The sequence below is a fragment of the Bos taurus genome, chromosome 14 (assembly GCF_002263795.3).
Source record: "Bos taurus isolate L1 Dominette 01449 registration number 42190680 breed Hereford chromosome 14, ARS-UCD2.0, whole genome shotgun sequence".
NCBI classification, from domain to species: domain Eukaryota; kingdom Metazoa; phylum Chordata; class Mammalia; order Artiodactyla; family Bovidae; genus Bos; species Bos taurus.
This window is the reverse complement of record NC_037341.1, coordinates 9,221,634-9,293,722: the sequence shown is the minus strand read 5'-3', so window position 1 is coordinate 9,293,722 and position 72,089 is coordinate 9,221,634. Positions and strand designations below refer to the sequence as shown.

At 43.0% G+C, this 72,089-nt stretch overlaps 1 long non-coding RNA gene across 1 annotated transcript; it reads right to left on the bottom strand.

Annotated features, from left to right (window-relative positions):
- Nucleotides 1-34,540: 34,540 nt before the first annotated feature.
- LOC104973989 (uncharacterized) lies at nt 34,541-67,343 on the bottom strand. Its single transcript, XR_009490445.1, has 5 exons — nt 64,950-67,343; nt 52,207-53,546; nt 35,188-35,336; nt 34,788-34,860; nt 34,541-34,684 (listed from the first exon to the last, which is right to left on the bottom strand). It is a non-coding gene; the product is annotated as an uncharacterized lncRNA (long non-coding RNA).
- Nucleotides 67,344-72,089: the final 4,746 nt, after the last annotated feature.

The following is a 72,089-nucleotide window of genomic DNA, read 5'->3' as shown; positions in this document are numbered from 1 at the left end:
GTTTGATTCCTGGGTCAGGAAAAATCCCCTGGAGAAGGGATAAGCTACCCACTCCAGTATTCTTGGGCTTTCCTGGTGACTCAGATAGTAAAGAATCTGCCTGCAATGCAGGAGACCTGGGTTTCACCCCTGGGTAAGGAAAGTCCCCTGGAGGAGGGCATGGCGACCCATTCCAGTATTCTTGCCTGGAGATTTCCATGGACAAAGGAACCGGTGGGTTACAGTCCATGGGGTCACAAAGAATCAGGCACAACTCACTGACTCACACTTGCACACTTTAACTTCACTGGTGGTCTAGTGGCTAAAAATCCACCCTGCAATGCTCGTTCAATCCCTAGTCAGGGAACTAAGATCTCACTTGCCACAGAGCAACTGGGCCCACATGCCACACCTGGAGAGTTTATGCACTGCAATGAATGATCCCGCATGAGGCAACGAAGAGCCCCATGCTACAGCTGAGACCTGATGCAACCAAATAAATAAATACTTTTTAAAATACCAATTTAAAATGTTTTAATTAAAACACAACTACTGGACTCTGCTATCTGGTCCTTGGGCCTCTGAGTCGGAGTCTACTCTCCCTACAAAGAGAGGAAGACAACAGCTTTTTCAGGGTTTCTTGGCAGACAATATATGTATTACAAGAAAAATGCTCAGCTCCTGGTTTGATACATGGTTCAGGCTTTCTGTTGTTGATAATATTTCCAGAACCAATGGACGCCCTCAATGCTACATATTCATACAGATGAATTGCATGGAAGAAACTGTGTGTATATTAGGATTCCCTGTATTCTCTCTGTTCTATAGAGGTGCTTTTCCCAATGTCTTTAACATTTTGTTCAGTCCCTTTTTGAATGTCTCCTTGGGCTTCCCTGGTGGCTCAGAGGGTAAAGCGTCTGCCTGCAATGCAGGAGACCTGGGTTCAATCCCTGGGTCGGGAAGATCCCCTGGAGAAAGAAAAGGCAACCCACTCCAGTACTCTTGCCTGGAAAATCCCATGGACGGTGAAGCCTGGTAGGCTACAGTCCATGGTCACAAAGATCGGACACGACTGAGCGACTTCACTTTTTCACTTTCACTTCTAGAAGAAGTGGGCTTCCACTGGTGGCTCAGCTGGTAAAGATTCTGCTTGCAGTGCAAGAGACCCAGGCTCCATCCCTGGGTTGGGAAGATCCCCTGGAGAAGGGAATGGCAACCCGCTCCAGTATTCTTGCCTGGAGAATTCCATGGACAGAGGAGCCTGGCAGGCTACAGTCCATGGGGTCACAAAAAGTCAGACATGACTGAGAGATTAACACTTTTTCCTCTAGAATAAACGGTCTTCATTTTAGGTAACATCTGCTTTCCTGCCGCTTGTATAAATTGGTCCTAAGCAACATCTCACTTTCTTTAGAGCAATTCTTCAAATGTAAGATGACCACCCTCATGGTCAGCTTTACCATCTTCCCTTCCTTCCATCCTTCCTGTCCATCTTTTTTCTCCACCCTTCCTTCTTTTTTTCTTTCTCTTATGCTTTCTAGTTCGTTCAATTATTTTCTTCTTAGTAATGATTTCAAGCATTGACAAAGGGCTGGCTCCATGTGCAAAGCACTTCACATCCGTAATGTCAAGGTTTTCCTCATGACAACCAGTTAGAAGGGCAAAAATCCTTTTTGTTTGTTTGTTATTTACAGATCATGAAAGGGAGACTCAGAGAGGTGGAGAGAGAACCCCATGGACACACAGTTAATGCAGACAGACCTGGAATTTCAGCACTGACTCCTAAGTCATGTTTGTATTCACATCTTTATTCTGTTTCCTGATCTTACTATTTCAAAACAACACTAGAGTGATCTTAAACTGAGTAGTTTGGATCACTTCCCAAACCCTACATGCTCAGAAGTGACTTTTAGCTGCAAAAATCAATCAAGGCAGAATTTAACCAAGAGATCACAAAACTCCATGACCTGAGTGTGTTAGATTCTTATCAATGCCCAGATTTGTCTGGAACAAGCCCACCTACCTTGGCAGACAAGGGTCAAGTCGTGAGGGGCTGTGAACGTCCCATTTAGGGCTCCCTCCTGAGCTGAGCTGCAGTCCTGGTTCCTCCTCATCCATGCTCATCACTGCTGATTCTCTTATGAATTTATGGGATACACAAAAGTGTTGAAACCTCCCACACACAAAGCAAGGCTCTGAGCATGTTCCCATAGGCTGTTTTATAACAACAAAAAATGGGTCTTTTGATTCCCCACTCAGATCAGCACACTGAGGCTTCATCAGGTCAGGGGGCTTCCCTAATGCACAAAGCTCTTGCTGAGCGACCTATACAAAGTTTGATAGTTTAGTCGCTAAGTCGTGTCTGACTCTTTGAGACCCCCATTGGCAAGGGTCCTCTGTCCATGGGATTTTTCAGGCAGGAATACTGGAGTGGGTTGCCATTTCCATCACCAGGGAATCTTCCCCACCCAGGCGTTGAACTCAAGTTTTCTGCATTAGTAGGCGGATTCTTTATCACCAACTTACCAGGGGAGCCCCACCTATAGGTACATGTATTTAATTAGGCAGAGGCTCCTTCATGGCTGAAAAGCATTATCTTATTCTTCCCTGAGTCTCCAGAGCCTATCCCGGCATACAGCAGGTGCTCAACACATGTGTGCTATGATGAAACTGGGCAGACCTCTCCTCTACCCACTTCCGGAACAGCTGCCTTACCACAGAGATGGGAAGGAATGGGTTTCATTTATAACATCTCAAAAGATGACTGTGTCTGATGTTTATTTTTCCTGTGGTATAACATTGTAGCCCTTCATCACCCAGGGGTGGGGTGGAGGGAGTTATTAGGAAGCAGCTGGCTCAGGTAGGGTTATCTGGTTCAGTGTATATTTCAGTTCTTGAGATTGATGGGCTGTCCTCTTAAAGGCACAGAGGCGAAGGAGGGAGCCCTATTAAACTGTTTGAGGTTGAGTGCGGTGGGGACAAGAGACAGAGATGAGAATTTGACAAAGTTTGCTCTTGAAATCCAGGACCCTGCCTCCAATCCTTAAAGTCCCTCAGAGTAACCACAGCGAGCGCTAAGCCTGCCTGGAAGGAACCAAGGACAGGGAAAGGTACAGTTTGGAAAACTGAAAGGCCAAATGAGACAAAGTAGCTGCCATTTACCATTTAAGAGCCCTCAGTGTCCTTGGAATTATATTAATCGCTCCCAGATACCCTCTCTTGTAGCTGAATTCTCACAGCAACTCTGTGAGATGGGTAATATGATACTCATTTTACATTTGAGGGAACAGGCTCAGAAAAGTTAAGTGACTTTCCCGAGATCACAAAGCTAACAACTAGAGAAGCTGGGGAAAGACCCTGCTCTTTGCATTACTCCACAGCTTTTTCAATATTGTGGTAGCTGAGTCACGACCTCCAGAGCATCCATGGGGCTTCCCAGGTGGCTCAGTGATACAGAAACCGCCAGCAGTACAGGAGACTCAAGTTCTGTCCCTGGATCAGGAAGATTGCTGGAGAAGGAAATGACCACCCACACTAGTATTCTTGCCTGAAGAATCCCGGGCACAGAGGAGCCTAGTGGGCTACAGTCCATGGGGTCACAAAGAGTCAGACACGACTGAGCCACTAAACACAAACACCGCTGAGTCCAAATTCAACCTCGTGAATTTGGTAGAACTGGGATTATAATTAACCACATTTTTCAGATGGGGAAAGTGGGACTCAGGGAAATCTATTGCTCTGCTTAATGTTACACAGAGGAGATAGGATTTAAGTCCTAGATCTGCTGTTACACCACAGACTGAGCGGTTTAATTAACAGAAATTAATTTTCTCACGAGGGAGGCTAGAAGTGTGAGCTCAAGGTGTCTGCAGAGTTCGTTTCTTCTGAGGCCTCTCTCCTTGCCTTGCAATGGCCATCTTCTCTGTGTCTTCCCCAGGCCTTCCCTCTGTACAGCTGTGTCCTTCTCACAGGACACGGGTCAGATAGGATTAGGGCCACCCGAATGAGCTTATTTTAATTTAATCCCCCCCAAAAGACCCTGAAAGCAGAGGATTAGAATTTCAACCTAGGCATTTTAGGGGGACTTCATTCAGCCCTTCACAGCCTTCATGGTTCCAGATCAATGCTGCTTTCTGTCTCTACCAAGCATGTCTCTATGAAATGGCATAGTTACTTCTCTTTATATTTCTTACAATGTTTTTAATCGAAGGATGATTGCTTTACAATGTTGTGTTGGTCTCTGCCATACATCAACATGAATCAGCCACAGCTATACAAACGTCCTCTCCCTCTTGGACTCCCTCCCACCTCCCACCCCAACTCACCCCTCTAGGTTGTCACAGAGCACCGGGTTGAGTTCCCAGAGCCAAGTCACTTCTCTTTAAATAACACTAAATAGCAGGAGACTTCCTAGTATTATCACCCCAGAGTTCTGGATTTCTGCTTTGCACAGTCCAGCTTCAAGAAGGAAAAGTTTGGGCACTCGGAGCCAGACAATGGACTACACTCAGAAAATTCTTAGGTAACCAGAATAGGAAGAGCCGTCTCCAGAAGCAGAGAAGCTTCCATTGCCTGACAAGCAATTTGAGTTCTCGGAAAGCAGGGTTTCTGGGGTGAAGTCAAAAGGGACCTATCTGGGGGCCTGCTTCTCTGAAAGATGATCTTTAAGCAAACACAGTGCAGCCAGTTTCGGGGGGTGGGGGTGCCTCCCAGTAGGGACAGTGAGTGATGTGACAGACACACCAGCCATCCCCACCTGTGCCTGCTACAGATCCCACCACGCTGGAGGATAAACAAACGTCCCTTTGTGACTGTGACCCTGGTTTGCCGAGAGATTTTTCAGTTTGATCACATTTTCAATTAAGTTTTATTCGGAACAATATTTGGAAGTAATACTTGTGGTCCCTGTAAACGAAAAACCAAATTGCTTTGACAGATTCACATATTTCCTATCAAGACCCAAAAAATGACAAAACAACCCAGCATTCACATCCTGTATGTTATCACCATTATGCTGCTGCTAAGTCGCTTCAGTCGTGTCCGACTCTGTGCGACCCCAGAGATGGCAGCCCACCAGGCTTCCCCGTCCCTGGGATTCTCCAGGCAAGAACACTGGAGTGGGTTGCCATTTCCTTCTCCAATGCATGAAAGTGAAAAGTGAAAGTGAAGTCGCTCAGTCATATCCGACTCTTAGCGACCCCATGGACTGCAGCCCTCCAGGCTCCTCCGTCCATGGGATTTTCCAGGCAAGAGTACTGGAGTGGGGTGTCATTGCCTTCTCCATATCACCATTATACCTTTGGGCAAAGACATTTTATAGTTCTTTCCACACATTCCCCACGCTTATTCCCCCAAATACACACTGACATGTGTACACTTTGCATGAAATTACATTTCTATTTCTGATGGTGTCAAGCAATTACTTTTCTCTCTTGAAAAATTGACCCACAAGACTTTCAGCTTTTCCTTCTTCCTCAAAACACACAGTCAAATAATCCAGATTCTTTCTGCAATCCATCCTCAACCTAAGGCCAGTCTGAGCTTGCAGACAAACAGACCAGTGCTGTTCAAAGACAGTCCATATGGTAAGGACAGGGACTGAGAGCCAATATGTGCAAACTTTTAAATCAATCTGATATCATCACCATATTCTAGTGTAAAGTTATTTCCCTAGTGATTCATTTTTTATTGCAAAGTATGAAAGTATTAGTCCACAGAAGATGGAAACTTATAAAAAAAAGAAAATCCACTCGTTCACTGCCAGAGGTTTAGGAAACACTGAGTAGAGGATACCCGCTCATAACTGGGGAATTATGGGAGGGTCGTTGCAATGCACAGTTCATTCACGCGACGTGCTTACTGGTCATATTACAGTGGAGAGGATGCTGGGCCACAGTTAGAAGCACAAGCTCTGAAGCCAGATACAGGGGTTCAAATCCTGGCTCTGATACTTACCGGCTAGGTAACCTTAGACAAAGTCTTTATGCTCAGATTCAGTTTTCTCATCTGTAAAGTAGGTATATTAACAGGACTTATGGGCTTTCCCAGGTGGTTCAGTGGTAAAGAATCCTCCTGCAATGAGGAGACGCAGGTTCAATCCCTGGATCGGGAAGATCCCCTGGAGAAGGAAATGGCAACTCACTGCAGTATTCTTGTTGGGAAATCCCATGGACAGAAGAGCCTGGAGGGCTACAGTCCATGGGGTCGAAAAGAGTTGGACACGACTGAGCGACCAAACAACAATAGGATGTATACAAAGTCTCTGAAGATTGAATGATACTTGGCCCACGTAAGCAATAATGATTGGTGGTAAGGAGGAGGTGTGGAGCATTCTGCCAGGTGCCAGCTTAGCTTGGTGGTTGAATAAACCATAGCCCCTGTTCTCTACATGCAGACAGTATAAACCAAGTAATGCTGTGAGTAGGAGTGAGCTGGGGGAGCTGTAATGGGCACCCGGGGGAGTGAGGGAGAGAAGAGAAGGATATATACACCATGGAATATTATTCAGCCATAAAAAGGGATAAAACCTTGCCATTTGCAATAACACAGATGGACCTGGAGAGTATTATTATATTAAGTGAAATAAGTCAGAGAAAGACAAGTGCTCTATCATTTGACTTACACGTGGAATCTAAAACAGAAAACAAATGAACAGATCAAACCAAAGAAAAGGAGACTCAGAGATGTGGAGAATAAACAAGTGGTTTCCAGAGAGGAGGAGGTGAGGGTGGGCAAAATACATGAAGGGAGTTACAAGGCACAAACTTCCATTTATAAAATAAATAAGTCATCGGGATGTATTATACAGCACAGGGAATAGCGTCAGTGGTACTGTAATAGCTTTGTATGGGAACAGATGGCAACTAGACTCACTGGGATGCTCTTTTTATAATGTATTTAAATGTTGAATCACTGTGTTGTACACCTGAAATGAACATAAGATTATAATCAACTCTGTTTCGATTTTTAAAAAGAAAGGAAGCAGAGAATGGCTGGACTCTATAGGAGCAAAGGGTGTGCGCTGAGAAGGACCCAGCAAACAGGTAGACCCAGGTGACAGGCATCATCGGAGCAGACTGACAGAGATGTTTAGTACCCCGTTGCTCAACTCCGGGCGCAGCATCTGTATCGCAGGCTGTGAACACCCTGTGCACGCAACGCAAGGCGGTAGTAGAAGCTGCTTCTGAAGCGGTACGACAGAGGCCAGAGGAGACTCTCAGAGGGTCCCTGCGGTTTCACGGAACACCTACTATGCACAGCGTCCTGAGCTGGGCATCCGTCCCAGAACACGGGAGAGTTCAAGGTGCATGCGGCTGCTCTCAGATATGGCTTCTCTTCCCCAGAAAGCTTCCCCTGACTCACAGGCTGGGTGGATTCATTCAATCATTTAACAGACTTTTGTTGCACTCCTGAGCCCCAAAAGCTGTACTGAGCACACAAGGGGAGATCCCCCTCTGTAATCATCGTGTTTATCACACTGCATCATAGCAGTGTGTTTACTGCTCTGTCTCTTGTACTAGGCTGTGAGCTCCCTGAGACCAAGGACTCCATTCTGTTCAATTGTGCCTTTCTAGAACATCACCTGACATGTAGTAACTGTTTATTAAATGTTACCCAAAAAGACTAAAGACGACTAATGAATGAAGGGGTGAGTGAATAAAGGAATGACGGGTGAGCATACAATCTACTACCAAGGTGCACGGTGCACTCAGCTAACACGGGGATTGGCTGAAAGAAGAGGAGGCAAGGGGCAGAAGCAGACATGTGGTCACCCCACCCCCCACAGCAGGAGCTCCAGCTGCGAGCGTCTGTGCTGCTGTGGGGAAGGACCATCTTGACAACCGATGCCTCACATTACTCCCAAGATGCAAATAAGCCCGAGTCTCAATACCAGGCAGTCCTTAGTCTGTGTTGGGGAATAAAGTTTTTATCTATAGGTATGGGGGAGGAATTGTGTGTGTAAATCTCAACATTTCATGGCAAATAGATGGGGAAACAGTGGAAACAATGACAGATTTTATTTTGGGGGGCTCCAAAATCACTGCAGATGGTGATTGCAGCCATGAAATTAAAAGACGCTTGCTCCTTGGAAGGAAAGTTATGACCAACCTAGACAGCATATTAAAAAACAGAGATATTACTTTTCCAAAAAATGTCTGTCTTGTCAAAGCTATGGCTTTTCCAGTAGTCATGTATGGATGTGAGAGATGGACTATAAAGAAAGCTGAGCACCGAAGAATTGATGCTTTTGAACTGTGGTGTTGGAGAAGACCCTTGAGAGTCCCGTGGATCGCAAGAAAATCCAACCAGTCCATCCTAAAGGAAATCAGTCCTGAATATTCATTGGAAGGACTGATGCTGAAGCTGAAACTCCAATACTTTGGTCACCTGATGGAAAGAACTGAGTGATTTGAAAAGACCCTGATGCTGGGAAAGACTGAAGGCAGGAGGAGAAGGGGAAGACAGAGAATGAGATGGTGGCATGGCATCACCGACTTGATAGACATGAGTTTAGTAAGCTCCGGGAGTTGGTGAAGGACAGGGAAGCCTGGCGTGCTGCAGTCCATGGGGTCGCAAAGAGTCGGACACAACTAAGTGACTGAACTGAACTGAGCTGATGGGGGAGGAATTGTGTGTGTAAATCTGACCTATGAAAAATAAATAACATGATTTAACAGAGAAGGCAGAGCCTTACTGTTGAGGAAGGCTGAATTACTGCCAGAGTTTTTCTCTACCATTTATTCCTGTGTGATCTTGAAAAATGACTATCTCTCTCTGAAGCGCCATGTCCTTATCTGCAAAAAGAAAACAATAATGGAACCTAGCAAAGGTTGAAGACGAAATGAATTCACGCCTGAGAGGGCTCAGCTTGGTGCCTGGCTCCTAGAAAGTCCTCGGTGGATGATGGCTGCGATGGTGAGGATGAAAATTAAGATGGAAAGGGAGGGAGTGGGGAGCAGAAGAAGAAGGAGGGGGAGGAACATGAATGGAAGGGGAAGAGGGAGAGCCTGGAGGCCACGTGCAGCCTAAGATTCCATATTTCACCCTTTCCCAGCATTTCCCTTGAGATGCTGCAAGGAAAATCATCTCAGTACCTGTTAGTCATCCCTTCTTTCCTCCTTACATAGGTTACAAAATATCACTCCTGAGGCTGAGATCCCCAAGAGCAAAGGAGACAAATCTGTCAAATGGTTCTTCAACATCACAAGTTCTGAGACTGAGACAAGGCCGCCACCTACTGCCCAACAGAGGTACTGCCCTTGCTCCCCCCGGAGCTGACAAGACCTCCAAGAGCAGGGCTGGGGTTGTGGATGCAAAGATGCCGCTCCAACATCACCTCCAAAACACTCTGCCTGTCGCCTATCTCACCACCCTCTACTGGAAACATGAGTGAGGCTGACAAATGTTCCAACAGGTCCAGAATCCCACTGTCCAGATTAACTTCTGCAAGGGGACGTTAGGGAAAGGATGGAAGCCACATCCAGTGAGATTCTGAGCCGTGTCTCCACTCCTCTCTCCATACTCACTAGCCTGCGGGCACGCTAACCACAAGCTGTCTGGATTTTAGGGGCTTTCGGGCTGTCCTCTTTTCCCGGAAAGGAGTTGCTCACCCCCTCTCCCCGTCTTTCCCTGTTAAGATTCTACTCATCTTTCCATCCCTCATTGGCTTTCCTTCGTTTAAGACAAAGTCTCAGTGTCTTAATCCAGCCCAGGAGGCCCCAAAAGAACTTTACACTTGCTGTTTCCCCAGTTCCTCTTTCCCCCACTTACTGATGAACTTACAGTCACTTTGAGGGGGTTCATAGTCGATATCACAGCTGAAAAGCCTTTCCTGGACCACTCGCCCTGACACGGTTAGTACCTCTACTGATCTTCCACAGTCACCAAGGTTTGGAGTTGTTCATGCTTATTTCTCCTCCAGGAGCCCATGACCATGAGTTGCATGTGGTAGAGTCTATGTATCATCCATTCTTCTATGCCCCACGGTCCCTAGAAGCCCTTCAATTATTATTTGTTGAAAGAGCAGAAGAATCAATCAATTAATTAATCCACAAACCACCGAATGAGTAGAATGCCTGTTCTAAGGTTGTCTCTGACGCTTACTAACACATGACTCTTGGCCAGTCTCTCCATACCTCTTGTCTTAGTTTTCATATCTGGGAAATTGCGGTAGTGAAACCGACGACCTGGGATACAATGGTGAACCAAGCAAAATCCCTGCCCTTGGGAACTTACATTGTAGATTGTTGGAGAGGGACCAAAAATTAACAAGCAATTGCTACAAGATAACTTAGCAAGCCCACAGAAGAAGCTTCTAAACCAATCTGGGATTAGGGACGTCACCCTAGAGGATATGACAAGTAAATATATAAAATGACAAATAGTGAGTGAAAGCAGAGCAAGAAAACAGAGGAGGAAAATGATCATGGTGACTACCATATGGGAAGGGGTGTTGCATCATGGCAGAAGTGGTCTCACTTGTAAGGATGCAATACTGCAATTCACTGGAGGCAAGATGTGCTGGGCACAGGGCAGGACAAGTGCAAAGTATTAAACCAGTCCTCGCGATAGTATCCACTGCATTCCTTTTAGTCACATGCCCTTTCTCTTCCATTCAGTTTCCCAGGAAAGGATTCAAGATGCTCCTGCCAAAGGTAGAAAATGCACCCAAAGGCAACTTCTGCTCTCAGGCTCTTAACGTCTTCTGCATGGCCCGTGGGGCTGAAAATCAAGAGGATAACCTGCAAGTGCTCTCTGCCTCTTTTTCACCTAGAAGCCTGGGCAGCACTTGCCTGCTTCCTCCCTCCTGCTCTCCATGGTCTTCATCCTTGATGGTTCCTTGAGACATTGATCTCCGAACAGACAATGATGCCAAGGCAATGATTTTCATTTATGACAGAGAGGGATCTTCAGATTTCCATTTTGTTTTTTTTTAAAGTCACTTTGGTTGCAGCATGAAAAAAATATACTGGAGGAAGTAAGCTGAGCATAAGGAAACCAGCTAGAAGGATGTTGCAGCCACCTGGCAAACAATGATGGCCACCTAAATTCAGGTAACCGCAGTGGGAGAGCCTACGCACAGCCCAGGAAACTCCACTCAGTGCTCCGTGCATTCCAAATGGGAAGGAAATCCAAAAAAAAGAGAGGATACATGTATTCACATAGCTGAAGAAGGAAGTGGCAACCCGCTCCAGTATTCTTTCCTGGAGAACTCCATGGCCAGGGGAGCCTGGCAGGCTACAGTCTGTGGGGTCGCAGAGTCGTACATGCCTGAGTGACTAACGTAGCTGGTTTGCTTTGCTGTGCAGTCAAAGCTAACAATGTTGTAAAGCAACTATGTTTTTGTTGTTTATTTGCTAAGTCTTGTCGGACTCTTTAGGACCCCAGGGACTGCAGCCCACCAGGCTCCTCTCTGTCCAAGGGATTTCCCAGGCGAGAATACTGGAGCAGATTGCCATTTCCTTCTGCAGGGGATCTTCTCAACCCAGGGACCAAATTCGAGTCTCCTGAATTGGCAGGCAGATTCTTTACCATTGAGCTACCTGGGAAGCCCATTAAAGCAACTATACTCCAATAAAAGTTAATTTAAAAAATAAAGAAAATAAAGTTTAAAAGATACTTTAAAAATAAGTAACAGCAGTGGAGATAGAGACACACTAGGGCAGTCAGTAGAGCTGATGGGACCTGGAACTGATTAAACGTGGACCCATGTGGAAGCGGAGGGGAGGTTCAAGGATGACTCCTGCCTATTGCTCTGGCAACCAGAAGGCTAGGGGCTGGCAGCTCAGAGCTTGGTGATGCCTCTGAGATGGGGAAGGGGAGAAGAAGCAGAGTGGAGAAAGACAACGAGTCCTATGTCCTTTTCACCCACACAGATTGCCTTAGGATTTGTTACAGATCAATCAATAAGGATATGAAGGAATTCATTTTTGTATAGTTGAAATGATAAACCTTACATGTCATGTATAAATAATTAGAGGACATGTTGAAACAGGACACTAATTGTAAGAAGATATGCTTACTATTGAGGATGGATACAAGGGATGCAAAAAGCCTTGAAGTTATGGGAGCAGGAGAAGTAAAGTAATTCACCATGAGTGAGCACTGAAGATTCTGTTGAGTGGAGAAAACGAAGGGGATGAGAAAATTGTGACCAAGTTCATTATCTAAGGAGCCACTGCTGGCTCAGTGGTAAAGGATCTGCCTGCCAATGCAGGAGACACAAGAGATGAAGGTTCAATCCCTGGGTTGGGTAGATCTACTGGAGGAGGAAATGGCAAACCACTCCAGTATTCTTGCCTGGGAAATCCCATGGACAGAGGAGCCTGGCAGGCTGTAGTCCATGGGGTCGCAAAGAGCAGGACACGACATAGCAACTGAACACACACATCATTATCTAAACAAAGCCATAGCAGCAAGAATAAGGCAGATGTGCTTGAGAAGCAGACTCAAAGAAATGTATAAAAATTGCCATAGCTGGGTACACTGAAATTGGTGAAGAAATCCCAATAGTGAGTGAACATAAATTTTGGAAATATAAGTTGTACATGATGGGCACCCTTATTTTTCCTGCAGGATTTAGTAGAAAGAACATGTCTTCTGGAGTCAGATAAGCTTGTTTTCCTATCCTGGGATCATTGTTAAACGGCTTTATGGTGGTGGGCAAATGAATTAACCTCTGCGAGTTTCACATTCCCAGTGTGAAAATAGAAAACTTGCAGTATTTCCTGAAATAAATGAGATGGCACAGAGTAAACACTCAATATATGTGCTTTCCTTTCTGGAGCTCTTTTTGAGTCTCTGCTCATCTAACTTACCCAAATGAAATGTTTGAATAGGATCCCTGGAGCCTATGCTATGTGGAGCTGATCCCAATGTCCGTGGACACTAAAGGAACTCTTCAAGTGCAGGGATTGTAGAAAGAAACCGCGATGAACTGATCTATATACAGGGTTAATATACATATGTGTGTGTGTATGTGTAATTGTAATCTTGAACATGAACATATTTAATATGCTTTAAAAATTGCAAATAGCATATGAGCATGTGAACATGCAGGACTCACCTGGTGGCTCAGTGGTAAAGAATCTACCTGCAGTGCAGGAGACGCAGATTTGATACCTGGGTTGAAAGATTCCCCCGGAGAAGGAAATGGCAACCCACTCCGGTATTCTTGCCTGGGAAATCCCATGGGCAGAGCATCCTGGCAGGCTACGGTCCATGAGGTCACAAAACAGTCAGACACGACTGAGCAGCTAAACAATGTGAACATCCTACAGCTGGCTTCTCCTTATGAACCTGTACCTTTAGCCAGTATGAGGAAGGCATGATCTGCCAGGGCCACATCCATTTCTGCAGCTGCTGCCCTACCTCTCCCCAACCTGCTTCCATATCCAGGTGTCAGCACCGACTCCAATGGCCTCAGAGTCAGCCCTGAAATTTACAAGCTTTCTGCAACTGCGAAAGGAAATTATATTTTATTGCTCTTGCTTCAGCTGTTACATTTAAGTGAAATAGCTTTGCTTTCCATTTCTTTCTTCTTCCTAAATTTATTGCTGTGTTTATTTAATGTATTCCCTTTGATCACCATTCCTACTCATATTCACCCAACCATCCCTTTGACAGGCTACTATATTTTTTTATGTTTAAAAAAGTTTAGACATATCCCTTAGAATATATGTCTTTCATTAATGGGTTACGTGATGATACATTTGATCATTTTGATCTTCTGCCTCCTTGACTTTCATCACTAGACTATAAGCATCTCAGAAATGTCCCAGACCCTATTCATCTTTGTCTCTCTAGGATTTAGAACAGTATCCATACAGTAATTCTCAAAAAATATATGATTTACAGATTCTACAATATTTAGGATTCATCCATATTTTCAGATTGATCCAGATTCTACAATATTTCAGAAACCTAAGGATTACACACATATGAAATATTTACAGCACAATTCAAGATGATTAATTATGCCTGCCAACACAATTTGTGACTGCATTACCAGATGCATTAATGCAATTTGTGAATGCATTATTCAGCACCAATCTGGAGTCTGACAGAGGACCTCAACAGAGGACCTTGGTACAGTGCAAAGATTGCTATTCTTATCATAAATGATGCTACTTGAGTTATTCACTCCAAGTTTTGTTTCACATTGAATCACCTAGGGCTTCAAGGCAAGAATGCTGGAGTCCTAGGATCCATGAATAAATCCCACCAACCAAGTTGACTGGGCTTCCTAGGTGACACTAGTGGTAAAGAACCCACCTGCCAACACAGGAGACATAAGAGTTCTGGGTTCAGTCCTTGGGTCAGGAAGATCCCCTGGAGGAGGGCATGGCAACCCACTCCAGTATTCTTGCCCGGAGAATCCCCATGGACAGAGGAGCCTGTTCTAGGGTTCATAGGGTCATAGACCCTACAGTTCATAGGGTCACAAAATTGGACATGACTGAAGTGACTTAGCACACACCCATCATCTCTATCAGGCACCTTTCCTAAGTTTTTTTAGGTAGCAGACCTTAAATTGGGGGGAGGAGGAAAAGAGACAGTATTATTATAAGAGTTTGTATAAAACAGAGCTGGAACGTCAAAGTAAAAGTTTATTAGGGATCCCTAGATTAGGGTCAGAGGAGGCAATGGCACCCCACTCCCGTACTTTTGCCTGGAAAATCCCATGGATGGAGGAGCCTCTTCGCCATGGGGTCTCGAAGAGTTGGACATGACTGAGCGACTTCACTTTCACTTTTCACTTTCATGCATTGGAGAAGGAAATGGCAACCCACTCCAGTGTTCTTGCCTGGAGAATCCCAGGGACGGGGGAGCCTGGTGGGCTGCTGTCTATGGGGTTGCACAGAGTCGGACACGACTGAAGCGACTTAGCAGCAGCAGCAGCTAGATTAGGGTGTTATCTACTTTTTTTAACTCTCAAGGGTGGCATTATGAATGTGTGTGTTTCTGGAAGTGTGCGTGGAAGGAAGTGAGTGTAAGATGTAAATATGGCTGATATTCTGCCAGTACACACTGCTATGACCTTGCGGGTTATAAATACTGAAAAATTTTCCAGACTGTTAGATATGTAGCCTCCATCCCACCCCCACACTCCCAGTCCAAAGTCCCCTATCTGCCCCCTGGAGTCTTCAATGGTTTTCAGACCTTCCTGCAATTCAACAGTGAGGTTCTCCAGGACCTGTGCAGGTGCCAGCCTTCCTATTTCTGTTACAGTTAATCATGTCCCTGCTGAGTTGACGGTTGGCTCTTAAGACACATGCACCTACGAGTGTGTATACGCATGTGTCATGTGTCTCTGCTTCTTTCTGCATAAGGACTGCATTCTCCTCTAGCACAAGGCTTCCTGTGCTGCCTCTGGGTTGTTCCTCACTTCCACCCTCACCTTGCCCAGGACCATCATGCCTGCCCTCTCCATGTGCTTGTCACATACTAACCCGTCATTTCAGCACCTGTATCTAACTGCCAGGTTCAAGTTCCAGGTGTCAGGTACCCACACTGCCCCAGTCAGCTTTTCCATTCAAAATCACTTCACCAACTCCCAGAAACCCAGACATGGCCACTAGGATAGCAGGGGGGTGAGAAGACAATGGTTGAGGCTCCTTTGGAAGGGCGTGGTGTAGTTTTTGATCTGCACAGAATGGATAGTTTTGTAGGCATTGATTCTTAATGGATTGATAGGCATTCGCTTGATCATGTCTGAAACATGGTGGAAAAGTCAATAAACCTGAATCTGATTCTCTGAGAGGCTAGAGGTTAAGTCAAAGACCAGTTATACCACCTACCCCTTGGGACGTTGAACTACGTGGAGTCTCTAGGCTTTGGGTTCTAACACAGCAAAGAGGAGAAGAAGAGGATTTCTGCTTGATGGGACTGTTATGGGATTGAAATAAGACATGGGGTGTGTGTGTGTGTGTGTGTGTGTGTGTGTTTAGTGGTGAAGGATTGGGGGCAAATCACTCAATAAGTTACATCAAACATTTCCCCACCAAAATGGAGTGGAGGTTATTGGAAAACAGAAGTAACTCATAGAATCTGAAGCAAGACCATGCTTTACACTGGTTGGAGGGGGAGCCTCAACTGATGATATGGGTAAGGTTTTCTCTTTTTAATTCCAGTATGAAAGGGAAAGTGAAGTCACTCAGTCGTGTCCGACTCTTTGTGACCCCATGGACTGTAGCCTACCAGGCTTATCAGTCCATTGGATTTTCAGTATAGTTGATCTCAATAATGTGTTCAGTCAGTCAGTCAGTCAGTTCACTCAGTCGTGTCCAACTCTTTGAGACCCCATGGACTGCAGCACGCCAGGCTTTCCTATCCATCACCAACTCCCAGAGCTTACTCAAACTCATGTCCTTCAAGTCGGTGATGCCATCCAGCCATCTCATCCTTTCTCATCCCCTTCTCCTCCACCTTAAATCTTTCCCAGCATCAGGGTCTTTTCCAATGAGTCAGTTCTTCACATCAGGTGGTCAAGTTATTGGACCTTCAGCTTGAGCATCAGTCCTTCCAATGAATATTCAGAGCTGGTTTCCTGTAGGAGGGACTGGTTGGATCTCCTTACAGTCCAAGGGACTCGCAAGAGTCTTCTCCAACACCACAGTTCAAAAGCATCAATTCTTTGGCACTCAGCTTTCTTCGGAGTCCAACTCTCACATCCACACAAGACTACCGGAAAAACCATAGCTTTGACTAGACAGACTTTCATTGGCAAAGTAATATCTCTGCTTTTTAATATGCTATCTAGGTTGGTCATAGTTTTTCTTCCAAGGAGCAAGTGTCTTTTAATTTCATGGCTGCAGTCACCATCTGCAGTGATTTTGGAGCCCAAAAAAATAAAGTTTGACACTGTTTCCACTGTTTCCCCATCAATTTCCCATGAAGTGATGGGACCAGATGCCATGATCTTCATTTTTTGAATGTTGAGTTTTAAGCCAACTTTTTCACTCTCCTCTTTCACTTTCATCAAGAGGCTTTTTAGTCACTTTCTGCCATAAGGTGGTGTCATCTGCGTATCTGAGGTTATTGATATTTCTCCCAGCAATCTTGATTCCAGCTTGTACTTCCTCCAGCCCAGCATTTCTCATGATGTATTCTGCATGGAAGTTAAATAAGCAGGGTGACAACATACAGCCTTGATGTACTCCTTTCCCGATTTGGAACCAGTCTGTTGTTCCATGTCCAGTTCTAACTGTTGCTTCTTAACCTGCATACAGGTTTCTCAAGAGGCAGGTCAGGTGGTCTGGTATTCCCATCTCTTAAAGAATTTTCCACAGCGTGAGGTAATCCACACAGTCAAAGGCTTTGGCATAGTCAATAAAGCAAAAATAGATGTTTTTCTGGAATTCTCTTGGGTTTTCAATGATCCAACAGATATTGGCAATTTGATCTCTGATTCCGCTGCCTTTTCTAAAACCAGCTTGAACATCTGGAAGTTCATGGTTCACATACTGTTGAAGCCTGCCTTGGAGAATTTTGAGCATCACTTTGCTAGTGTGTGAGATGAGTGCATTTGTGCAGTAGTTTGAACATTCTTTGTCATTGCCTTTCTTTGGGGTTGGAATGAAAACTGACCTTTTCCAGTCCTGTGGCCACTGTTGAGTTTTCCAGATTTGCTTGCATATTGCGTACAGCACTTTCACAGCATTACCTTAACAATATTGTGTTAGCTTCAGTGGCAAAGTGATTCACTTACACTTGTATATATTCTTTTTCAGATTCTTTTCCATTATAGGTTATTACAGATACAGAATACACTTCCTTGTGCTCTACAGTAGGACCTTGTTGTTTATCTACTTTATAAACTTTATATATAGTAGTGTATATCTGTTAATCTCAAACTCCCGATGTGTCCCTCCCCCTATCTTTGCTCTTTGGTAACTATAAGTTTGTTTTCTATATATGTGAGTCTATTTCTGTTTTCTAAATAAACTGACTTGTATCATTTTTTAGATTCCTAAAACATGTAACTCATATCATATGATACTTGTCTTCCTCAGTCTGACTTATTTTACTTAGTATGATAATCTCTAGGTCCATCCACGTGGCTGCAAATAGCATTATTTCACTCTTTTTATGGCTTAGTAGTATTCCATTGTATATGTATACCACATTTTCCTTATCCATTCCTCTGTTGATGAACACTTTGGAAGTCTTCTTTCAGAGCAATACCATAAAATGTGGGTTCCACCCTAGTTTCAGATTCCTATAGGAAGCACGTGATTGGCTCATCTTTGTCTCTTTCCCCAAACCAGTCTGCCACTGGCCCAGGGACAGCAGGTTTGGGAGGAAAGGATTAGGAAGATGCAGCTTGATAATGAGGCAGTTGCTTTGGATGCAGATCAAATGACATAAAATCAGCTCACTCCCTGACACATAAAACACATTCAATATATTATTGTGTGATAGTGTTTCACAAAGAGTGAGGAGCTCAATATTTTCCTATATGCCTATTACATTGCTGACTCCATGCTTCATTCCGTAGGGGAGAGAGAAATAGGAGATATGCCCTGCCTTCAGGGATCTTACAGGAATGATGAGAAAAATGACAATACATATCTAAAAGTTTGGTTTTATAACACAGATCACAAGTGTCAAAAGAGATAGTGAAAAACCTTTGAAAATGAGACAGTTGTTGTTCAGTCACTAAGTCATGTCTGCCTCTGCAACCTCACGAACTGAAGCACACCAGGCTTCCCTGTCCTTCACTATCCCCTGGAGTTTGCCCAAATTCATATCCATCGAGTCAGTGATGCCATTCAACCATCTCATCTTCTATCATCCCTTTCTCCTCGTAGCCTCAGTCTTTCCCAGCATCAGGGTCTTTTCCAATGAGTCAGCTCTTTGCATCAGATGGCCAAAGTATTGGAGCTTCAGCTTCAGCATCAGTCTTTCCAGTGAATATTCAGGATTGATTTCCTTTAGGATTGACTGGTTGGCTCTCCTTGCAGTCCAAGAGACTCTCGAGAGTCTGCTCCAGCATCACAATTTGAAAGAATCAGTTCTTCAGTGCTCAGCCTTCTTTATGGCCCAACTCTCACATCCATATATGACTATTGGAAAAAACGTAGCTCTGACTATTGGATCTTTGTTGGCAAAGTGATGTCTCTTCTTTCTAATACTCTGTCTTTGTTTGTCATAGCTTTTCTTCCAAGGAGATGCATGTGTGCTAAGTCGCTTCAGTCATGTCCTACTCTTTGCGACCCCATGGACATAGCCCACCAAGTTTCTCTGTCCATGGGATTCTTCAGGCAAGAATACTGGAGTGGGTTGCCATTTCCTTCTCAGGAGGATCTCCCTGATCCAGAGATCGAATCTGTGTCTCTTAAGTCCCCTGCATTGGCAGTGGGTTCTTTACCACTAGCACCACCTGGGAAGCCCCTTCAAGGAAATAGCGTCTTTTCATTCTGTGGCTGTAGTCACCATCTACAGTGATTTTGGAGCCCAAGGAAATAAAACCAGTCATTATTTCCACTTTTTCCCCATTTATTTGCCAGTAAGTGATGGGACCAGATGCCATGATCTTCATTTTTTGAATGTTGAGTTAAATACAGCCTTTTCACTGAACAAAGCAAAAAAAGAGAGACAGGAGTGGTGGTAAATGAAAGAAAATTCCAAGATACAAATAGAAATTTTGCAAGAAAAATAATTTGGAAACAATTGATTTTGAGACTAGACTGGAAAGTGATTTTCTGTTCCATTTCCTGAGCTGTCTCATACCCATAACAAAAATAGACTTTATTTATAAAGCCATTGATTGCTTTGTGTATACAGCTAAGAATATAAAATAGGAGAGGGAGAAGTTCCTTTTTGACAAATGCAGAAATAATCAGGAAAATGTACTGATCATTCCCCCACTGCTCCCTCTAGATCTTTTCTGTCCTCTCTGACTCCCTGCCTTGCCAAGCAATTTAGCTTTATCTCCATGAATGAAGCAGTTTGCTTGATTTGAGTTTGGCTTTGTTTGCGTATTCCTGAGACATCTCCTATACCTTCACTGTCAATTGTCTTGAACAATATTATAAAGATATTCGAAAATAACTTTAAGAAAACTGCATCACAAACACAGAGAGAGAGAGAGAGACATATACACATATCCAAGATCAGAATAGTATTAGGAGATACATTTACATTCCCACTGCTCTAATTCAAGCTCTTTGCCTGTTTATAAAATGGGAATAGAAACATCTTTAATATGATGAAAGGGCTGTACTTTGATTATGCATCAGCCTGTGGATTTTGCTAGGGCTCTGCCTCTGACCTCCACTTTTTATTCTATCTCATGCAGGCATTTTAATATTGCTGCGTCCTGATTTCCTGCAGCAAGAGGCAATTTTGTAAAGAATGGCCCTGCAGTACAGCAAGGCCAAGAATGTCTTGGGCATGAAATCTCAGATGAGGTGGCTGTTTTATAGCTCAGAGGCTGGAGGGATGAGTGTGTGTGTGTGTGTGTGTGTGTGTGTGTGTGCACGCACGTGCACGCGTGCATAAGCACATGTGTTTTACACTGAGGCTTATTTACACCAGCCTTCTTCCTGGTTAGACCAGAAAGAGAAATTCTGATTCTATCTTTCCTTTATTTTACTAAAATACCTTATTTTACTAAAAGAAATACCAATTTTTTTATGCCTTATCCTAGGTATTTTATACCTATGAACTCATTAAATCCTCAAATCAACTCAAGAAAGTATCTATTTTTTGCTATCATCATTTTACAGATGAGAAAACAAAGACACAGAGGAGTTAAGAAACTTGTCCAAATAAAACAGCTGGCTTAGAGGATGAACTTACGGTTACCAGAGGGGAAGGATCAAAGGGAAGGGATAGTTAGGGAGCTTGAGACAGACATGTACACACTGCTCTATTTAAAATGGATTACCAACAAGGACCTACTGTACAGCACAGGGAACCGCTCAGTGTTATGTGGTGGCCTGGATGGGAGGGGAGTTTGGGGAGAACAGATGCATGTGATACGTGGCTTAGCTGCTTTGCTGTGCACCTGAAGCTATCACAATATTGTTAACCAGCTACGCTGCTGCTTAACTTCAGTCGTGTCCGACTCTGTGCAACCTCATAGACGGCAGCCCACCAGGCTCCCCTGTCCCTGGGATTCTCCAGGCAAGAACACTGGAGTGGGTTGCCATTTCCTTCTCCAATGCTTGAAAGTGAAAAGTGAAAGTGAAGTCACTCAGTCGTGTCCGACTCTTCACGACCCCATGGGCTGCAGCCCACCAGGCTCCTCCATCCATAGGATTTTCCAGGCAAGAGTACTGGAGTGGGTTGCCATTGCCTTCTCCATAATCAGCTATAGTTCTCCCTAAAAGTTTAAAAAATAAATAAATGAGAAAACTTTTTAAGAAAACAGCTGGTATGTGCTGAAGACAGAATTTGAACTCAGGTCATTTGACTCCAGAGCTCATGTTCTTAATCCCTTCACTTCACTGGAAGAAGAAATATGGGCAGCCTGTCTACACAGACATCAGAAACCAGCAGGTTATTCTGGAAAAAAAAATTCAAAATACAATCAGAAGTTAAAATACTCAGCTTCAGATCCTTGGCTTCAGATAGAATGGATATGCAGTTCAGCCTGATTTTGAATTACAACTCTATGCTCTTCTTACCTCTCTGCCCCACTTGTTATATAAAGGCACTTGACTCCCATTTGCACCAATGAACTCCCTGCCATATTGGTGGAAGAGCTGTGATTCCATTGCATTCTACAGAGAAGTGACCTCATTTAGGGTATAATGGCTCTTTGAGGGTGCTGTAGTTATCATTATTATTATATCTTTATGAAGTGTTCATTGTGTGCCAGGCTCTATTCTCAGTATTTTGCATGCCTTCTGTTATTTAGATCATACCACAACTCCATGTGGATGACTATCACTGTCTCCACAGCACAGTGGAGAAATCAAAACTCAGTATCTGAGGATGAAAGGAGATCTTGCTAATAAAGTCCATTGCTCAGTGCCTGGTGCCTAATAAACACCCCCAAACTGTAGCTCTTTTTATTCTCAGCATTATCATCATTTATCGTTATCGTGTTTCTCTTACTATTGCTTTAACTGGTTTTCACATTGCTCATAAGAGAACTAGTCCAGGTTAGAACTCACATCCATGTACTTCCCAAACCCGTGCCCTTCATAGTCCTGTAAAGTCTCTGTCCATAAACCAGGAACTGAGACATTAGAGAGCAGAGAGCCAGCCCGTCTGAAGAGAGCTTAACAGTAGGATGTGTGCAGCTGAGGGTAGATAAGAAGCTCAGGGAAATGGAAATCATCTTTTGTGTTTCTCTTTGGCACTGGAGGACCCAAATGTGCCTGCTGATCAAAACGTGGGAAAGGCAGATGTTTAACTCTACTTCCGGGGCATTGTTGGGCTTCCCTGGTGGCTCAGTTGGTAAAGAAACCACCTGCAGTGTGGGAGACCTGGGTTTGATCCCTGGGTTGGGGAGGTCCCCTGGAGGAGGGCATGGCAACCCACTCCAGTGTTCTTGCCTGGAGAATTCCATGGACAGAGGAGCCTGGTGGGCTACAGTTCATGGGGTCACAAAGAGTCAGACACGACTGAGCGAGTAAGCACAGCAGCACAGGGGTGTTGTCACATCCATTCTGACCAATAATGGAAGGAGATTTCCTGCACAATAGCCTGAGTTCCTGTCCCTGGAAATCCTGAAGCAGAAGACATGCAGCCATTGTGAGAGATTCTGGGAAGGATTTCTGGAAGCTAATGCCATGGAAATAGTGAAGCTCGACTCCCTTCACAAATCTGAAATTCCACAATTCCTAAAGACCTCTGTTCAGCCTAGGAAATTCCTCTTCCTTGTCCCAGCTTGGGCATCAGGTCTAAAGCCTTTTCCTTTGCTCTTCTGTTCTTGCTCTTTAAGTCTCAGACCTCGGAAATGAATAAACTAGTGGTAATTAATGTATCTGGTTTCCAGTGGATCAATGCTACTCCTTCTAGTGAAAATAAGCAGAACAACCCAAAATCTTAACTGAATGGATAAAATATGTTGATAAAAGAAAATGAGAAAATGGAATGGGGGGGAGATAATTCACCCATAATTCTTGTTAATACATTGATACATATTTTTCCAGATCTTTGTGTAATTTCATAAAAGTCAAATTACTGAGATAACATGGCTCTAAATATAGGAATATTCTGCACAGTGACAGACTGAAGATTCTCTGTACTTTCATTGCAGTCCACCAAATATTGAGCACTTAATTCTCTGCCTAACGTTGTATCAGATATTAGCAACATACATCCAAATAGGCCAAGAGCCCTTCTTTCAAGATGTTCAGAGTCTAGTGCTGGAGATGAATAAGTAGAGTCCAACAAATGTACATGTGTAATAAAAGAACAATATGCATATATAGTTTTGCTCATGCTCATAGAAAATGGCCATTATAAAATAAATAGTGCTCATAATCACAGTAACTAACAGATTTCAAAATGTCTACATTTATTTTAGCTGGCTTCAACCTTAAAAACAACCTTTGGAGTTGGTAAGCATTTTTATTTTCAATATCCATTTTAAAAAGAAAACATGACATATGCACCCCTATGTTCAGTGCAGCGTTATTGACAATAGCCAAGCTATGGAAAGAAACTAAGTGCCATCTATAGATGAATGGATAAAGTTGAGGTATATACATATGATACACACACACACACACACACACACACAATGGAATATTGCTTATGTGCTCAGTCATTAAGGTGTGTTTGGCTGTTTGTGACTCCATGGACCAGAGCCTACCAGGCTTTTCCACCCATTGGATTTCCCAGGCAAGAATATTGGATTAGGTTGCCATTTCCTCCTCCAGGGGATCTGCCCAACCCAGGGATCGAACTAACATCTCCAGCATTGGCAGATGGATTCTTTACCACTGAGACACTAGGGAAGGCCAGTGGAAAATTACTCAGCCATAAAAAATGAAATATTGCCATTTGTGACTACATGGGTGGATCTAGAGAGCATTAGGCTAAGTGAAATAATTCAAACAGTGGAAGACAAATACTGTATGATTTCACATATATGTAGAATCTAAAAACACAGACAAAACAAATGAAAACAGACTCATCAGTACAGACAGCAAACATGTGGTCATCAAAGGGGAGGGATATTGTGGGGGCAAAATGGTTGATGGGCATTAAAAGGTACAAACCTCTAGTTAAAAAAAAAAAAACCATAAGGATGTAATAAACAGCATAAGGAATATGGTCAATAATATTGTAATAACTTTGTGTGTGGACAGATGGTTACTAGATTTATCGTGGTGATCAGTTCATAATATATGCAAATATCTAATCATCAAGTAGTCCTCCTGAAACTAACATAATATTGTACATCAACTGTATGTCAATTATAAAAAGAGAATAACTTATAATGGAAAATAATTTGAAATACATAGATATTTTAGATTATTTTATATGTACATGTATATAACAATCACATTGCAGTACACATGAAACTAACATAATATTGTAAATCGACAGTTGTTGTTGTTATTCAGTTGCTAAGTCGTGTCCGACTCTTTGTGACCCCATGGACTGCAGCATGCCAGGCTTCCCTGTCCTTCACCATCTCCCAGCGTTTGCTTAAACTCATGTCCATTGAGTCAGTGATGCCATCCAACCATCTCATCCTCTGTTGCCCCATTCTCCTCCCACCCTCAATTATACTTCAATTTAAAAAAGGAAAGGAAGGAAGGAATGGAAGAGGGAGGGAGGGAAGGAGGAAGAAGACAGAAAAATGAAATGGAAAGACTGTGGGCTTTTGAGGCAAGCAGACTACATTCAGCTCTAGATTCTGGCTCTGGCTAGCAATGTGGCCCTAAGCTGGCCTCGTAGAGTATCCAACTACCTCTCAGGGTTGTTCTCAGGTCTACAGTGATATCTGTAATGTGCCTGGCACGGGGTATTCCCTAAAATGCAGCTTTTCTTTTTGACCAAGGCTCAGAATAGGTCAGTGACTCACCCAAGGTCACCCAAGCAGGAACTCTAAATTTTCTGACTGTTAATCCTGGCTTCCTCTGACTGTGCCAATTATAGCTTTCAGACAATCATCTATTGTTGGCTGTGGACACTACCAAAAATAGAACATATACTGCATGTTTATCTATATCTATATGATGCATTTTGCATGTTCTTTGTTTATTCATGTTCTTTCATTCAACAACAAAAAAGTTACCTAAAAATTGTCTGATGTTTTTCCCAGTAAAAATCTACTGCCCAAATCCTCCTTCACATTCCATGGTGTCAACACTAGAGATGACAATTAGATCAGGGAATTAGAGGGACTCATTACACCTGTGGAAATTTCCATCCTGAGACTACAAAACCTGCTAAGTTATTCTGCTCCCAGGACATGGTCTATTTCCCTTCCAGGCTATGAGTCCACTCTTCCATGGACTGAGCTGGAGGGCCCCCCGGAGACCTCTTAAGACTCTAGTTTAGTATCCATTTCATTTAGTGGGCAACCCATAAGATGCTCAACTTCCTTGGCTCCTTTAAAAAACAAAACAGGGCTGAGGTAGAAAACAAAGGGCAGTGAGGAAGAGAAAACTCTCACTGGAGCAGAGAACGGCCTGATGACCATGAGTCAGCAGGGTACCAGTGTTGTGTAACATGAAGACATGATGCCGAAACAAGCCACAGCCTCTGAGAACAACCACAGAATCTTGAGCTGCAAGGGACCTTAGAGCAGTTTTTTTCCAGGAAAAAAAAAAAAGCATAATTTTTTAAAAACAATCCACAATCAGCAATACCTTTTACAATTGCAATCCAATACATGTATATAAATAAATATATAAATAAAACTTCTATGAAATAATTACTATCCTAACCATGTGATACATTCTAATGCCACCTATTCTAACCCATTCTGTTCTTTCCTGCTTTCCCCCAAATTAAAATTTCTCCCAATGCTCATGGATCACAACATGTAGTTTTGGGGAAAAAAACTGATTTGGAGAGTTTTTCATTCAACCCCCATCACAATGCCCATAAAAATTCTGACTCACATCAGCCTGGGGTACTCTTTAATAATGTAAAAATTGTTCAAGAAACTTGAGTTTACAACAATAATACAGCAATAAGAGTATTCCCCTACCATTCTGAGGACTCTCTAGTGATGCATACTAGGTCCTATACTTGTACTCCCAATCTGTACACTATTGAATCCTCACAGATGGTTCTTCAAATGAGTCTATTATCACTTGCATTTTACAGCTGAAGACACCAAGGGCTCCCCCAAAAGCTAGTGACTTCTCCCAAAGGACCGTCTAATCCATCTGGAGCTCAGTTGCTGACGGTTGAGAGGATGTTGGGTAGTAAAGCGTTTGCAGCATTCACCTTACGCTTGTTGTTCAGTCGCTCGGTCACGTCTGATTCTTTGTTACCCCATGGACTGCAGCACTCTAGGCTTCCGTGTCCTTCACTATCTCCCTGAGTTTTCTCAAACTCATGTCCATTGAGTCAGTGATGCCATGCAACCATCTCATCCTCTGTCGTCCCCTTCTCCTCTTGCCCTCAATCTTCCCCAGCATCAGGGTCTTTTCCAATGAGTCAGCTCTTTGCATCAGATAGCCAAAGTATTGGAGTTTCAGCTTTAGCATCAGTCCTTCCAGTGAATATTCAGGACTGATTTCCTTTAGGATGGACTGGTTGGATCTCCTTGCAGTCCAAGGGACTCTCAAGAATCTTATCCAACACCACAGTTCGAAAGCATCAATTCTTCAGTGCTCAGCTTTCTTTATAGTCCAACTCTCACATCCATACATGACTACTGGAAAAACCATAGCTTTGACTAGACAGACTTTTGTCAGCAAAGTGATGTCTCTGCTTTTTAATATGCTGTCTAGGTTTATCATAGCTTTTCTTCCAAGGAGCAAGCACCTTTTAATCTCATGGCTTTACCCTTAGATTTCATTTTACCCCTGCACTTAACCCCTTTTGGTCTTGCCCCAGTTTCTGTATCAGAAGTTCATAAGTATGCAGACCCAGGCCTGGTCCTAGATGATAGCCCAGATCCAACCAAACATCTCTGGAACTGTGTCTTCACACACTTCACTCCTCCATTTCCAGCCTGTCAGCTTTTGTTATTGTCAAAAGCACAACAGATAATCTGACTTACCTTGCATCTAAAGCAGAAAAAGGAAAGGGGAGGTAAAGGGCTTTCTCGTCACTTCTTAAGCTGGAAGAGTTTGTTCTGAAAGACCTCAGGATTCATCATTGCCTCTCATTGGCCAGATCCCAGGCACCAGCTCACCTGGGACCTCTCAGGTGGGCATATTGCCTCTTGTCCAAAATCATGATTCTGTTGGTAAGGAAGGGGCCATAGCTGTTGGGGAGGCAGCTAACAATGTCTACTACCGTGGCTTTTGGGGACATGGATCTTGTTCACTTCATCTATCTCCCCACTTTCTCCCAAGGTTGAAGTCCCACTCAAATGCTACTAAACTTGTTTAGTTCTTCCTGTCTACCACATCTTGCTGATTTTAAGTCCTTTACTCTTGTTCTTCCCTTTGTCTGGAACATTCCTTACCTCACCCCCATCCTCTTCTGCCTTGCTCATCCCTACTGTTCTTGAGGATTCGGGCGTCAGTATCCTCTTCAACAGGAAACCATGCTTGAGCAGGGTCTGGGTGAAGGGTCTCGCCTACCTGCTCTCTGCTCCGCTGAAATTTACTGAGTTCAGAGGTCTCCGCCTTTACCCATCCAGTGCCCTCAGTCCCTGCCAAGGTGCCTGGCTTTTTATAAATATTTATTGAATAAATGAGCAAAAGTCACACTTATTAAGCAGAAAGGGCACTGCATTTTAATATCATCTATTTTGAGTATGAGTATGAAAGATTCATAAACCACATAATGCAATTACCAGAGTATTTATCCAAGTTTTATTCCACTGGAAAACAAGATTAAGAGGGATCAAGTTACATGTTCAAGGCCACACGGTTGTGAAAGATAGACAGGATTCAAATCCTGGTCTGATTCTAGAACCCAGGGATTTTCCACTACACCACACTGCTGCCCCGTAAGAGACACATTGACTCTAGTCCTGTTGGTGGTTGGACCTAGGGTAGGAGTTGATGTATATTTTCTGTAGAAGACCAGATAATAAATATTTTAGGCTCTGAGTGACATACAGTCTTTGTGGTAACTAACCTACTCTGTTGTTATAGCTTGAAAGCAGTCATGGGCATTATGAGTAAGTGTGGTTGTGTCTCAATAAAAATTCATTTGCAAAAACAAGTAACAAGTAAAATTTGATTCCCAGACTATAGTTTGGAGAGTCCCTATGTAAAGTAATTCAGTTTCCTTGACTTAGCTTTGAATTCTTCATCAATAAATTGATGGTTTGAATTTGATGCAGCTTAGGTAATTTTCTACTCTGAAATTCAATTTTTACCCAGAAAGCATCTTGTTTTACTCATTTTATTAGCAATAGGAAGGATAGAATATAAGGCTTGATTTAACTAGACTATAAACACAAAAATTAATATATATGCCCTAAAAAATTAAAAAGAAATATGCAAAGAGTTTAGCTAAAATAAACTAAAAGCACCAAGAAAGGAAAAGTTTAGCTACCTATATATTTTCATGTGAGACATTTTTGCTTGGGCATTTTTAATCTATTGGATAACCTAATATTTCTTTAAAATACAGTCTTTCTGCTTTTAGCTTCTACCATCTCTTAGAATACAATAAGTTCCATAATTCTCATCTTTAAACATGGATTCTTGCTTTTAGACGTTTGCAATTCACATGTGAAGAAATGGTTATGAATATTCATTATAAATCTTTAGAAATCCATAAATAAATATTTGCTCACATCATAGGATTGTTGTACTAAATGAGATGACATAGCTGGTACAAAACCTGACAGAAAGGAGATATTCCATACATTGTGATTTTTGTTGTGGTTATTAATGTTACTAAAATGACTTTTATTTGATATCAATGGGAGAGGCAAGCTCTTGTTCATTAGAGCCTTAACTAGGGGACTTAACAACAGGGGGACAGTTTTGCTTCTTGGGGATTATTCAGTAGTATTTAAATATTTGGTTGTGACAATCAGGAGTGTTTCTGGCATCCAGTGGGTAGACACCAGGGATGCTGCTAAACATTCCCCAATGCTCAGAACTGCCGCCCACAACAAAGAGTCACCAGCATTTTCTCTAGTGATAGGGAACAGAAACCTTGCACTACAGTAACCCCTGTGCCTGGCACAGTTCCAAACATAACACAGAGTAGGTTGTCAGTAAATGTTTGTGGCTGAGTGAATGGATAACTGAATGGATGAAACCAGTCACCATCATGATATTATTTCCCTCCTGCCTTATACTTTGCTAAGGAAAACTGACTCTATTGAATCCAGACTATTTAACTGATAAATATACACTAGACTATTTGCTTCATGTCAGCTGAGACCCTTTATGTATCGTTCAAAGTTAAGCCTCCAATGCATAGCATAGTGATGACACATAATAGATGCTCGATAGACAAGGAATGAATAAATGAATAATCAAAGAATCATTGAGGGTAGATGCCTATTATACTAAATTCATACATTTCAACATTACTTATTTTTATTTTTTTTAATTTTACATTGGAGCAGAGTTGATTAACAATGTTGTGTTAGCTTCAGGCGTACAGCAATTGACCACTACTTATTGAACTTGGCCATGTCCCGCATCTATGCTTAGAGCTGAAATGACAGTATTTCTTTCTCACCCTCCATCCCTACTCCACCCCCATCACCACCCTCCAAAAGTAGATTTGTGTGTCCACGTAAAATTTCATGTCATTTGCTGTTTTTCCACAAAAGGAAAAAATATCTGTGCAGAAAACCCCAGGAGCAAAGTACGGCATGGCTTGCTCGACACTGACAGGCTGTGTGCATTTTTATGGGGAAGAAATAAATACAGGGATAATTATGCTGAAGGAGCTGAGGCAGAAGAGGCAGGAATGTCTGCTGAACATGTCAGCACACAAGCACCGGAGAATTTCACTGAGCTCCAGGCAGCAAAGGAGACTTCTGGCCCCTGAGGTATGAAATGAGTGCTATTTGTTGTGCTTCCATTTTTTCTGGATTTTGTTTTTGTTTTAAGCCATTGCCTTCAAGGAAGGAAGAGAAACATTTAAAGAAGCATCCATTCTAAAATCTCTCCTCTGAGAGATTCTTTCCCAGGAAATATTATCTTTGGATTTATTAACCCTTGGTTACCTGCAGCTATACTGGAATCCATAATGGTTATATAAGGCTGTTTTTTCAGATCTCTATTTTCCTCTGGACATCTGTTATTAGATTCATGACAAAACAAAGAAGAGTTAGTAACCACATAACCACTGCTCTAGAACACTTTAATTATATCAGCTAATGTTTTTGACTACTTGCGTGCATGCTCATTTGCTCAGTCATGTCCGACTCTGTGAGAGCCCATGGACTGTAGCCCACTAGGCTTCTCTGTCCATGGGATTTTCCAGCCAACTATACTGGAGTGAGTTGCCATTTTCTTCTCCAGGGGATCTTCCCCACCCAGGAATTGAACATGTGTCTCCTGCTGTGACAGGTGGATTCTATACTACTGCACCGCCTGGGAAGCCCTTTTGGTTACTTAATGTGTGTTAAGCATGGTACTTAAGAATTGGGCCTCTATTTCCTCCTTTAATTGGAAAAGCAACCCTCATAGGGTTTTTATTGGGGTTTTTACTGACCCCATTTTCCAGGTGAAGGACTGAGGCTTAAGGAGGTTATTGGACTTGACTGAGTGTGGAGGCTGGAACCTCAGCAGTTGGAATCTCGCCTGCCATGTCTACTTCAACCACAACTCAACGGGACCACTGAAAACATGATGCATTTCATCCAGACAACTACCTACGTGGCTTTGGGAGAATTATTAATATTTAGCTACTTCAGTCCTCAGGCTTCCCAGGTGGTGCTAGTGGTAAACAATCAGTCTGCAAATGCAGGAGACGTAAGACATGCAGGTTTGATCCCTGGATCGGGAAAATCCCCTGGAGTAGGAAATGGCAACCCACTCCAGTATTCTTGCCTGCGGAATCCCATGCACAGAGGAGCCTGGTGGGATACAGATCATAGGGTCACACAGAGTCGGACATTACTGAAGCGACTTCACACGCACTCCAATCCCCACATGCTTCGTCTATAAAATGGAGTTAGGAATGATAACCATTCCCTCGAGCTATCATGGAGGCTACATATAAAGAGTTTAGCACAGTCTGTGTCACATGTAGAGTAGGAAAAATATGGTCACTCCAATAAAGCAATCCCACTACTGAATTTCCTACTATTTCACTTTATAGATGAAAAAACCAAAGCCAGAAGTGGAAAGGTCACAGGTCCCAACGAAAACCATTCAAGGACTGAATCTCAAGTCTCCCACCTAACATTTAGGGGTGCTTTCTGCTGCGCTTCATCTCATCCAATTAGGGAGAAATGCTTCTGCCTTCACATGACAGGGGCCACGTGGAGATGTTCGATGCATGATACTGGATGCTTGGGGCTGGTGCACTGGGATGACCCAGAGGGATGGTATGGGGAGGGAGGAGGGAGGAGCGTCCAGGATGGGGAACACATGTATACCTGTGGCAGATTCATTTCGATATTTGGCAAAACCAATACAATATTGTAAAGTTTAAAAATAAAATAAAATTAAAAAAAATAAATAAATAAAAGCAATCGGGAAAAGTGGCCCTCAGCCCAACCATCACTACAGATATTGGCAAGCCATTTAAATGACGTTAAGCAGCTACACTCCATTTTTTTAAAAATTCATTCACTGGAGATTGATCTGAGTGCAATAATAAAAGGGGAGAGAAGTTGGTAAGGCACAGGTTGAATTGGAGTTCTGTCTCTTTATCAGAAAAATTCTGACAATATCACTACCTAAATCATTCTCTTAGTCTCATTGGTGAAAGTGAAAGTGGCTCAGTCATGTCCAACTCTTTGTGACCCCATGGACTATACAGTCCTTTGAATTCTCCAGGCCAGAATACTGGAGTGGGTAGCTGTTCCCTTCTCCAGGGGATCTTCCCAACCCAGGGATCAAACTGGGGTCTCCTGCATTGCAGACTGATTCTTTACCAGCTGAGCTACCAAAAAGCTGGCTAAAAATTCATCATTCAAAAAACTAAGATCATTGCATCCCATCACTTCATGGCAAATAAATGGGGAAACAATGGAAACAGTGAGAGATTTTATTTTCTTGGGCTCCAAAATCTCTGTAGATGGTGACTGCCACCACGAAATTAAGACACTTACTTGCTCCTTGGAAGAAAAGCTATGACTAACCTAGACAACATATTTAAAAGCAGAGACGTTACTTTGACAACAAAGGTCCTTCTAGTCAAAGCTTTGGTTTTTCCAGTATTCATGTATGGATGTGAGAATTGTACCATAAAGAAAGCTGAGTGTCCAAGATTAGATGCTTTTGAACTATGGTGTTGGAGAAGAGTATTGAGAGTCTCTTGGGCTGCAAGGAGATCAAACAAGCCAATCCTAAAGGAAATCAGTCCTAAATACTCTTTGGAAGGACTGATACTGAAGCTGAAACTCCAATACTTTGGCCACCTGATGCGAAGAGCTGACTCATTGGAAAAGACCCTGATGCTGAGAAAGATTGAGGGCAGGAGGAGAAGGGGGCGACAGAGGATGAGATGGTTGGATGGCATCACCGGCTCAATGGACATGAGTCTGAGCAAGCTCCGGGAGTTGGTGATGGACAGGGAAGCCTGGCACGCTGCAGTCCACAGAGTTGCAAACAGTTGTACACAACTAAGCGACTGCACCGAACCGAAATCATCCTCTCCACAGGCTAACGTGGAAGGGTCACGCGGTCCTGAATTTTGAAAGCAGACAAACCCTTGTGCCACACCGAGCAGGCTGTGTGACCTTGAGCTGGTGTCTTAGGTCCTCTGACTCTCTACACGCCTGTGTAAAATGAGGTGAGATGCCCTAAGACAAGGAGAAACTCCCACTTGACAGTGTTGGCAAAGGAGTCAGATGAGAGTCTAAAACACTTTGAAAGCAGTAAAATCAGGCTCTGAAGATGAACAGGCATGAGTTTGAATCCTGACTCACCACTTCTTCTCTATGTGGCTGAGAAAGGCACTTCATCCCTTAAACCTCTTAACCCTCATCTCTAAATTACCATATTAGTAGCCACATCATAGAGTTGTTGTGAAGATCAAGTGCACTGATAGAGAACTTGGTAAGTTGCCTGGCCAAAATTTAGGTGTTTGATAAATGCTAACAAATAAGTATTGTAAATTATTTACCATCATAATTTTTTCCTGAGCAGAAAGGCTGCTGGCAACCTCTGAATTGATCTGCACACTCATCCATCAAACATGCATTGAGTAACTGCTGCACACTAGATTTTGTGCAAGATTTTTCACATTGCCTTCAAAAAAAAGATTGGCACTCCCATTTGAAAAAGAAAAGAAACAATAAAGAATTCAGGAAGACACAAGAAGTGTCTTACGTTCTTGAAGAACTGTCAAACAAAAAGAGTTTAGTTTTCATTTCCACATTTCCAGAGAGAAAATGAGGACCAAGTCATGAAAAATTAGAACATAGAACATTTTCATTCGTAGAAGAAAGATTTTTCTACCGATTAGACCCATCTGACAATAGGATTATCAAATCTTGAAAAATAGAGAGCTTCCTATTATTGGAAATAATATACTATTCATAGTATAAAAAATAATTTATATTTAACACAAATAATGAAAGTGAAAGTCACTCAGTCGTGTTCGACTCTTTGTAACTCCATGGACTATATTACACAGTCCATGGAATTCTCCGCCAGAATACTAGAGTGGGCAGCCTTTCCCTTCTCCAGGGGATCTTCTCAAACCAGGAATCAAACCCAGGTCTCTCAAATTGCAGGCAGATTCTTTACCAGCTGAGCCACAAGGGAAGCCCAAGAATACTAGAGTGAGTAGCCTATGTAATTATGATATATTATATAACATATAAATAATATAACATAATATTTCATTGTCCTCTGCCCCCTCTTGATGGGCATATTGGGTTTCTAAACATGTCATGCCATTTCACAGGCATCCCTGGGACTTACACCTGTCCCTCTGCCTAAAAAGATCTTCCCCCAGCACGTACGCCTGGTCACCTCCAAACCAAGGTTTGAAATTCTTGGGACCCTTCCCCAAAGTTATCCTATTTTCTGTGATTCTGTTAAGACATTGTACACCCTCAACTAGAGTACTTTCATAGTTTTAATTTTTGCAATCTATGCCATCCTCATTTGACTATGTGTAGGGGAGTAGGATTATGTCTCTTTCCATTTTATGTCACTTTAAGTGCTGATACTCTGTGTACACATAAGATTCTCAGTTAAAGCACTGAATGATAATCGGTAAATTGCTCTACCTTAAGAACATCAGAGAAGAAAGAACGTCAGAGAAGAATCATCTTAGATCATTTCTACATAGGATTGATGTCAGTGAGGGTAGACTAGCCCTTTGCTTAGAAACAAACAATCCAAGATCTGGAAGATTAACCCCTATTAGTTTATTTCTCTTTCATCCAGGATCATCTATAGGTTGGGTATCTCCCCAAGTAATCCCTCTGTGCTGTGACTCAGGGATCGAGGATGCTTCCTCTTGCATCTTCACCATCCCAAAACAAGGTCTCCATGGTCTTCATGGCAAGAAAACAAAGATGGGAAAATCTTAAAGGTGTGCTTTTTTTTTTTTTTTCCTGTATGTATCATTTAGAGGTAACAAACTTCACTTTCACTCACATTTCTGTCCAGAACTAGCTCCATGGCCTCATCTAATCCCAAGGGGAACTGGGAAATATAAGTTTCCATAGACCTAAAAGGGAAGAATAAGACACAGGATTTGTTGAATTCAAAAGTATAGTCTCTGCATATGGTCATTGGGAGAGAGTAGAAAATATTTTTAGATATTAATGTTTGCTATTAATGTTTGCCATTCTTCAAAAATAATGTCTTTGAGCATTAAAGTATGTACTGAATTTATTCAATTTATCCATGTACTAAATATTATGCAGTAATTTTAAAAAGTTGATATAATTTTAAAACAAAAGTATTATAAAATAATATATATAGCATGTCTTCAGTTTTCTCAAAGAGTAATACATATGTGCACATACATCAAAAAGGAAGAAAGGATACATACCAATGACTCAAGTCTGGTTATCTCCAGAAGGTGGTGTTACATATTTTTCCATTTTGTTCCTTGTGCTTTTCTGTATTTCCTATTTTTCTTGATGGACGTGAGTCGCAGTGAACTCCAGGAGTTGGTGTTGGACAGGGAGGCCTGGCGTGCTGCAATTCATGGGGTCGCAAAGAGTCAGACACGACTGAGCGACTGATCTGATCTGATTTTTTGTAAGAAAGAATTATTAATTTTGTTATCAAAAAAAAAAAAGGAATTTTTCCTCCCAATTTACCAAAATAAGGTACCTGCTGAGCCAAGAAACTATTAAATCACTCAAGAGTGGAATTATCTTTTAGGGCTTTTTGTTTCCATACTCCTGTGGACTCATGAAATCCACGCAAAGAGAGCAGGGTTTTTGCCTTCTCCTGAAATGATCGGTCTAAAAATAATACCCTGTGGAGTTCAAACTTCACATGTGAGAAATGCCAAGCCTAAATTTAAGAGGAAAAATCACCAGGTTGCAAAAAATGGTACAAGCACAGGCCAGCTGCTGGACGAGTGACCAGGAACCCAGGGTTCAGCTGCCGTCAAACCCACCCAGGAAGGCATCTCTAGAGCCCTGCAGAAAGGTCAGGATCTCAGGCGTACTGTGAGACAAGGGAAAAGAATACAGAGAAAGGCTGAGTCTCTCCTCAACCCCTAGTTGAGGTTATACCAAGAGAGAAGAAACAGTCTATCTGCTGCAGCTCCTTCAAAATGCAGATGCAAAATAGCAGTCTCAGAGAGGTGCTGTGACCTGCCCAGGGTCACACAGCAAGTTAGTACCTCAACCAGAACTAGAATCTCTGTTTCTTGGCTCCCAGTTTTCGATTTGCTTTGGTTTGTTTGTGTTTTCCCATTACGTTTTACTACTTTCAATAGCAGCCAAAAGTTAGATCACCTGGTCCTTGTGCAGACTGCCACAGTCATCTCTGAGACTTTGGACAGAAGTCCAGTCTCTCTTGGCCAGTCTGGGAATAATAATATCTGCCCTACTGACCTGAGTTTATTGAAGGTGAATTGAAATAATGGATCAGAAAGTACTTCTAAACGTTGAAAGAGAGACAGACAGAAAGAAAGAAAGGAAAGAAAGAGGAAAGGAAAAAAATCAGGAGAGGAATGAGAAAGGGAGAAACAAACAGAGTGGGTTGCTATTATCAGAAATATGCCTATTTTTTTTTTAAATTAATTTAGTGCCAGCTGGTCAGGGTGGTATGGGTACCTGAAATAACAGAATTAACAGCTTTGCGACCTGAGTATGCTGGTAAGCCAGAGAGGTCAAAGAATTCGACTCAAAGTAATGAAATGCTGCCAAACTGAAATGCTTCCTCATTGTTTCGGACTTAAATTCTCATCACCTCTTGCCTCCTGTCACCACAAGAGTTATTTAGTAAATACAGAGCTCTCCATCTGAGTGTGTGGTTGCCCTGCACAAGCTTCCCAGAAACTCTGGTTACCCTTCCATTTCTCAGAAAGCCCCACCCACCTTCTGTTCCATGTAAAGTACCCCGTCCTCGTCAGGCACAGCGGGAGCTTAGCTATGTTCCGATTCACTGGGGAAGGGATAGAACATCATCTTGTCAAATATTTAGGGTCATTTTCTTCATTCTAGGCTTTTTTAAAAAATCATTTATTTTTGGCTGCACAGGGTCTTCGTTGCGGTGCCTGGGCTTCTTGTTACAATGGCCTCTCTCATTGCAGAGCAAGGGCTTTGGTAGTTGTGTTACAGGGGTTGAGTTGCGCTCCGCATGTGGAATCTTCCTGGACCAGGGATTGAAACCATGCCCTGTCCTCTGCATTGGCAGGGAGATTCCTGTTCACTGTGCCACCAGGGAAGTCCACGGGTTGTATAAATTTTATTTTCTGAATTCTAGTCCCAAATATTGTTCCATATACTCTTTCTATAATTTAATTTTCATATGCATGCTTCATACAGTTTGTCTTATTAATGATGAAATAATCTCATGCATTTCTTTAGGAATGCAGTTTAAGTGACATTTTGGCAACATATTAGCTACAGGAATGCAGAAGCAGTCTCTTTTGAGCAGTATTACAACATCATGCATAATTTACCTAAAGAATATTATTTTACCAGCCAGTGAATGTTCTTAGGTCCAAAGCCACAAACCCCACAGTTAAGAAGATTTAAAACTAAGTTTCTAACTTACAGGTGTGTTGCTTTGATCCTCCAGGAAACATGATAACCTCAAATCACTGAAGAGAAGAAAATACCTGGAGGGTTTACTACTGGATCAAGATTTTCAGGCCAAATCCTCACCCGAAGCCTGATCTCCAAAGACAGGATCATCTCTAAGATGAAGATTCAGGACCAGATAACAGGTGACTTCCTGAGAAGAATCCAGGTTTCTTCCCTGATCAGTACACAATTCTAATCTTGTTTCCCTGGAGACTTTATCTAATCTGACTCTTATATTTATCTTTTTCATTTAAAACTGTGGGCTGAATGGTGGCCCCAAAACTGATATGTCCTTGCCCTGGTGACTACAAATGTGACTTTATTTGGGAAAAGGGTCTTTATAGATGTAATTACATTAAGAATCTTGAGGGCTTCCCTACTGGCTCAGTGGTGAAGAATCTGCCTGCCAACGCAGGAGATCCCTGGTGGATCCCATAGGTTCAGTCCAATCCCTGGTCCCGGAAGACCCCACATGCCTCGGAGCAACTAAGCCTGTGGGTCACAACTATTGAGCCCGCGTTCTATAGCCCAGGAGCCACAACTACTGAAGCCTGTGGCCCTAAAGCCCGTGCTCTGCAACAAGAGAAGCCACCGCAATGAGAAGCCTGAGCACCGCAACTAGAGAACAGTCCCTCACTCGCCGCAACTAGAGAAAGCTCACGCAGCAATGAAGACCCAGAACAGCCAAAAATAGATAAATAATTAAAAAGAACCTTGAGATGAGCTCTTCCTAGGCTACCCAGGCAGGTCCTAAATCCAACAGCAAGCGTCCTTAGAAGAGACAGCGGGGGAGAGGACACCGAGGGGAAGAGGAGGCCATGTGAAGACAGAAAAAGACATTAGAGGGATGCTGTCCCGAGGAAGGAACACCGGGGACCAAAGAAGCTGGAAGAAGCAAGGAGGGACTTTTCCGTAGAGGCTTTGGAGGGATGCTGGCCTGCTGACCCCTTGATTCTGGAGTTCTGGCCTCCAGAACCATGATGGAATATATTTCTGTTGTTTTAAATCATGCAGCCCGTGGTAACTTGTGATGGCAGCCACAGGAAACTTAACACCACGTGGGACTCCAGATCTGGCAGAAAACAGGTTGAGTGGTAAAGTCTTGGACTTGAATTAGAAAAACAGAATTGGGTAGCCTCTCTCCAAAAGCTCCTAAAGTATGTCTCAAAGGCTTTTACCTCTGAATCTGGCATCCAGGATTCAGCAAGGAGCCTCTAATTCCATGGTCCTGAGAATGAACATAGTCACTCTGAGTCAAAGCGCCAGACTGTGGTTCCTATCCATCTGGACACCAGGCAGAGGAAAATGTCTGCTACCTCTTTGCCTGGGGAGAAGAGATTCCTAGCAGCCAGGAGACACAGAGATTCATGAAATGTACATTTCTCTCAAGTTCTTGGTGAAGGTAAAATAAAAGCCCCAGATCTGGCTTTGGAATGAGCAGTCAAATATATTAGAAGGAATGTGCTTTTTCTCTGAAGCAATAGATAAATAAATCCCTTAGCAAGAGCCCCAGGAAAGCTTATTACGTTCATAAAATATTTTTCTTTCCATTTTAGTGCTTGGTAAAAATGAAAAAGAGAAGACAAATGGTATTTCACTGCTTGTTTTTATGTGTGTGAACCCCCAAAAAAATTCTGTAAAGATTTAATTTAAAAAAATCTATAAAGTTTCTGAAGGAACTTTGTAGTCTGAAGCTCCCTGGTAAAAAGTCATAATTTGGGGGTGATACACAGAAGGCTTGCAGAAATGCTAATTAAAGAAATCGGCTAAAAAGGAATCATGCTTCCCTGAAATGGTTCTGAATCATCAAGTCTGGGGGCTGAAGAAGGGACACAAGAGATCATTTTGTCATCTCCCAAATCAAACAGTAAACCAGAAAGATCCTCATCTGTTCTTTTCCATAAGCCTCCAGAAAAGAATTCTCATTCTCCCTTGGTAGTACAGCCAGTCAGTGAGTCACTGAGTCAATATTGAGCATTTATTTAGCACCCAGTTCGATATTAATTGGAAAGAATAAAATTGTTCTTGGCATGACTTGGATAGGCAGGAGAGATGAGACATTCTGGGAATTTGGCTTAGTAAAGTTTCTCAAGCCTTAGTCCTCGCCATTCCCAACTCTCATCGTTTTATTAGCCTCCATTCCTTCATCCGTTAAATGCAGATAAAACATTGCTTACTTCACACAGTCAATCAGAAGCTTACAAGAAAAACATGGGCTTTGAAGTCAGAGAGCCTTGACCAGGATTTAGATCCTAGCTTGATTCTTTTGTTATCGGTGTGAAGTGGTCACATTTCTGACTACTTTTCAGCCTGGTTCCCCATCTGGAAAATGCATGACTGAAGTCCCATGAAGGGCTGTTGTGAAAATCAGAGGTACTTTACAAATATGGAGCATACACATCTAATACATGAGTTATAGTTGTTAATGAGAATGTTGCTGCCAGATCAGTAAACAAAGGATGTTTCGGTGGATTCTTTATCAGCTGAGCCACCAGGGAAGCCCAAGAATACTGGAGTGGGTAGCCTATCCCTTCTCCAGTGGATCTTCCCAACCCGGGAATTGAACCGGGGTCTCCTGCGTTGCAGGTGGATTCTTTATCAAGTGAGCTATGAGGGAAGCCCCAAACAAAGGATGTTTCAGCCATCAAGGTATTGTGGCTGCCCCAAACTGTGTACCCTGAGGGGACTCAGGATGGAGAAAAGCAGGATACTGGCTCTAGAGAGCGAAGGTACAATCAAAGGAATGATTCCAGTGAGCCCAGACTCTTTCTTATTCCCTTACCTAGAAAAGTACTAAATTCATTAACCTGAGATATCTGGTTTCCTTTTAACTAACAGTAATCTTCTGATGCTCTGACTCCCCCATCTTTGTTGCAAAAGCTCCTACATATGCAGGCTCCTCTTAGAAGCAGTCCCTCAGCGCTCTCTGAGACATTGTGTCCCGGGCCGAAGTTTGCAGTTTTGTCCCTCGAGTGAAACAACTCTCAACTTTTGGTTGTGCTCTTTTTTCCAGTTGACACAGCTGCTGTTGAAAGCACTTCATTAACGGTGACTTCGGAATACATTTTAGGAATAGCTGGCTCCACCCAAAGCCCCCATTGAAATCCCATGCAATTGTTGAAGTGACAGTCCCCACTTGGTTGGATAGAAAGGTGAGTTTTCTTTTCTCCCAACACTGCCCATACCCCTCCTCCTCAGTTCTCAACCCCAGTGGACAGCTTGAGGCCTCTTACTGTTGTCATCCTCCTGACTACCTGATGAAGCATCAGATGAGGCAGTGGTAGTCTGGCTCTGTGCAAAGGAAACTTACACATTTTTCAAAGCCAAACAGTAGGAGGATAAGTCAGCTGTATCACCAACCCTGCATCACCAAGCCTAGAAGTTCTTTCCTGCTATCTTTCATCTGGTCTCATAGACTCAGGCCAGATCAATAGGCCCACTGTTTAAGCAGCCAACCAGGGCAAAAGATGCCAGGCTCTTCCTCTCTTGCCAACATCTCTGCTTCTATGAAGATCCTCTGGAGCCCTGTACCACTAGGAGCAGGGAGAAGGGGTGGGGTGCAAACATTCCAGTCCTTTCAAAGCAAAGCTTGATTCACCTTTAACATTGCCTTCTTAAAGATGCTGAGGGCTCCTTCCTCTTGCCCCCATTTTTATTTATAAAGTGGGAAAGTGGTGGGCGTGGCAAAGACGATGGCAGGTGTGGCAGGTCTGGTTGAGCAACCTCTTACTTTTCTTCTTTTTTATAGTTAATTTACCGTGTTGTATGAGCCACTTCTTACTAAGCCTGAAAGAGATGTCCAGGCCCCCAATTCTGCTGGCAACTTAGTGCTTTTCTCTCTTCGTGTTTTTCTTTGTTATCAGATTTGGATCTTAGCCACCAGTCTTCTCAGCATCCTTTGATACCTGACTCATGCTTAATGCTGTCAAGAGATGTCACCTATGTAGACTGGACCCAAGCTCAAGTCTTAAACATTGTGGTGATATTGATATTCTGCTTTGGAAATGGAAGAGGGATAAACATGAAGGGAAACTGATCAAAGCAGTTCCTCAGATGTTCTGACATTCCTGCTTTTTACTAAAGATTCTTACATTTGATAGTCCTATTTCTTATAAGGTTAACATTACAAAGCAATGTTCTTTTTGTCCAGATAAATAATACATTCAGGGCTAACATATTTGGTCCCAAGTTCACAGAGACACTTGGATTCTTTTTCATTGTCTACTTCTTGGGTCAGTTTTAACAAGTTTGGGTTGAGAAGCTATTTGTGGGCAATTCTTTTTACTAGTCAATAGACTGCCTGGTTTACCAAATTTAACTTGCTTACTTTCTCTCCTAACTTTCAAGTCCTTATCTCTTGCTCTCTGATCAAACTGCTAACAATTATTCAAACTTTTCCTTATTTGAAGGCACCTTCCTAGACCATCTCAGAAAGTTCTAGAAACCTAGATTTGTGCTACTGTATGGAGAACTCAGTGTTACATAGCAGCCTGCTTGGGGGGCAAGTTTGGGGGAGAATGTAAGGCTGAATCCCTTTGCTGTCCACCTGAAACTATCACAACATTGTTAATCAGCTATATCCCAATATAAAATCAAAGGTTAAAAAATAGATTTGTGCTACTATAGTACTTCGCACATAATTGAATTAAAGCCTGTTTACCTTGATTTTTAGTTACCTGCCCATGTAGCTCTCTGCCGCCACAAGAGTGGTGACTGGTTACCAGAATATATACCTGTTACCTAGCATATGCACTAGGGCTTCTAAAAATATCTGTTAGAATGGTCCTCCTTGTTGAAGAGAAATTCTCATCAAGAAAAATCAAAGCCTTAGCTAAATCAAAATACACTGAGTTTCAATTTCTCTATCACTCTGTCACAGAAAGAAAATAGAGTACTTTGATGATATTGATTCTCTACAAAGGCCTGCTGTTTTTCACCCAAAACCTTGTGCTTTTATGGATGCTTAGACATTGATTTCTGGTGAGATATTCAGTTTGTTTGTTTGTTTCCCAGCATGACATGCTGATGGATCCATATTAGGCCACACTGTCCTGGCTCTCCTTTTGTGAGAATGGACTTTCAATTGCTTCTTTCGATCACTTTGCACTTCTCCCAATCTTTGTGAATCATTTACAGTCATTGCTAGTGGTTGTCCCAGCTGGACCTTAGGGAAACTGAACCATGCCAATTAAAATGCTTCCCAATTAAAATGTACCAAGATTTTCCCAGCCCACACTAACACAGTGATTAAGTCATGGTAGTCCTAACACTAGTAGAATATTTCTGCTCCACAAACTCTTCTGAGACTCCCATCTGTTTCAAATTCCTCCCCACCCAGTACTCCTGCGCATCACTTAAGAAGTCTCAGATGTTTGCAGATGCATCCTCTGTGTTGCTATGAGGACCCATTACCTTCCTCCTCTCCTCCTCTGATGTGTCCTGTTGCTGCTGGTCATGAAACCATCATGAAGCTGCCCCAGGTCCTCTGTGGTTCTGCTAGCACCCACTAAAGAGTGGCATGGGGGACCACTCTTCCATCTAAGAGGAAAGCTAATTCACCAGGTCCCAGGTGGCTGAGTCTGCACCATGCTTGAGAGTAACATGTGATGTGAAAATGCCCAGCTCCTGTGCAGTTCTGTCACGGCAGCCACCAAGTCCACATTTCATGATGTTTGGGCTGAAACAACTCTTTCACGTTTTATCCTCCATTCCCTTCCCCCTAGGGTCGGGTGAGAGTGTGGTAGTGAGGCCATGGACAGGGTGAGTGGCAGACATGGGCACTATTCAGAATGACCTTGAACTTCTTTATGAACCATTTATTCCAGGCAAAATCCTTTGTTCAAACTCTGTCTTTGCTTAGAATGATGTCAGCCCTAAGAGACCTCTGGTCTGTTTTGACAATACAAGGCTCATGGGTCCATTCAAATGGCCTTCAGACATGCCCATATAAATCTGCATCATAGAGTTAGTATCGTTTGAGATCAAGCTGATGTCCTTTTCACACTAAAAAAAGCAGAGAACTAGCAGCTCCACTTCTATGCTGTGTCTTCCTATTCTCCTATTTCTGTACCTGTTCACAGATTACAGATGACATTTAAAAGTGTGCAGTTTCTGGGACCATTGTCACCTGTTTTAATCCACAGATGATGAAACTGTGGATACCAAAGGCAGACTGTGGTCTTCTTTGATGCCCAAGATATAGGTGAAACAGTTCAGGTTAAATTTGCTGTTGTCCAGTTGATAAGTTGTGTCTGACTCTTTGTGACCCCATGGACTGAAGCACGCCAGGCTTCCCTGTCCTTCACTATCTCCCAGTGATTGCTCAAACGCATGTCCATTGAGTCAGTGATCATCCTCTCTCATCCTCTTCTCCTCCTGCCCTCAATCTTTCCCAGCATCAGGGTCTTTTCCAATGAGTCAGCTCTTTGATCAGGTAGCCGAAGTTTTGGAGCTTTAGCTTCAGCATCAGTCCTTCCAATGAATATTCAGGGTTGATTTCCTTTAGGATTGACTGGTTTGATCTCCTTGCAATCCAAGGGACTCTCAAGAGTCTTCTCCAGTACCACAATTCGAAAGCATCAACATAAGCACTATTTTGGACACATTAAGGAAGAAGGAAAAAACTAGGTCTGACCACTGCCTTTCATAAAATTGATTAGTGACACAAGGGAGCAAAGAGAAAACATGGAGTTATTGCTGCATTGTATCTTTATGTGGAATACAAGGCCACTTCCACGTGATAAAATCAGAGTGGACACACCATCATAGGCATGGGGAATAGTGGATGACAAACTTGCATGCTTTGCGCTTCAGTATTTGTGTGTATGAGCTAAACGTCTGAAAGACGTCTTGAAAACTAATACTGGAGAAAACTAGAAAATGGAGTATGAAACTTTCTAAGCCCTAAGAGTTTGTGAGTTTTACTAACAAATGCTTTAGGCTAAGAAATGGCCTTTCATATTTTCCCTTTTGAATCTGTACTTACAAGACTGTTAGCAATTTTTTCCATATAATAAGATGTCAGATTCCTAAGAGCGCTTGACAACACCCATCTCCAAGGACTGTTCCTCATTGACCATGGTTGCAACTGAATCAAAGTAAATTTGGGAGGAAAATATACCTTTTTTATCATCTATGAGCAAATATCTACCTAATGACAGAGCCCATGTAACATTTACACATAGATCTGAAGCACTAGCATCATGGGGGAAATGATAGAAAATGAAGAAGGTCATTTTGGTTCATTACATCAGATTCTTGCAAAGCTTCAGAGACTTTTGAGCTAATTCTACATTTTTTTACATTTACCATTTCACTGCCTAGCTGCATTCTGTATAGCCATATGTCTTTACTTTAAGACCCATTTAAAAATTGCAAAACATCTTCTTATGAAGCATTACATTTTATACAGAAATATAAAGCAATCGAATAGCTTGTAGAAAGGCATTATATTTCAAGAAATACCCCTACAATGCTGGCTTAAGAGCGCTTCAAAACTCACCTTATGGTGGTCATTTTGTGTAGGAATTTTGAGTCCCAATATTCTTATTTTTTTCCTGCCCTTCACCTTCCACCCTTTGATAATATAATCATTGATACTATTGTTTTGGCAAACAGGTAATACAAGTCACTTTCTTACTGGAGTCAAATAAGATACATACACATGATCATTTTTGAAGAGGGAAAACGTTGCAGGTTTATGCTGCTTGGTCTAGCACAAGAAGGAGTGGCCATCTACCAGTGTCCGGTGGGCATTTCTCTGGGGCAATCTTATCTTCTGGGACTATGATTATCTATCATACAGTCAGGACTTGGTGACTGACATGTGCTTGTGGTTGGTTAGCAGGGGCAACAGTAATAACAAGGAGGACCTAATGGGAGGTGGGCTAGGCGCCATACATGCATGCTAAGCTGCTTCAGTCAAGTCTGACTCTTTGTGACCCTATGGACCATAGCCCACAGGTGCTTCTGTTTAAGAGATTCTCCAGGCAAGAATACTGGAGTGGGTTGCCGTTCCCTTCTCCAGGGGATCTTCCCAACCCAGGAATCCCACCTGAGTCTCTTAAGTCTCTTACACTGGCAGGCATGTTCTTTACCATTAGCACCACCTGGGAAGCCCGGGCTAGGCACCAATATGGCATCAAAACCAACACGTAGGCAACCTGGAAATAAAAGAGGAGTGCTCAGCATCTTCCATTCTTAGACAGGAAGACACACTGAACACCTACCAGCCAACTCTCCCATCTAGGTCCATTGGTTGACACTGAGAATTTCACTTCTACCCCAGCTCCAGAAGCATTGGAGAGAATACATTTGATCTGGCCTCTCTCTTTACTTGTTACCCACAGGAGGCCATGAGATTAGAAAGAGCATCATATGTTTTAGACCCAGATGGCAATAGTAGCCTCCTAACTCATCGTCTGCTATACTTGTCTCCCTACAGTCTGTTCTCAAGATCCAGAAAGATGTTTTTAAATATTAAGGTATTAAATCTCAACTCTGTTCAAAATCAGTGATCAGTGCAAAGAAATAGAGGAAAACAATAGATTGGGAAAGACTAGAGATCTCTTCAAGAAAATTAGAGATACCAAGGGAACATTTCATTCAAAGATGGGCTCGATAAAGGACAGAAATGGTAGAGACCTAACAGAAGCAGAAGCTATTAAGAACAGGTGGCAAGAATACACAGAAGAACTATACAAAAAAGATCTTCATGACCCAGATAATCACAATGGTGTGATCACTCACCTAGAGTCAGATATCCTGGAATGCAAAGTCAAGTGGGCCTTATGAAGCATCATTACAAACAAAGCCTAGTGGAGGTGATGGAATTCCAGTTGAGCTATTTCAAATCCTAAAAGATCATGCTCTGAAAGTGTGGCATTCAATATACAAGCAAATCTGAAAAACCCAGCAGTGGCCACAGTAGTGGAAAAGGTCAATTTTCATTCCAATCCCAAAGAAAGGCAAAGCCAAAGAATGCTCAAACTACCGCACAATTGCACTCACCTCTGCTATTGCTAAGTCACTTTAGTCGTGTCCGACTCTGTGCGACCCCATAGACAGCAGCCCGCTAGGCTCCTCTGTCCCTGGGATTCTCCAGGCAAGAACACTGGAGTGGGTTGCCATTTCCTTCTCCAATGCATGAAAGTGAAAAGTGAAAGTAAAGTCACTCAGTCATGCCCGACTTTTAGCGACCCCACGGACTGCAGCCTACCAGGCTCCTCCATCCATGGGATTTTCCAGGCAAGAGTACTGGAGTGGGGTGCCATTGCCTTCTCCATGCACTCACCTCACATGCTAGTAAATTCTAGCATAATGCTCAAAATTTTCCAAACCAGGCTTCAACAGTACATGAACCATGAACTTCCAGATGTACAAGCTGGTTTTAGAAAAGGCAGAGGAACCAGAGATCGAATTGCCAATATCCGCTGGATGATCGAAAAAGCAAAAGAATTCCAGAAAAACATATATTTCTGATTTATTGATTATGCCAAAGCCTTTGACTGTGTGGATCACCACAAACTGTGGAAAATTCTGAAAGAGATGGGAATACCAGACCACCTGACCTGCCTCTTGAGAAATCTGTATGCAGGTCAGGAAGCAACAGTTAGAACTGGACATGGAAAAACAGACTGCTTCCAAATCGGGAAAGGAGTATGTCCAGGCTGTATATTGTCACCCTGCTTATTTAACTTATATTCAGAGTACATCATGAGAAATGCTGGGCTGGATGAAGTACAAGCTGGAATCAAGATGGCCTGGAGAAATATCAATAACCTCAGATATGCAGATGACACCACCCTTACGGCAGAAAGTGAAGAAGACCTAAAGAGCCTCTTGATGAAAGTGAAAGAGAAGAGTGAAAAAGTTGGCTTAAAGCTCAACATTCAGAAAACGAAGATCATGGCATCTGGTCCTTTCACTTTGTGGCAAATAGGTGGGGAAAGAGTGGAAACAGTGTTAGACTTTATTTTTCTGGGCTCCAAAAATCACTGCAGATGGTGACTTCAGCCATGAAATTAAAAGACACTTGCTCCTTGGAAGAAAAGCTATGACCAACCTAGACAGCATATTAAAAAGCAGAGAAATTACTTTGCCAAGAAAGGTCCGTCTAGTCAAAGTTATGGTTTTTCCAGTGGTCATGTATGGATGTGAGAGCTGGACCATAAAGAAAGCTGAGTGCCAAAGAATTGATGCTTTTGAACTGTGGTGTTGCAGAAGACTCTTGAGAGTCCCTTGGACTGCAAGGAGATCCAACCAGTCCATCCTAAAGGAAATCAGCCCTGAATATTCATTGGAAGGATTGATGTTGAGGCTGAAACTCCAATACTTTGCCCACCTAATGAGAAGAACTGATTCATTTGAAAAGACCCTGATGCTGGGAAAGATTGAAGGTGGGAGAAGAAGGGGATGACAGAGGATAAGATAGTTGGAAGGCATCACCGACTCAATGGACATGAGTCTGAGTAAACTCCAGGAGTTGGTGATGGACAGGGAGGCCTGACGTGCTGCAGTCCATGGGGTCGCAGTCAGACCTGACAAGCGACTGAACTGAACTGAACTGAATGACATGCTCATTGGTAAAGAATCCGCCTGCAAAGCAGGAGATCCCAGTTTGATTCCTAGTTGGGAAGATCTGCTGGAGAAGGGATAGGCTACTCAATCCAGTAATCTTGGGTTTCCCTTGTGGCTCAGCTGGTAAGGAATCCGCCTGCAATGCGGGAGACCTGGGTTCGATACCTGGGTTGAGAAGATACCCTGGAGAAAGCAAAGGCTACCCACTCCAGTATTCTGGCCTGGAGAATCCCATGGACTGTATTGTCCATGGGGTCGCAAAGAGTTGGATACAACTGAGTGACTTTCATTTCACTTTCATGACATGTGGAATGTTAGTTTCCTAGCCAGGGATTGAAACCACATCCCTGCATTGGAAGTGCAGAGTCTTCACTGCTGAACCACCAGGGAAGTCCCTAGAGTTCCTCCTAATTTCTTGTAGCAGCCTCTACAAGGCCCTCCATGTTCTGGGCCTCTGTTATTTCCCTGGTTTTGTTTGCTCTCTCTTTTCCAGCTACCATGACATCCTTGTTCTTTTTTAAATATTATATACCTGGGATTTCCCTTGTGGTCCAGTGGTTAAGACTTTGCCTTCCAATGTAGGAAATGCACACTGAATCCCTGGCTGGGGAGCTAAGATTCCACGTGCCATGGGTCACAAAGGGTTAGACACAAGTGAACAACTGAGCACTTATTATCTTTATTGTTCATTTTGTTTCCATCTTCCTGGAATACAAGCTCCTAAAGTAAAATAATTCCAGAGTCATTTATTCACTGATGTATCCTAAGCACTTGAAACTGCACCTGGCACACTGGTCAAATGTGAGAATGAACTCATGGATGCATGAATGAAAGTAAATACGAATTTGTGGATAATGGGAATATCAGTGAGGCAGGAAGCAGCCTGGGGAGAGACGTGTCCAGTGAGAAATGCCTGGGAGTAGAGAAGTCAAAAGATTTTTTTTTAAAAAGCAGGGGGGCACATAAAATTAAATGTCCTATTGACGGCATCACTGAACTACAGCCCTCTCTTTAACGGCTAAAAAAAAAAAAATGATTGAGTCTTGAGAGTCCCTTGGACTGCAAAGAGATCAAACCAGTCAATCCTAAAGGAAATCAACCCTGAATATTCATTGGAAGGACTGATGCTGAAGCTGGAGCTCCAATAATTTGGCCACGTAATGCAAAGAGCCAACTCCTTGGAAAAGACCCTGATGCTGGGAAAGATTGAAGGCAAAAGGGGAAGGGGGCGACAGAGGATGAGATGGTTAGATAGGATCACCGACTCAATGGACGTGAATTTGAGCAAACACCAGGAGATAGTGGAGGACAGAGGAGACTGGCGTGCTACAGTCCATGGGGTCACAAAGAGTCAGACACAACTCAGCAACTGAACAACAGCAGCAAATAGTGACTGGAACAGCCTTCAGCTTCCAAAGTCCACCAGTGAAACAGTGTGGCCAGATACACACCTGGGAGATCCATGTCAGCACAGGCAGAGAGTAAAGAACAAACACAAGAAGGAAAACTCTAGTTCAGAGGCCAAGAATCTTCCAGGAACAAAACCTCAGAGGCAGGAGTGATTGGGCAGATTACTGATCTCTAGAAATCAGCTGAAATTGGTGGGCATGGAGGGAAGCAGAGGAACTGCCCACAGGGTGTGAAGTAGGGGCTGGAGATAACTGATGGCAGGGGACCTCACCCTGGGTGTGGGCAGGAATGTCCAGGGCCTTTGTATGTTAATACTGGTTATACTGTAGTTCTCAACTGGGATAGAACACATAGAATGTTTAGAAAAGTATAGAATGGCACGTGATCGCCCCAGTAATCTAGAACTGGGTCTACCAGTAGACCTTCTGTCCCACACTGGGAATCTGGGAATCCTTCTCACCCCTCTCTCTCCTTCCCCCCCACATCTACTATTGTAGGGGACAAAAGAGCAGAAGCAGCCAAATAAGAAGCTTTGGACCCAGTTTATAGAGCTTCCCAGGTAGCTCAGTGGGTAAAAAATCTGCCTGCGAACACAGAAGGTGCAGGAGATTCGGGTTCGATCCCTGGGTTGGGAGATCCCCTGGAGGAGGGTACGGCAACCCACTCCAGTATCCTTGTCTGGAGAATTCCATGGACAGAGGAGTCTGGTGGGCTGCAGTCCATGGGGTCACAAAGAGTCAGACACAACTGAGGGGACTGAGCATGCATGCACAACACTATGGGTTTGAGTCACAGCTACTCCACTTTGCCGCTGTAAATCCACAGACAATTTATTTCACTTTCCTGAAACTCTTTTTCCACATCTGTAAGTGGGGATTATAATAGTGGCTATTTTATAGGATTGTTCTAAGGATGACAAGTTAGCATATGGAAGGCACTCTAGGCCAGGGCACAGGTAATTCCTTAATAAGTAAGAGCTAGTCATCTCATCTGGAGAAGGCAATGGCACCCCACTCCAGTACTCTTGCCTGGAAAATCCCATGGACGGAAGAGCCTGGAGGGCTGCAGTCCATGGGGTCACTAAGAGTCGGACACGACTGAGTGACTTCACTTTCGCTTTTCACTTTCATGCATTGGAGAAGGAAATGGCAACCCACTCCAGTGTTCTTGCCTGGAGAATCCCAGGGACGGGGGAGCCTGGTGGGCTGCCGTCTATGGGGTCGCACAGAGTTGGACAGGACTGAAGCGACTTAGCAGCAGCAGTCATCTCATCAGTGATAAAATCCTGCTAGCCATGCCTTTTTCAGATATTTATTCATTCATTTATTTGGTTGTGCCTGGTCTTAATTGTGGCATGGGGGATCAAGTTCCCTGACCAGGGACCAAGCTAAGGCCCTCTGCACTGGGAACTTGGAGTTTTAGCCACTGGACCACCATGGAAGTCTCTAAACATGCTTTTCATTAACCTTCTTTTCCAGCTTTATCAAGGTGTACTTGACAAATAAAAATTGTATGTGTTAGCACATTCACATGCTTATACTTTATAAAATGATCACAATCAAGTGAACTAACATGTATACACCTCACATAGTTTTAGGATGAGTAAGTTCTGGGACTCCAATGCACAACATGTTAATATATCCTAGTATCATAACTAATAATACTATGTTGCTGCTGCTGCTGCTGCTAAGTCACTTCAGTCGTGTCCGACTCTGTGCGATCCCATAGATGGCAGCCCACCAGGCTCCCCCGTCCCTGGGATTCTCCAGGCAAGAACACTGGAGTGGGTTGCCATTTCCTTCTCCAGTGCAGGAAAGTGAAAAGTGAAAGTGAAGTCGCTCAGTCATGTCCAACTCTTAGCGACCCCATGGACTACAGCCTACCAGGCTCCTCCGTCCATGGGATTTTCCAGGCAAGAGCACTGGAGTGGGGTGCCACTGCCTTCTCCAATACTGTGCTGTATACTTGCAATTTGCTAAAAGAGTAGATCTTTCAGTATTCTCACAATACACATAAAAAAAGATCTCCAGGGGATCTTCCCAACCCAGGGATCGAACCCAGGTGTCCCACATTGCAGGCAGATTCTTAACCATCTAAGCCACCAGGGAAGCCCATGATAATTGGAGTGGGTAGCCTATCCCGTCTCCAGGGGATCTTCCTGACCCAAGGACTGAACTGGGGTCTCCTGCATTGCAGGTGGATTCTTTACCAGCTGAGCTACCAGGGAAGCCCATATACATAAAAAAGGTAATTAAATTGTTTTACAGAATGTGTCCCCTCCACTCCATCCAGACCATCTTATTTCCCGTCTTTTCATTCTGTTGCAATTCACCCTTCATAACAACTCTGTATCATTTATCTGTAGAACACATCCCCGGCCAAATTAAAAACAACCAAGGATTCCATGCTGCCTGAAAAGGCCACACAGCTTTCACAATTTCATGGCCCCAGCACTACCAGTTTTCTCTCCTACCATAGCCTGTCTTCTAAAGATACTGACTTTTTTCCATGTATTTGTTTTCTGGGCCAGCCATGCCCTCTGCCCCCACTTCCCTCACTCGGTAAGGCAGTCATCTATGAAGGCATGTTCCTGGAAAGGCATATTCTCAGGAAGGCATGCTGAAATCTTACTGAGAACTCACTGGCAAAAGCTTCAATTCTAAGAACTGTTTTCTGCATCATTCTGAAGTAAAAGAAGAGAAAAGGCTGGAATTAAATGCACATTAAGTAAATTGCTTTTAACTTGTGATTTCCAGGTTCTAAGAGCTGTTTCCTACCTACTGCAGGGCAGCCCTGACCAACCTCTGTCTTACCTTCCCGTCTCACCTTTACCTGCCAGCCTGCAGCTCCGGAGAAGATGTCCGTCCAGGGCTTAGCAACTGCACAGCTGCCTCTGATTCTGAGGGGAGGGGCTAGGCAGGAGCCAGGAAAGCAGTTGAACAAAATGAGTCAGGACAATAAGGAGAATGCCGATGTTATGATTGTAGGTGCACATACGTGTCTTTCCTACTCTCACCTCTTTGGCACCTGCCCAGCTAATTCGTGCATCACAGGAGAGCACACACAGAGCACACGCACACAAGCGGGGCGCTGTCCTTCCATGACCCGCTGTGTCCTGGTTGCTGTTGTCTACTGTCTCCCCTAATCTCTCTCTCACTAAAATGGAAATTCCCTGGGACTTGGTCTTTTGTTCTCTATTATATATTGATCCCTGGGTCAGGAAGATCCCCTGGAGTGGGGCATGGATACCCATTCCAGTATTCTTGCCTAGAGAATCCTGCGGATGGAGGAGCCTAGCAGGCTACAGTTCATGGAGTTGCAAAGAGTCCAATATGACTGAAGCGACTTAGCACTCACGCACATTGTACACCCGTGCACAGTATAGTAGTAACCATGGTAGATTCTGGACAAATAGTCAATAGATGGATGGATGACTGAATGGTGAAAACAGCTCATTAACATCTAACAGAACTTTCCTACTCCTTAATTGCACTGGCTTAGATCAGCCCTGGGTGTTCTTTGGAAGGAATGATGCTAAGGCTGAAACTCCAGTACTTTGGCCACCTCATGCGAAGAGTTGACTCATTGGAAAAGACTCTGATGCTGGGAGGGATTAGGGGCAGGAGGAGAAGGGGACAACAGAGGATGAGATGGCTGGATGGCATCACCGACTCGATGGACGTGAGTCTGAGTGAACTCCGGGAGTTGGTGATGGACAGGGAGGTCTGGCGTGCTGCGATTCATGGGGTCGCAAAGAGTCGGACACGACTGAGCGACTGAACTGAACTGAACTGAAGTCAGGACTTAAATCTTTTAATGAATGAGTGATGAATGGATGGATGGATGGTGGAAGACCTCACTAAGCAAAATCAGTAGAAGTTTTGCTACTTCCTAACTTCACAATCTTAAGTCAGGACTTAAGCCTCTCTGGATCTCAGTATTCTCATCTGTGAAAACCTCACAAAAGCATCTTAAAAGAAAAAAATTTACAAAAGAAAGATTAAATCTCTTCATACCTCCATGCCCAGTTCTACACCATCATCTCTCTGGAGACTTGAGTTGTTCCTCTAGACAGCATCCGATGGGTCTCCAGTTTCCATCTCTATTTCCTGTGTATCATTACCATGAATGATCACTGTGGTCCAAGACTGTGCTGCGAAGAAGAAGAGAATTTAAAGATTGAGAGGCAACCACCTGGTAGACCAATGAGAGCCAGAAGAGAACACGAGAAACACATCAAGGAGGCCTTAGGGGCACTTTCTGACAAAATCAAGAAAATTCACAGGAAGAAAGGAAAACAAAGAGATAAAAACTAAAGTGGTAAATACAGCCAGACGTCCGCACTTCTAAGGTGAACAAACCATGCAGGGTGCCAGAGGAGAGTCTCAGGACTCAGCACGGTGAAGCAGAGGGATCTCGAGTGGGTCACTCGTATCCCAGTTGAAGGGGAACAGCACCACCTAGTGTTCTGAAGCCCGAACCCACTCAGTTTTTCAACACTTCTCACGAAGAATTTGAGAATGTCTCAGCTAAAACATATTTGGGGATGAAGTATAAACAGCTGATTCATTGCCAAGTGCAAATGATGCCAACATTCATTTAATTCATTTTATGATTTGAGAGAGGGAGGATGGATTGGGAAATAAAAAAGAAGATAAGAGGGGCTTGAAAGTGAAAAGTGAAGTCGCTCAGTCGTGTCCGACTCTCTGTGACCCCATGGACTATACCCCACCAGGCTCCTCCGTCCATGGGATTTTCCAGGCAAGAATACTGGAGTGGGGTGCCATTTCCTTCTCCAAGGAGAGGGGCTGAGGGTTCCGGTTAATACAGCCCTGCTAGATGGCAGAGAGGGCAGTCAACACAGACAGCAGGGCTCAGAGGCTTCTAGTTTTGCAGAGGTCTTCCATTCAGCTGGGGGAGGATAAACAGGAAGCATATATTAACCTACCCATTGTGCTCAGGTGTAGGGAACACAGGGGAAACCATGTAGCAATCCTCACCTGCTCAGTCCTCAGTGGTGTTGGACTCTGTGACCCCACGGACTGTAGCCCACCAGGCTCCTCTGTCCATGGGACTTTCCAGCCAAGAATACAGGAGTGGATTGCCATTCCCTTGTCCAGGGGATCTTCCCAACCCAGGGATGGAACTCCTATCTCCTGCATTAGCAGGCAGACTCTTTAACACTTAGCCACCTGGCAAGCTCAACCATCCCCACAATAGAAGCAAATGTGAAGGTCGTGGGAACAGAGAAGGGAGCAATTAACTAGACACCAGAAAAAGATGCCAGATAGCCAGAGTCCTCATCCCAGCTTGACTATTTCTTTGCTGTGGGTCCAAGACAAGTTACCTTAAATGTGAGTCTCAGTTTCCTCTGTGAAAACAGAGACGGTGATAATGACCATAGCACACTGCAAGGATTAAACAGCTTGATGTATCCGAGAGAGCCTAATGTGGTGCCTAATGTCTATAAACATTTCCTCTGTGTGATTTCCTATTACAGAAGAAACTGCAGACAGGGTTTCATTGGAAAAGCAACCTCCACAAAAAAAGAAAGACAGTGGAATCTAAAGTATGACACATGTGGACTTATCTACGAAACAGAAACAAATTCACAGACACAGAGAAGAGACTCGTAGTTGCCAGGGGGGTGAGGGTGGGGGAGGAATGGATTGGGTACGGATCAACAGCGGCAAACTATTAAGCTGGATAAACAACAAGGTCTTACTGTACAGTACAGGGGAAAATATTCAATATCCTACGATAAAAAAATTTATGCAAAAGAATGTATGAGGACTTTTCTGGTGCTCCAGTGGTTAAGACTCTGTGCTTCCAATGCAGGGGGCACGGATTCGATCCCTGGTCAGGGAACAAGGCTCCCACATACCATGTGTCATGGCTTATAGAGAAAAAAAAAAGAGAGAGAGAGACAGAGAGAATGCATGTATCTGTGTAACTGAATCTACTGGGCTACATAGCAGTCAACATTGTAAATTAACTATACATCAGTAAAATAAATTTTTTTCAAAAGTGACCTTTGGGTCATCCCAAAGAAGCAGATGTTCCATTTTCTAGGGTGAAGAACTCTTATCCACTTTAATTAAGGGAATAGTTCAAGAACAGTGAGAACCGAAGTAGCAGTTCTTCCGGCCAGCCAGATACATGACTTTTGCAAGAGGTCAGTGGGTGACAGCTGTCACAGGCAGGTCACCCAGACATCCCAAAGAATCAGCAGGTTACCCCTAGATGGAGAGAGCAAACACCCTTCCCTGAAGGTCCGCAGATTGAAGCCTCCAGTCTGAGGTTGTGTCCCAGAGGCTGTCTCACAGGCTGTGGCCAAAAACTCCAGGTCAGGGTGGTATGTACCACAATAAAAACCATGCTTTGTGAGGGCGGTCTGCTGTTTTTCAGCCTCTAATATAGACTCAGAAAGCATTGTTACTGGAGAAGGGGAGGCTTATCCCATTCCAGAGACATGGCTTCTCAAAAGCACCAGTATTTTCCTGGCTGGTGGGCAACACAGAACAGATCTCTCAGCTCTCACACTGGAATTTGCAGATTCTTCTAAGTCCTGATCAACGATCACAGCAGCACTTCAGGTGAGAGGAAATAGGTATCTGCTGTGAAAATGAAACGATTTCTTTCCTCCACTCTGTTTAGAGGAAGGAAAGCTTCGGTTTATCTCTATGCCTCGCTTACAGCTCCACCTAGCGTCCTGAAGCAAGTGCTTTCCTAAATAGCAGGTATTTTCCCTTTAGGAATCTTGTGGAATCCGTGCTCTTCACTTAGTATGACAATCTCTAGGTCCATCCATGTTGCTACAGATAATATTATTTCATTTTAATGGCTGAGTAGTATCCACTGTATAAACATACCACATCTTTATCTGTCCTTGGACATTTAGTTTGCTGCCATGTCTTGGCTGCTGTAAATTGTGCTGCTGTGAACACTGGGGCATGTGTATCTTTTCAAATTACGGTTTTCTCCAGACATATGCCCATTAATGAAATATCAGTATCGTATGGTAGCTCTGTTATGTGTGGTACAAAAAATGTGATACAAACGAACTTATATACAAAGTAGAAATAAATCCACAGATGGAGAAAACAAACTTACAGTTTCCAAAGGGGAAAGAAGGTAACTGTGGTGAATTCCTAACCGCCAGTACCTCTAATGTGACTGTCTTTGGAAATAGACTCTACAAAGAGGTAACTCATTTAAAATGAGGTCACATGGGTGGACCCTAATCCAGCGTGACTGATGTTCTGAAGCGTGAGACAGGATGTTCAGGGCTGGTGCACTGGGATGACCCTGATAGGTGGGAGGGGAGTTCAGGATGGGAAACACATGTACACCCATGGTTGATTCATGTCAATGGGTGGCAAAAAACACTGCAATATTGTAAAGTAATTAGCCTCCAATTAAAATAAATTAATTAATTTTTTTAAAAAAGAAGGGATTAGGACACAGAGAGGCGACCATGTGAAGACACAGGGAGAAGAAAAGCATCTATAAGTAAAGGACAGAGGCCTCAGAAGAAACCGACACAGCTGACACCTTGATCTTGAACTTCTAGCCTCCAGAAGGGCGAGATAATCGATTCCAGTCGTTAAGCTGTCAAGTCTGTGACACTGCATCATGGCAGCCCTAGCAGAATCACACACATTTGTACCTTTCCACACCTTTCTCGTTTCTTTCTTGTGTACACCTACAACATATGCACACATAATCATGAGTTCACTGATCATTTTTACTGAGTCATACGAGGCACGTTATTCTGCAAGATGCTTTTGCCACCAAAAAAAAAATGCATATTGCAAAAAATCAGTTGATGTCAAGCTAATATTGATATCTGTTTCCTAATCTTTTAATGTTTGTATAACGTACGCAAATATAATTTTATATAAATGTGATCATGTGCATACTGGGTTTGCGGAGGCCTATTTGGTTGGTTGGTTGGTTGGTTGGCTTTTTTGGTGTGTTTTCTTTTCTTCCATTTTTATCTGAGGCTTGTTTCACCTTCTCTTCCTTCATACTCAGGAGAAACCAAATTAGCAACGTCAAATGTGACCTTGTTCCCACACTTTTCTCTGGGCCATGCCATCTTTCTAGCGCCTGAGTTTTGTTGTACAGGACTCCTAAGAGTTGATGGCTGTAGCACAGAGTTGTGGCTTCATCACCGTCAAGTGATCCCCATCATACAGATCGCAGTGGACCTATCTATTCCCATGGTCTCTGGGATTGAAATGAAATTCTTCTCCCACCCTCCCCCACCCATATAGACACTGCCCAAAATCTAGAGTGGAAGAAACATGGCTGACCATACTGGACTGAGATATGATTGCATTTGTGTGCACACAAGACACCCACTGAAGAGTCTCAAGTTTGGCTGGAAAAGTCAAATTGTGCAGTGGCCACTGGACACCCTTAATAGTAAGTCCAATGAGAACCATTTTTATCTCCCTTATTTCACCCTCCCTGCCCCACCCAAGCATTTAGATGACAATATAAGAACTAGGCAACTAGAATGGAGGTCCTTAAAAGCAGTTCAGGTGTGCTGATAGCAATCAGTATTGTTTTTGTGTAGTAGTAGCTTATCTCCAATGACAGCAAAATCGCAGACCCCAGGGTCTGTGCCCTCATCAATCAGCAAAATATAAAGATAGGAGGAGTGGCTCCCATTTATCTCCCCTTCAAAGAATCCAGTTATTGAGCCGCCTCTGTTGACCTTCAAGGTGACCCGCCTTCAGCAGGCAGAGGCAACACAGATCAGAGAGATTCCAGATTCAACTCGAGAAGGGAGCAGGGGCATCCCACAGAGGTGGCCCCAGACGCACGCGTTCGGACGACGACTCTGTGGCCCCTGCACTCACGCTTTTGGTGCCGCACGTCAGCATGTCATCAGCGTGTCTGTGCCCTATCCTCGGGTTTTATTTTATTTCCAGAAACTCTGATCTCACCTCTTTTCCCAGCTGTTAGACACAGGTTCATTTGGGCTCAGACATGCTAGAAATGTCTTGTAGTTTCAAATAGATAAGCCTCAAGATTTTTATCTTTCAAAGGAGGTTCTTGCAAGGCTTAACTGAAAGTAAGCACATAAAGTGCTTTGCACAGCGCCTGGCTCTCAGGGGTAAAGGTGCAACGAAAGATCCCTGTGTTTACAGAGGTGGAGACAGACAGGAGAGCAGGGGGTTTCTTGAGCCTGTGGTCAAGGGGCTAATGTCTCCATCCCCTGGTAAATCAAGAATATGATGAGACGGCATTCTCATGCAAGTAGTCAAATTCTGTTTCTAGTGCATCCTTTTATGTCTTTTTAGCAGAATCTTGATGAATTATAGCCATTCATGTCTTGACAGAAAACCTGGATTGCACAAATTTGACAATCTGTTCACCTTTTGCTTCAGTCTCTTGCTAAGAGAGACGGTGTGTGTGTGTGTGTGTGTGTGTGTGTGTGTGTATTCTTTTACTATGTCCAGGTTCTTTACCTACATTACCTCATTGAAGTGGGTAGTAAATCCTCATTCTACAAATGAGGATAAAATGTTACAGTGTTAAGGAAATGCTTCTTTCTTTCTTTTGCTATAATTTATTAGTATCTAAAATTGCCTTATTGGTTTATATGCTTAATTATTTACTATTTTTCTCGCCTACTAGACTATGATCTTTTGCATCTCTAGCACCTAGAACAGTGTCTAGGACATAACTAGTGTTCAATAAATTCCTATCAAAAGAGAAATGTACAAGGAGAATACACCTTTCTGAAAAGATTTGACCAGCCTGAACCATAGGGAGCAACCCAGGAGTCCCAGGTGATAAAAAAAAGAAAAAAATCACTAGGTTATTGGACATCTATTAAAATCTTGAGCATGTGCTTTCCTGGAAAATTACTTTACTCCTAGGAAAATATTAACATCCTAACTTTTACTGTAATCAGTTGATACCACTTCCAGGTGATACAGACTCCTTCTTCCTACACATTTTATCCCTACTACTAAATCTCCAACTAGAGAACAGAAACAAATATTTAAAAACCATCCCTGAATCCCAACATACTCAGAAAATTCTCTTTATTCTTTTACTAAATTCTTGGAGATTTTCATTGTTGAACCGTAGTCCAATTTCATATTTGTTGTTTATGGTACAATAATATCATAGTAAGATCTACAAATATATGTATGTGTGCATGTGTGCTCAGTCGTGTCCAATTCTTTGTGATCCTATGGACTGCAGCCCACCAGGCTCCTCTGTCCATGGGATTTTCCTGACAAGAATACTGGAGTGGGTTGCCATGCCCGCCTCCAGGGGACCTTCCTGACCCAAGGATGGAACCCATGTCTCTTGCGTTTCCTGCATTGGCAGGGGTTCTTTACCAGCTGAGCCACTGGGGAAGCCCTACAAATATATGTATAGGCAACCTAAAACTATGCTTGTGCCTGATTTGGAAAGGTATGTTCAAAAGTATCCTTTGAGATATCTTTCCAAGTAAAGTTGCTGCAGGGCTGTACTCTCATTATTGTGGTTTGATTCCTTATTCTTACTCACACGAAGGTGAGAACATATTGATGATCAAGATGATCTCAGGCTTTTGTACTTGTACAGAGATGCTCCTATTGAGTGCAACAGCGCTCAGGGAATCACTATAAGATATTTGGTTGTTGAACTTCCTGCAGCACATGAGGGCAATAAAGGATTTTCGGCATCTTTTTAATATTCTAACCGTCTCTCCTAACACTTGCAAACTGCCTTTTAAGGAATACAGGAAAAGATAGCTCTAAACCCAGCTACAATTTTTAAGAAAAAAAACATAGTTAAATGGCAGTGGTGATAAAAATTAGACTAAAGGCTCCTTTTACTTCCTATGACATTTTAATCATACTCAGTTTTATTGAGCCTGGAAGCCTGGTAATTAGCAATACTGATTTACTGCCAAGGCACAAGAAATCCTTGGCCTATGACTGTCCAGTCTATAGGGACACAGGCAGAGTTTCTGGTTTTGGGGTTTTTTTTTTTCTTTCCTCATCTTCTTTGGTATTTCCAAAAAATCTGCTTATTAATACAATGGGGAAGAATCTCAGAGGACATGCAGTTGATATCCTTCTTCTAACCAATGAGAATGTGGGGGCAAAGAAGGATCTTCTTAAGTTCAAGAAGCAGGATGGACTCACAAGATGGCAAGGAATCTTTTTCACTTCTAGTTGTTAAAATGATAAAACAAATTATAACAAAATAACTCATATTCTCCTTCCTACTCAGTATACTAGTTTCATTCATACATGCATAAAGATTTGTGTAATCGGCGTGAGAGGGATGGTTATTTTCTTTTTTTATTCATTTTTATTGGAGTATAGTTGCTTTACAATGCTGTGTTGGTTTCTGCTCTACAGCAAAGGGAATCAGCTATGCGTTTACATATACGCCCTCTTTTGTGAATTTCCTTCCTGTTTAGGTCACCACAGAGCATGAAGAGGACTTCCCTGTGCTCTACAGTAGGTCCTCATTAGTTGGTTATTTTCAAGAGAATTGCTATGACTTGATCATGAGATTAGACGTGGGGACAGAGGAAGTCAGAGGTTGCGATTTCCGGGCCTCTGGGAGGGCAACCTGACACAGGTAACCACCTGATGAGCTCCATCATCCCAGGAAAGGGTGCAGTCTGAGTTTCCCAGCCTCCATTTCTGTAAGACCCAGCCCGCGACTCTGCTCCACCAACCAGACTCACCAGCACATCATGGTAATCTAAAGCTGAGCAATGGGCATTTATTGCCTTTAGAAAGCAGTGGTGATATGAATCAATTTTAGTGCCTGAGAGAGAGAGAGATATGACTCAGTATAGTGGCTTCCTGAAGTTTGTAAATTCTTCAGGCAAAAATACTAGAGTGGGAAGCCATTCCCTTCTCCAGGGGATCTTCCTGACTCAGGGACTGAACTTGGGTCTCCTATGTAACAGGCAGATTCTTAGCTACCTGAACCACCAGAGAAGCCCTACATTATAGACATTAGCATCAATAAAACAATGACAACACCAAAAAAAAGAAAGAAAAAGAAAGAAGAGGCCACCATGGAATTTATTTTTCCAGCAAGCTCTGGGAGTCAGGTAGTGGAGTTTCAAGCATGTAGAGGCTAGCACCTTGCATCCGCGCCCAGGCATGACAGTAAGGGGTTCTACTGCAAAAGCTTTGCCTTGTGCTTTGAGTGCTGTTCCTGAATGTATAGCTTCCAAACCTGATTCTTGTGCTTTCCTGGGGTATCCCAGGGTCACCTGTTACTTTCACACACTTTCCTGCTCACATCTGCAGCAGTCGCGTGGTACCTGGCCTCCGAAGATAACTCCCCTAGGAGCTGGTGTTGTCTGTCCCCTGATTCTGGTTATCCTTGTGTCTCCCCCAGAACAGTACGACATAAAGAGAATATGGCTTCTAAATCTAAGTTATAAGAATCATTGTAGCTCTTGCCTACCCTGCTGGGAATGCTTGCACACTAAAAGGTCTGGTTTAGAAAACAGTTGCCATACTATGAGAGGCTTAAGCCACATGGAGAAGCTCTGTAGAGTGAGGATTGTTGTTTAGTTGTTCAGTCATGTCCAACTCTTTGTGACCCCATGGAACTGTAGCCCGCCAGGCTCCTCTGTCCATGGGATTCTTCAGGCAAGAATACTGGAGTGGGTTGCCGGTCCCTTCTCCAGGGATCTTCCAGACCCAGGGATCAAACCCACTTCTCCTTCATTGGTAGGTGGATTCTTTACTGCTGAGCCACCAGGAAAGCCCATAATCAAATTAAAAAGAAGAGACTTCATTGTCCCTGTTGAAAAGAAGAGTAGAGATTTCTGTTCATCCCTTCTTTTCCTTACAGCATTTACTTTTTGGAAAACTAGATAAATCTTTTTGTCAGCTTTACAACCCAAGAATGCCTTTCTTAAGGACCTGGGAGCTGTTTTTCTCAACATATACATCAAGATAAACAGCACCTCTCCCACGCCCTCAGTTTCTGTGAGAGGGTAGGATCCCGCCTTGACTAGACACCTTGCTCCAAGCTGCAAAGCAATCTCCTACCATAAAGATATCAGAAATTTGTTATTTCTATGGATAAAGCCAATTGGCTAATCCAGATGGTCACCCCAACCACCAAGTAAAGTTAGGATGAACTATGTGTGACAAATGGTGCCTTGAAGTCCTCTGACCTGAGGATTTGTTATAGTTTACAGTGAGAACATGTATATACTCGGCTATATCTGCTTGGCTGTCTACAAGGATGAGATTTCTTTGTGTCTCCATAGTCTCTAGCAGACTGCCTCTGATGTGTCCATCACATTCTGGTCTTTTAATGTTTATTTGGTAATGAAACTTTTCTTTCTCTGCTACCTTTGTGGAGCAGTTTTCCGGGTGGGGAGAAGATTCTGGTTTGAATTATATTTCCCAGGAGTAGGCCCTCTGTCAGTCTCTGAGGTCCCAGATGACAGCCAGCACCAAGGGTCAACCATGGGAGTGAGCCATCCTCAACGTCCAGCCTCATAAACCCATGGATAATCGCAGTCCAGCCAATATCCGACCATGAGTACACAACAGACTTCAAGCCAGAGCCTCCTGGCTGAGCTCAGTCAATCAAACCAAGAGCGATAACAATAAATTAAGCCACTACGTTTTGGAATAGTTCCTTAGACAGCAAGAGATAGCCAAAACACTTAACTCTTGCTGTTGTAACTAAGGACCCTGACTAATACATGTAACCTCTTCTCTTCTTCTGTGTGGTGAGTATCTTGGGAGAGGGGGATCCATCCATCTCTGAACCCTCCTTCCTTGAAACTGGTGCTATTTTTTGCACAGAGGAGATACCAATACACTTTCCTGCTTAAATTGCTTTTTGGACAGATTGAGGTTTAAATAAAATAAAAACAACAAATTGGATGCAATACATGTCAGTCAAATTGAACTGAATATTTTGATCTAACAACTGCTTCTAAAAAGCATTTGCTTCTGTTTGTTTACACACTCCACTAAATATGTGATGTTGATAATTTCCCTACAGTTTAAAGCCAATACACATGAAATTATGTTTAGGGAATATCGAGACTGTTTTTTTCCTTCCAAAACCACTTCTGAGCTCTGCCCTTGGTTCACTGGGCATTTTGCTCTTCTGTTCAGCTTCAGGCGACACCACTCTGGGTTCTGCACCTGCTTTTTTCCTGTTTTAATGGTGTGATTAAAAGCTATTTCTTGGCCATAGGGGCCTTTCACAAACATCCATAGAATATTGTCAAGATTGAAAGCAAATGATTAGGGATAAAAAAAAATGCCGTCTGCAGGGAAACCCATTGTTCCATTTCTCTGGAGCATCAGCCTGTTTGTGCTACAATTATTGGATTATGTGTCTGCTGATACGTGCCGTCTCTTGTGATTTGACTTCCCCACTCTCTTGACAGATTACTGACTCTCAGGCTTCAAAATGAAGGCAATCCCAGACACTGTCTTAATGCTCTTTCTGGAATTGGTAAATGCCTGTTAGTTGCGACGTAAACTGAGCTTTGGAAACTTAAAGATTCTTTCCCTAGTTGTTCTGGATCCTTCCTGACATGATTAACCCTCGACAGAGAGGTTCAGGCTATGCAGGCTCGCAGCATCCCCTCCCTGTCCCTTCCCCCATCCATGTGTAAGAACCTCAAATGGCTGGAGTCAGCATGCCCTCTACCTGCAGAGAAAGCATCGTCAGAAAGGAGGGAAAGTGAGGGAAACCAAACAACAAACTCTGTTTCTAGCAATTGATGCACGTTTTTTGTGCTGAAATCACCAATTTCCCTGTTTTTCTTAGAACCTGTGATAATCCCTGATGACTGGGGTTGGGGTGTCAAAAGTACTTGAACAATTTGGAAAAGTATAGTAAAAGAGGGAGGTCCAGGAGGATTCATCTACAGACTCAGTTTCACCTGTAAAAAGAGAAAATCTTAGCATGCATCTCCCAGGGTTACTGGGAAGCCTAAAAATGTAAGTCAACCTAAGAACTTGAGCAACTTCCCAGGTACGGTGCCAGGCTCCTTGCGCAATCAGCGTCCCCTTGGGTACTGTCATGTCCAGAGCAATGCTGGGAGTGAGGCATTCTGTGTGCGTCACTATGCTTTAATGGCGGCACGGCGAAGTGTAGAGCTACAAGAGACAAAGGAGCGGGGAAAAGAAGCAGAAAGGAAGGGAAAGGAGAAGGTCCAGGAGGGAGAGAAAGCAAAGGGGGAGGAAGCGGGCTGGGATAAGGAAGGGCCTTGAAACAACATCCTCCGAGGGAATACAAAGCACAAAAGTCAAGACAACTGGAGTGCATCCTGATTAAGGAAACAGACTTTGTTCATTCAGCCTCACACTTAATGCTTATCTTGTGACCAGCGTGGTCCTTGCCCTCTTAGCATTTACAGTATAGCAGAGGTGACAGCTAATTTAAAAGGTCCCTGCTGTACGGTGAGTTACGATACAGTGACAGAAGAAGAAAAAATGGCTATGATGGAATAGAGCAGGGGCAGGGAAATAGTTTTCAGTGGGTTCGAGGGAGGTGAGGGTTGTCTGGAAAGGCTTCCACTTACCAGGTACCAGGAATAAGATACAGGAGAAACTACTCAGTGTTGCCGAGTCTCAGTTGCTCATCTGTCAAATAGGCGCCATGACACTGCTTACGTCACAGGAACGCTATAAAGAAGAAATAGGACCATCTGCGTAAAGTACTTCAGCAGGGTGTCCGTCGGTCAAGCAAGGGATTGAACCTGGTGGCCGCGGGGCAAATTTAACCTCACTCCATCTTTAGTCTGTGATTCAAAAGGAAATGAGGTGGCCATCTTTAAAAATTGGGAAATTTCACAGGAATCTGTATCTCTAGCTTCTCATGAAAAATACGGAAACCCGGCAACTCTGTTCTCAAATTCCATGTGGCAGAAATTGGCTGGAATTGAGGAACAGCTGCCCTTCTGGGCGCGGGGTCTGGCCTCAGGTTGGCCATACCCCAGGCACCCTTCTCTCACGTGTGTTCCCTGCCCACCCTGCACTCTTCTGAAATGATCACTCAGATTACTAAATACAATGCAGATCCCTCACCCCAGCTTTGCCCCTCTTCCTGCCTTTGCCCTCGTCATTTCAGCAACCCTGAATAACCTACATCTCCCCCATGATCTCCGTGCAGAAGTGCCCTTTCTCCTGCTGCTCTTTCTGCCCAGAAGAAGAAGCATCAGTTAACTCTTACTGAAGTGGATTTGAATTCTGTTTTCAGGCATGAAAAAACTTGCTTAGACAAAGCCATGGGACAAATGGCACATCATCCTTGGGGTAGTTTTAGGCTATACGCTCAAAAGAGAAAAATTGGGCTGACCTTATTACCAAAGGGGGAACGTTTCTGCCCAACACCTGTTGTTTCCTTCCAAGTGAAGGGGGCTCCTTCACGGTGTGACACCTGGACTCTCCCAGCTTTCACTTACTCTTCCCAAGGAAAGAATGAATTTGGGTGAGTTTGGAAGAAAGAACCAGAAAGGCACCACCTGGCCCCTTTTTTCAGTCCTTTTCTTCTACTTGCTGGTGTGCCTACAGAAGGCGTGTGTCTTGCTCTGCCTCTGTCCTGTGGGAAAAGAACCTTTCCCAGCAAGGATGAGTTCTAACTTCAGCAGAGTCTAGATGGGTAAGCCTGAATGGTAGGTTATTTGCAGAAAATGGCTGAAAGTATTCCTTGTCCTGTACCCAGCCCTGTTAAGTAGTTCATACAACTTGCAGGATGAAGACAGCTTTCAGGGAAAGGGGAGAGGAAACCTGGGAGGCGGCGGGTTTGGGGGATGGGGGAAATCCACAAGCTATCTGGACATCACCTTTCAATTCTAAACTCCTTTATTTCTCTGCCACTTTGAAATTTTAAAGTCCCAGTTCTGCAAAGGACAATCTTCAGTCTTTGCTCACCTAGCATTTGACCTCTCCACATAGGAGACAAAATGTGCCTTCTAGTCTGGAATCTGAAATCCTGGACATGGCCTTTGCTGCACTCGCTTGCAGCAGGAGGACCCTCTCCACTCCAGAAATGCTGTTTCTGGAGATTCAATGTGGAATCTGAAAATAAAAGATCACCCTGACCACAAAGCTTCTGCCAGCAGGACTTCTCAATGATTTATTTATCATCAACATTGATGATATAATGCATTCAACATCATGTCTTTTTTTTTTTTCCAACAAGAACTTTTTCTTTTTTTACAGCGAGAGAAGAGTTTAAGCCCATGGGATCCACTGTGATTATCATATACCCCATCACCTAAGGATTCCTGACCTTCTAGAAGAGTGGGAAGACTTCTTGAAAACTCAATCTTCATGCCAGTTGGACTTCCTTGCATGGCTGAGTTGCAGTTACACATATAAAATGTAGGATATGCTCTGAGCCAGACAGTAATTCACTGGTGTTTTTTTCATAGCCCAAATACATTGCACTCCACACCCACAAGGGACTTTAATGGTTTTAGAAAACTCAGTGTCCAAGAGAATGTTTCCTTTAGGAGACACAGAAAGATTTCTTCAGATGGGGCACTGACCCACTGCCTACACATTCTGGCACCTCTGTTAGAGGAATGGGGGGAAGTGAGAGGTAAGGTGTTGGTTAGGAACATGAATTCTGATCAGCTAGGGAAGGTGGACAGAGAAGGCAATGGCACCCCACTCCAGTACTCTTGCCTGGAAAATCCCATGGATGGAGGAGCCTGGTAGGCTGCAGTCCATGGGGTCACTAGGAGTCGGACACGACTGAGCAACTTCACTTTCACTTTTCACTTTCATGCATTGGAGAAGGAAATGGCAACCCACTTCAGTATTCTTGCCTGGAGAATCCCAGGGATCGGGGAGCCTTGTGGGCTGCCATCTATGGGGTTGCACAGAGTCGGACACAACTGAAGCGATGCAGCAGCAGCAGAAGCAGGGAAGGTGGTAGGCTGTGTTTTGATCTCAGGTGGTCTCCTGTGATGGCTTTTAGTAGTCCTTCCCTGTTAGTGACAAAAATGAGCGGAAGATAATAGCAACCCCAGGCAGGTAGAACACAAAGGACCCCTACTCTGCGGGGATGAACATGTGGGTCAACCCGCCAGGTAGAAGACTTCAAGCATCTGATAAGTCAAAGAAGTCAAAGGCAACAGGAAATGGATAGAAGAGAGGTCTTAAACTGACAAATGCTGACTGTAGCCTTATGAACAATTACTATAGTTAGTTCTCTGTGTCCTGGCACTTTCTTCCTCCTTGACTTGCACGTACACAGACGTATTGACTAATTTTCTTCTTTCTTCTGTCTCCCGCTATGTCAACTTCACAATTTATTTTCCTACAATACGGAAAGATTGAGATGGGATGGTGACTTTACTAAAATAAAAATGGAAAATAGATGCCCCAGACCTGGAGCTGAAGCTAGAAATGACTTCATGTTGGTTTCTTTGAAGGAGGAGATGCAAAGTATTTTTTATTTTATGAAGGCTATCTGCATTATATGAGATTTTGTTTGGTTATGTGTGTGTGTTGATACTGTAAATTTGGGGAAATCAAAACATGGTAAAGAACATTTAAATGCCAGACATTTGCCCTGATTTTTGGCTGTCCAGCATCTAAACCCCGCTTCCTACATGTGGCGGGTCCACCCCTGGTAAGGCAAAGCCCTTCTCCCACTAGAATCTGAAAATGCCTTCTGTTTCTTTACTCATTGGGCATGTAACCTCCACCTTTCCTACTGAGTATACCTGCACAAAACTTTGAACCGGAAGGTAGTGATAGAAAAGAGGCTTCCCTGGTAACTCAGCTGGTAAAGAATCTGCCTGTAATGAGGGAGACCTGCATTCAATCCTTGGGTTGGGAAGATCTCCTGGAGAAGGGAAAGGCTACCCACTTCAGTGTTCTGGCCTGGAGAATTCTATGGACTATATAGTCCATGGGCGTCACAAAGAGTTGGACACGACTGAGTGACTAAAACTTTCACTGAATCTGTGCTTGGATGGGCAGTGACACCAAAGGCAGAAACAGAAACGGTCAAAGTAGTGCCAGTGAGTATAGTGACCAGTATTGCCAGCAGCAGCCCAGGGATGCTTCAGGCTAGTTCCTGTGCTTTGGGTATTGCCCGACTGTAAATTCTGAGCTGAAACCTCAGGCTTTCCTAACCATTCTGAGAGTTACTCTATTATCTTAAAAAAAAAAAAAATTTATGCATTTGGCTACTCTGGGTTTTAGTTGTGGCATCTGGAATCTTTAGTTGAAGCATGAGAGATCTAGTTCCCTGACCAGGGATTGAACCTGGGCCCACTGCCTTGTGAGCATGGAGTCTTAGCCACTGGATCACCAGAGAAATCCCTCAATTATTTTTTAATGAATTTGCTTTATGCTTAAATCAGTCAGATGTAGTTGCTGTTGATTGAAACTCTAGGCCCTAACTTGATAAATATCATTCTTTCAGTGACTGTTAACTGAACTCTTACCACACACCAGACACTGAAGTGCTATGCTGTCACCCACCAGTAGAGAGCAAATGTAGATATGGTTCCTGCTTACAGAGAGCTTAGTCTAGAGAGGTAAATATTCGTCAATAATACTGAAGATACATTTGAGTCTGATTCTCAATCAGAATACGTCTTTTCCACATTTATAGTTCCTCAAAGTCCATGACACTATCCTCTCCTCACACTAAAGCGAACTGTTATTTCTGAGTAAGAGGGAGGAGAATGAGAACAACTGGCATTTTCTTCTTCACACTTTTGGGCATTTTTTAGATTCTTTAGAATTGGTAAATATGTCTTTTAAAAATCTGTCTTTCCCATTAGACAGACTATACTTCATTCTCCAACTGGAGTCATTAAAATCTGCAAAGATTTTTGGTTAATGCAATCAAAACTATTTTCCACTTCTCTGGATCTTTAAAACAGCATTTAGAAACTGCATTCTGTTTATGGAAAATTATACCAAATGAATTAAGTAAATATATCTTAATGTGATTGGAAAGATATGCTTTATTTTATTGTAAGCACAGTTATAAACCAAGAAAAGCAGGTCAGGTTATGGTAAGAACAATGTTATTGCACATTAGAGTAAATAACCACAGAGGGTTATTTATTTAAAATTTTGCAAATAAGTTCAGTAATTTAAAAATTGATTTATTAAATGTCTAAACTGTGGAACCTGTTCAGTTATGTAAAATGGTATTACTTTGCCACCATGGTGAATAAACAATTATGTCAACAGAAATTGAAGTCATTTTTCTCTCTCTTCTCCCTCCCCCGCCAGCTCATTCTTCATGCTGTGTTTGTTTATCTGAGTCATCTGATGGTCCCTTATGTTCAGACTTCTGCATCCCACCAAGCTTTCCCTCTCTGCTGCCATTTAAAAGAGTATAAAATTTAGCATGGTTTTGGACAATTAGCTTGAAAGAAAGTTTAATAGCAAAAGGGGAATTCTACTTGCCACATTTCATGAATCACTGGGGTTTTCTTTGGCCAACAAATCCCTTCTTTGGGAAAGTAGATTCCCTCTTCATTTTGCTTCCTCTATTCCTGTAGCCTTCTTTCCTCCCCACCGAATTTCTCTTCATCTGTATATAAACTGCTCAATCCACTGGAGAAGGGATAGGCTACCCACTCCAGTATTCTTTGCCTTCTCTGGTGGCTCAGCAGGTAAAGAATCTTCTTGCAATGTGGGAGACCTGGGTTCAATCCCTGGGTTGGGAAGATCCCCTGGAGAAGGAAACAGCTGCCAGTGTTCTGGCCTGGAGAATTCCAGGGACTGTATAGTCCATGGGATTGCAAAGAAACCAACACAACTGAGAGACTTTCACTTTCACTGTTACTAGTGATCAGTCGCTCATCATCAAACTCAAGAACCTACTCCTTTCCCCACTGGAGATTTTTATAAATTAGTAAGATCGCCTTCTTCCTCAAAAAGGCAAAACCCAAATCCTCTGAGGTCAACAATGGGAGGAAAATTTTTCACATAAAAAGGGAAGCTGGACTTGGAAGCCCTCACCATTGTCCTCTGAAGCTCCCCTTGCTCTTTGTAAGATACTTGCTCATGACTTCTCGTCAAAACCACCACAAAGCTGGCAGGATTGAGGGGGGATGTTACTCAGCTCTAAGCTTTAATACTCGGTCCTTTCCTCATCTTGCCATGACACCTCATATAGGCTGCTCACTTATGCTTAAGGAGCTAACTTTTGGCTTTTTCCCATTATCAACAGTTAAAATTCTGGATGAAAAGATGGACCGATCTAGGACACAGTGTTCCCAGGGTCCTTGTCTGGATGGAGGTGTTGCACTGCCCACAGATTGACTGTTATTGGGCAGATGCCCATCTTTAAGAAACCCAGTGGTACCTCATGTTTGTCACCTGAAACAAATCCTTTTAAAACAATCCTTTCCTCTATACATCAAAAACGTTTTTAGTAACCCTGTCATAATCAACAAAAATTAAATGCAATATTGAGTATTTACTTTTACAGAAAATAATTTAAAGAAAAGATTTTTCAAATTATTGTTTGAAACCCATAAACCAGTTTATTTATGAACTAAAATTTGTACTTCTTGGCAATAATATGTATTGCAGCTCACTGTCTTGAAATTTAAACAAATAAAAACTCGAAGTCACCCCATAAAACTAAAGTAGTTCGTTTCCCTTTTTTTTTTTTTTTTCACAATCACGGGACTAACATTGTTAATTTCAATTCAACTATTTAATTGCAGGGTTGTTTTGTGCCATAGAATCTGGAGACAAGAACCAAAGCAGAAGAGAGCTGGGACAAGTCAGAACTGCTCTCACTTGACAGTGAGTTCAGAATGAGTCTGCATTTTTAAAAAAATTTAAAACAGCTATATCCATATGCATCAAGGCTCAGTTTTATGATTGGGAGTTCTTCAAAGTGACTTTCACAGAGAATATTACACTTGTTAGATGATAACTAATACAAATTACATCACCTGTAAATGATTAGAGCTCACAGTAACCACAGGAATTGAATAGAACTTAGACCAACGGAAGACTTTTTCATACCATTTTATCACTGACATTGTTTACAATAGTGATAATAGAAACCTTGATTTGATTCTCATCTATATTTACATGGTGATAATGAAAAGCATTTGGCCTTGGAGTACAGAATGAAGCAGGACAAAGGCTAATAGAGTTTTGCCAAGAGAACGCACTGGTCATAGCAAACACCCTCTACCAACAACACAAAAGAAGCCTCCACACGTGGACATCACCAGATGGTCAATACCTAGAATATAATCAAATCAGATTGATTATATTCTTTGCAGCCAAAGAGGGAGAAGCTCTATACGGTCAGAAAAACAAGACCAGGAGCTGACTGTGGCTCAGATCATGAACACCTTATGGGCAAATTCAGACTTAAATTGAAGAAAGTAGGGAAAACCACTAGACCATTCAGGTATGACCTAAGTCAAATCCCTTATGATTATACAATGGAAGTGACAAATAGATTCAAGGGATTAGATCTGATAGACAGAGTGCCTGAAGAACTATGGATGGAGGTTCATGACATTGTACAGGAGACAGGGATAAAGACCAACCCCAAGAAAAAGAAATGCAAAAAGGCAAAATGGTTGTCAGATGAGGCCCTACAAATAGCTATGAAAAGAAAAGAAATGAAAGGCAAAGGAGAAATGGAAAGATATACCCAGTTGAATGCAGAGTTTCAAAGAATAGCAAGGAGAGATAAGAAAGCCTTG